Consider the following 72,089-nt stretch of genomic DNA (forward strand, 5'->3'; position numbering starts at 1 on the left):
TGCTGAAACAATTACCATATTCTCAGGAATATAATTACCTTTTAACGTTCCTTTGATCCTAACATGTATTTGGAGCCTCTTTAATCCTATTGTAATGATTATTGGGCACACTAATGCATCACTAAGTGGATTATACTAATGCCGGTTTTGTTGACCTCATTGCAACAGGGCTACCCATAATGCAATGTGCCAGCAACATTTTTTTATTTCACTTTGAACACAAATGAGTTTATTTACGAGGACACTTTTTATGATGGGAAGATATGTCTGTTATTCAATAGCTACGAATGGCTAACGATTCATATTCAAATTTAAAACTGTTCACCGGTAAACGTTTGTTACAATTTTATTATAATTATCAGACTCCATGGTGCAAGGTGCAACCTCCAAACCTTTCCACTCCATCTCTCAGCCCTCTCTATTTATGGCTACGAAGAAGGGCCTTTGCCCGAAACGTCGCCTCTTCTACATTTACTTACTAAGGCTGCAATGTGTTGTTGACAAATGCGTTGAGTTTTTTGTTGTTGTTGCATGAAATTCTCAGACATCTGGGAGGGGGTGGCAGAAAATGACCCAATTGTTTAATGACGCGGCTAGTGCTGCCCTTTTTAGGTCAAGGTCAATTGTGTTCAGGACGCGCAAAAACAGCGACAATAACGTAGGACTTTATTTCAAAAGCTTGACATTTCGCGTCCCCCCCCCCCTTCCCCACCGCCCTATCACCCCCCCCCCAACCCCCCCCCCCCCCCCCCCCCATGGGACGTTTCTGGGATCACATGATGGACTGTGACCTACTAAATGTCAATCGCCTGCGCGACTTTTATTAATTTGTCCACGTGTCTTGCCGAGCAATGTCTCGTGTGTCCTGCTTGGTCAGCCAGCTGGGTTCAAAGTCAGAGTTCGTTTTAGAGCTGGGCAGGTAATTGGTTACCTTACTGACAATAATCGTCATAATCGGTTCGATTACTCAACTGATGGGATAACACGGAACATGGCTGGACGGGAGGCGATGAGCGGATCTTGCTGGCATCATCGGCGTCACCAGCCGCGTCGCACGTGGGGGGGGGGGGGGGGGGGGCTTGTCGGCGGTTTCCCGCCTTCGGGAGGGATAGGGTGTCGGGAGTGACCGCCAATTTTTAAAGAATCGACCACAAGAGGTGGAATCGATCAATAATCTCAGCTCGAGTTAATTTATCTTGGAAATTCACAATAATTGGCGTAAGGCGTTGAGTTTTCATGTTAAGGCATATCCCGAAAATCTACGAGCGTTTATTATGCTTGTGGTAGGAAACCGGAACACCCTGAGAAAACCCACGCGTGCGAGGGGGCAACACTCAATCCCGAAACAGATGGCGTCAGTCCACTGGCTGTACCGCCTTCTACAGGCGAGCCAGAACCAGGGCACCTACTGTGAATATTCCGTCACAGTTCCTATGATCACTGTTTCATTGCTTTCATGGCTTTATTTTGGTGATTTCGAAAAGTGTATTGGTTTAGCCATGTTTGTTTGTTGTAGTGCAGAGTTAGACTGATGGCCTTAATCTAAGTTGTCTTGTGGTTGTTGTTGGTTGTTTGACTTGCATCCCACTGGGATTTTTGCACACAGCGTTGGTGTACAGTGAATTTTTTTTCTTCAATATTTTGCTGTCTTTTCTTGGATTTTCTGTTTGCACTTAGTCACATAGTCACTTTAAGATGTTTTTTTTCATGTTTTTTGTTTGTTGCGGTTGCACCCGATTCAAGAGCCGAATGGCTCACAGGGCTATACCTAATAAATGAACTTGAACCTACTCGACGCCCACGGCAAGTGAGTTTCATGTTCGTGGGATAATTATAATTTCCTGGATAAATTAAATGGTTACGATTGCTAGCAAACAACTGATCATTCCAAGCAAGACCTTCCTTCAAAATAACATTTTAAAAACTCAAAGGCTTAACGCGTTCGTTGAAGTAGGACCACTGTTGCAGTTCACGACACGTGGTGTGGTGACCTTCCCCCGCAACCTCCGATGAGCACGGCTGTCTACGTACGGTTGCGAAAGAAGTTCAACATGCACACGAACGTAGACATACAATATCGGTCAGCCCAGAGCGATGTTTTTTGTTGGAATCGCTCTGCCTCTCTGGCCTCTCGAGTACCGACCGATGTGCTGCTGAAGAAGGGCCATTGGCCCCCGGAACGTCGCCCACATTACGGATCGATTTTTTGCGTTTGTAAGTCCCGCGGTTCGTCGCCGTACCCAGGAGGCTCCGTCGTCCGCCGTCCCCTCGGTTCGGCGGGCGCCAAATTCAATCCGCGGCGCGGATCGCGCAATTGGGTTCGGGGGTCGGTGACATTTTTAAATATTTCAGGTGGCCCTCGGCGTGCTTGATATTTACTCATAAGCCTCATGAATATTTGTAATTACCCGGTGCACAATATGAGGATAGAAGAAGAGTTGGGGGGGGAGGCATGTGGGATGGGGGGGGTGACAGCCGTGCCATCGTCTCACCAGAGTCCGCATCTCAACCCCTGTGGGCAGGGATTCTTGTCTCACTGAATGTTCGCTGGTAAGCGTGCAACGGTGGTGATATGTTAACTACCTCGCCTGGTAAACAGGAGGTCCGATGACGTACTTGTGCATACTTGTACATCGCTAATTTTTCTTCCGATTCCGTCCCGATGACGTACAAGGCCATGTGGGAGGGTGTGTGGCACAGTTTGGCGCCAGCTATCATAGAGTGCAGTCGTGTCCCTACACTTCTCTGCGGTGAGTACAATGTCTTTAAAAACAACGGCGCTACGCCCCTCTAAATCAAATGAAACGCTGAACCGCGTGCGCGTTCTGAGATTCGACGGCGAACAGGACACCCACCCTGCAACTGGCAGTCGTCTCGGAACGGGAAAGGGTTAATTTCTGCCGCTCCACCACCGCCGAGCGATGTACGATGACGAACGCCTCTCTCGCCCCGCGTGCTGAGAGTCAGCGAAGTCAACAGAGCAATCTGCCCACCCCCCACGTGCCCCTCCCCGTCCTCCGATCCGATCACCCCCTCCTCCTACCCCCGCTCCTCCCCTCCCGCCGAGCCTGCCGGGCAGTGACATTCTGAGTGTGAGCAGAGATACTCGTTAATTACTACACTTAGGAGAAAGTTAGGGGGGAAAAACCCAACAAAATAAACAACCCGTATTCTCTAGATTACCTCCGTCCGTTCACCACCAACAACACCCAGAGTATGTAAAGTGATCGTTGGGGATAAGTCTTATAATCTGGTAGGCACATGATAGAGGTTTTCTTTTGGGCTAGATCGCGTATATATAAATGTGTCGTTAAACCGGCCACCACCCGACACAGCCAATTAGTAAGGTTTGTCACGTAAACAGAACGTGCCAATTCCTAGTGTGTTTTGTTTATGTGAAAAACTTAACCAATTGGCTGTGTCGGGTGGTGGCGGGTTTAAAGACGCATTCATATTTACGCGATCTAACCCAAAAGAAAACCTCTATTATGGATAAAACTGGTCGTGAAAGCCCTACTGCGTGTTAATCTGGTAGACGTGTAACCAAAACTACGATCACATTATTGACACCGGACACAAGATAATACGGCAACTGCACGGTTGTTAGATAGACAGATTTGATGAAACGGATACAGCTCGGTCGGAGGCAAAACCGCGAGCTGTCTGAGCTGTTGCCGTGATGAAAAATAAAAAGTCGGCTGGGCCCATTTTTTTTAGTCAAAAAAAAAGATAGCACCGTCGTATTAGCAGCGAACGTGTGTCGTGTCGATTAACACGAACAATTGAGAGCCGACCTTGTTTACACAGCGGCTGGCGATGGAATATATATCACACACACGCGTGTGTATATATAGAAAAAAGGGGAACGTTGCAGGCTCAAGTGCTTGCCTACGTGCTCAAACACAGGGGCCCATTCAGTGCCATTAAAACATCCACGCGAGCTGGGGGGGCGGGGGGCATTTGGTGACGGGGGGGTGGGGGGGGACCATCACCCCCCTCCCCTCCACCGCCGCCGGCCAAAAAAGACAAAACGCTGCGGTCCCAAATCCCCGTTCCGCAGAGCTGTGTCACGAACACAGCCGAAATGGTGCTCAGTTGAGGATGGACAAAAAAAATCGGAAACGCGACAAAAGCAACCGGAGGAAGAGGAGGGGGGAGGGAGTTGCGTACAAGTGTTCGGAAATTATTTTTTTAAATATATTTTTCAAACATTTACAATACATTAAAAAAAAACATAAAATGCCCTTGAACTCCTATTAATTACCGGAGACAAATTGTTCAACAAAAGTTACCCTGTTTGGTTTTGTTGAAGCCAAGGCTTAAAGGTGGGCCTTGAGGTACATAAATGTAATGAAGAATGGCAGGGTATACAACTAAATCAATAAGAATAACTAGAGATAGACAACTTGTAGATGTATTGGACACGTAAGGAGAAAACAAGGGAGTGAATACAAACTTGCTTTTGACTGGGAAAATCGTCGGCACAAGAAGCCGAGGAAAGGGGCAGATGAAGATGCACGATCAATTTAAAACAAGCGGATGCAACTGGGAGAATCTGATACCAACTTTCTCGAGTAAATAAAATGGGACAGAGCTCCATGGATTTAAGGCCATGACCGCTGACGTTATGAGAGAGTACGCGGCAGAGAGAGATAAATAATCGCTCTGTTAATAAGTATTAATGCGTTTAAGCCACATGCATCGTTAGTTACTAATTAAAAGAAAATAAGCAATAGGTAGTTGGTGGTGCAGTGGAGACGGAGCGATGTGTGCTCGAAAGCCGGTCAACTTGAGTTGACATCGGTTCTGAACCCTCAACCCTTGAACCCTCATTTCACAAATCCACATCAACCTGCCTGGTGAAGTATGGTTTAAAATAAAACCCAATGGTCAAGCAAACCCCCAATGACTGACACTGCATGGAGAAGCCACCTTCATTCAGCATTGGATTTACAAAGGCCTACACCTTATATTTAGTTTTAATTATCAAAGTAACGGACCGTTGTATCCCCAGTTTTCGTCCACTGGCCAAACTAAAAAGACTGATGAGTCAATGTTTGTAGAAATTGTAGCTGGGACGATGAGTAGACCAACACTATTAATTTATTTAAAACTGTAGTCCACTGCTTGTCAATTACTCGGATGCCTTGATAAATGTTCGCCGTCCCCACTCCTGGCCCTCAGAAGCTGAGAAACCCCCCTAACAAGCCACGTCCATCGTGACAAGGCTACTTGTGCTGATGCCATCACTCATGAAATAGGATCGCCACTTCAGCGGTACAAAAAAAACATGGAACTGACAACCACGACGATGACGATCCTGGGTCAACCTGGAGAGGTGGCAACCGTGACGTGGATAAAGCGTGGAGTGAAACATTTGATCGGGTGTTTTTGTGTTGTTCAACGAGTCGAGTAATCGAACCGATAACCGTTGTAGCAATCAATTCAAATAAAGAGCAATCAATGACTTTAACAGAGAAATAATGCGATAGAGCCCAGCTCTAGCTGACACGTTCAAAAGACTTTAGTTCAGTGTTCTTCACCGATTGTCAGAGGGGGGCGGGGGGGGGGGGCACTTTCACCGATAAGACATCATCAGTGTGAGCGGCCGCCACACATTTGACACCATTGGGGGTTTGACAGCAAAACCACGATGATGATGGGGGGTGTTTTCATCATTTGTGTATTGTCGGGGCCCGCACGTCAAAGGCCGCGCTAAAGGCCACCAGGGGCCGCCAGGGGCATGTGGGTGCCTCGCAATGAAGAACGCCGCTTTCAATCGAGTCGTCCTCAAGCCTACTGAGGTCGTCGTGAGGATTAGTCGGGGGTGGGGAGAAGGGTGGAGATGTATCGATTGCGAGGCACGTTAAACTTTTAACCGTTGGCCCATGCATTTTTCATGAGGGCCTTTAAAGCCAAGCGTGGTCCATGGCCACGCTTGGCTTTTATTTTTCCACGATTGCGTCACCGCTTGGAAAAAAGAGAAATTCTGCACGCTCCGTTGGGAGGTCGTGAGCAGTCAACCAGCGGATGTGCCGAAAGCGTGGCAGATTTTCGTCACTCCGCCTCGAGAACGTGGACAAGCGCGTGTCATACTCCCCCCCCCACCCCCGTTCCTCCAGGCAAGACATTTCCCAATAATTTTTTTTTAAGAGTTGTGTGCTCTGGATATTTTTTTTTCTTGAAGTTCACACTGCAGGCTAACCAAATGCGCTGACCTATACGTAAATGTAGAAATGCTTAGAGATGACGTGGCCTATTTGTGCGCAACAAAAGTGCTGGACAAAAAACAAATGGCAGAGCATGGCATTTATTTGAATTAAGTTATATTTTATTAAAATAAAAACCTATTCTAATGAAAAAAAACGCAAAATGTATATTTGTCAATAACATGTTTCCTACAATATAAACCCAATGACGCATTCTTCAAAAATGGATGGGATATCATTTTCATTTTTTTGTATGTGAGCATGCGTGCATAAACTCCCGCACATCATTATGAAACCTATTTCAAATGCCTTTTCCTGCGCCACAGCCCACAATCGAGTGTGCAGTCGACATCCGTCGACCGAACTGCCACAAGCATCTTTGATTACATCGCTCCCATCTCCTCTTCATTAGCACTGCTCTCTTCCGAGTGCTCCTTGCCCAGGATCTCACCGTGTCGGTTCGCTGTCCGTCTCGTATTCACACATCGTATGTTCAACTTATTTCGTACCGTACGCAGACAACAGCGCTAATCGAAGGTACGGAAGAGGAAAGACAACAAAAAACTAAACACAGAATGCAGCTCTAACGAGATGAGTTTTCAATCGAGATTTTAAAGTGCATAGTCCCGGTGGCTTCCTAATATCGAGAGGAGCGTTCCAGAACGTCCGCAGAAGCGCACCTGAAAGTGCGCCATGCGGTGACCGTCTTCGTTTACCGTGCAGTAAACGAACATCACAAACTCTGGAGTACGCGGCAGGGAATTCACCGCGTGAATGGTCGTAAGCGAAACAGTACTTGGGTCTCAATTGGACTTACTATACACGGTTCAGGCAGCAACATGGGTGTGAGGATTAAGGTTCGTGACGGAACTTTAATTTGCGTGTTTCCACTTCCCATTCATGGTGAAATAACACACCAAGCGTGCCCAGTTCTGTCGAATGCCGGCCGGAGCTTGCGTTCAGCTGGAGAAAACACAAAAAAACTACAGCGATTGCATCTTGTTGCAAAATATTTTAATTACACTTAATTACACACACATACACCGCCAATCACGCTTTCTGAAGCAGCGAAGCGTATTAAGATAGAGGGCCACGCGTCACCTTAGGAGAAAAACATTAAACCAGAGGCGGAAATCATTTAACCTGCCCACGTGGAGGAAAAAAAATACCAGCGCGCTCAAATGTGAAGTGAAAGACGTTTTTGTTCGTCTAAGATCTGAATCTTTTACGTTAACCTGGTTCAGATCTATGTCGAAACCACTCCAGTGACCGCTACATCAGACGTCGAATCACACACGCTCATCATCGCGAACCAAAGCGCGGTAAGTTCACGGAGTGCAAGTGTTTGACGTTATCCGATCTCCCCAGAAGATGTGGTCGTGAACCTACAATGCACTGACAGTCGTCACACCGACAGTAGCAGCTAGCGGCAACGCACCTACACACGTACATCAACCAAACTCACAAAGCCCTCCGTCCTAAGATTCCGCGTGTGCATTTATTGCACGGCAGTTGTGACATAAAAATGGCCCGTCCTTCAAAATACCTGCTTGCGTCCGGCGGAGTAAATTCATAATTCCCTCCTCCACCTCACATCTAAGCCACCCCCTCTCGCGGTGCACCTGTATACCGACCGAGACCGCTCACAAGAGCCGCGGGGAACCATTCGCCCATCCGTGCGGCGGGTTAATTCTACCGCACGCGATTATTTCACCCGGATTGACCCGTGCCGTTGTTCCGAAGCACGCGCTCACATGCGATTAAAGCCGATGGGATCAACGTTGCTAACGATGCTGGGGGGTGGCGGTTGGAGTGGAGTGGGGGGGGGCTATACAAAGCGTCTTCTTGTGTACGTGCACAAGTGCGTTAGTGTAGACGCTGCGCCTCCAATTCACCCGACGTGCGCGCGCGCGTGAGTCGAGCATGACGTCACGAGGGCCCGTTACATTATTTACACATCCTGCCACTCACGGCGCGCGCGGCTCACGTTCTCGAGACAAGGTCGGCCAGCCATCGTCCCCAGCGACGCCGTTCAGAATCAACGCAAGAGCTTCAAGGGTGGCTTTCAGTGCGGCAAACAACCATGCCCCCCCCCCTAGGCCCCCGTCTGGCCTTCCAACTTGCTTTTCAATTAACAGTGACAAACGTGTGGGTTTTCACAGTTAACCGATGTCATGAAAAATTACGCTACTTAACACGTTCGTCGATAACCACTGCCCGAAAGGTAACATTATACGAGAGGGGACACAGTGGCAAACGGTATTTCTGTAGAGCAGATGGAGAAAGATCATTGCCCAAAACGTCGCCGATTGTAGTTTTTTCCCGTTGAGAGCATTATTATTGATGATCGTGTTTTTGTTATTTCCACCTTTGCGCCACTACCAACTTAGTATCACGTCGTCTACCTAATACAGAAGTGAGAATACTCCTCGGCTTTGGGTGTTGGCCACGATTAAGTGACGTTCTTTGAGATCGTGGAGAAAACCTTAATGCCACGTGTTTTTATTAGTAGTATTATCTCCCACTGGATTACGTTCTCAACAGCACAAGTGACGGCCTCGCGGCTAAAATCAAAAGTCCAAATTGTCGCTTAAACATAGCCATTGCTTCACCATAAGCCAAATAGAAGCGCACTCCCATCGTTTTTCCCACCGATATGCCGACACTTAACGCCACAATGCGTTCCATCAGTCACCATCTCAGGCACTTGCACCACTTTTATGTAACGAGGTATTACGCGCGCTAGTTAATTGGTTGCGACCACCTTCTTTCGTATGAGGGGGGGGGGGGGGGGACGCTTATAATGGGACATCCAATTTAGCTATCCACTCCACAGTGGATAGCTAAATTGGCAACAGATCGTCGTGGGCAGGTTGACGAGATGATGGCTGTCTAACACGCGGTCGTTCTCCGAGAACCTGGCAGCTGATATCATCAAGGCCTCTCCGGTATGGAAAGCATGGTAACCCAAACATGCGACGATCACCTGCGTTTTGCTGATGAAGCCTAAAGCTGCCATCGCCGGCTCGAGTTTCTAAGCACACACAGCGCCGTAGATATAGCAAAAATAAAAGGAAAATCCTCGCATCTTTAAATAAAGTTTGGATCAAAACAGTAAATTTTTTTGGTTCTTTCGGTAAAGTCACGAAGAAGGGAAATAATAAAATAATAAAAATAAAACAATAAAATACAATTCTCACGACGTTTCGGCCACAACACAAGCAGCCGTCCTCAGGTGAAGAAACAGAGCTGTCGGAAAGACAGCGCTGCCGTGAGAATTTTATTTTACTGTTTTATTTTTATATTTTATTATTTCCCTTCTACGTGACTTTACCGAAAGAACCAAGAAGATGAATCTCTGCAGTCACGAAAGCTTTAAATCGAAACAAGTTTTTTTTTCCTTCCTCTCTTCAAAGCATTTTACATCGCACAGCAGTAAACTGACGGATGTATAACAGTGTTTGGTTTTGTTTAGATCAAGTGAAAGACACCATGGAAGGTTCAAGCATGGAAACACCAAGCATGGCAAATCGACGAAGGAATTTTCTTTCGTGAATGTTGCAGACAGCTTAAACAGATCATTAAAATGAGATAGAATGAGGCTATCAACGCTGCGCAAAGGATGACCAAAGAATGCTCTTTTATATCTTCATGATTCGGTAAATGATTCTCCAAGCATGAGGTGTGTAGTTTAAAAGGACAAATCTGGCCATGTAAAAGTCATTGTGGTCACCCTGGAAAATTAAGAATGCTATAAATTGTTTAATTTTTTTAAATAAAACTAAAATCAAACATACGACTCAAGTACAATTATCTACTGACAAATTGATAGTGGACATAGTTAAAATATTTCAAACGTTAACTTATTTGCTGGGTGCCAATAGAGCTGATAAAAATGCATTGTGCCCACGGCGCTAAACGATCAATTAAATTACTCAAAATTGATGCGTTTACAATGATGATCTTCCCACAATGCATCATTGCTTCGTGACACTCTCAGCCCATCATCTCAACAGGGTCCATAAAACTAGTACCACTGTGCGGTGGAAGTCAAAGGTGGTTGTCCTATAGGAGAGACTCGCTCACCCTCGCTGTAGGAACGTGGATTTTACACCACCGGCTCTGCAAGGTTGTAAACCAGGAGACATGCACACAATGCTGAAAGCCTCAATGCTGATAAAAGCAACGCTCAAAGCACTGTGCCTTTGTGATAGAAAATGTTTGGTAGATCTGATAAGCGTATATTCCACTTTGCGAGCAGTCTCAACTTCCTCGGTCGTACCGCTTCAACAACACCGCCACCACAACAGAAACCAAAGCGTGAGAAACCAGATGTCACGTCGCAAGTCACGTGTTGGCACCCACGACAATTTTGTAAAAATATTTCACACGAAGCACGTATAATTTTTTCATCAGGGTGGGGGGGGTTCAGAAATTGTAGTTGTTTGACATTTATTTTATGTCACAAAAATAAATGTCTGGTTTTTTGTTCCCCCATCAAGGGAGTCCTGCAATGAAACATTTCTCGCCAATCCCTTCTGTAGAGTGGATGTGCATGCGAGAGGAAACCAGAGTATCTCGGAGCAAACCCGCACGCAGGCAACAGAAATAGAACATCTTGTTGGTTCTTTCGGTAAAGTCACGTAGAAGAGAAGTAATAAAATAATAAAAATAATAAAATAATTCTCACGACGTTTCGGCCACAACGCAAGCAGCCGTCCTCAGGTGAAGAATGAGGACGGCTGCTTGCGTTGTGGCCAAAACGTCGTGAGAATAATTGTATTATGTTTTATTTTTATTATTTTATTACTTCCCTTCTACGTGACTTTACCGAAAGAACCAAGAAGATGAATCCCTGCAGTCACGAAAGCTTTAAATAGAGAAATAGAACACGCAAATGCCACAGATCGTGCAGGCACGCAACCGTCCGCGTGTACTACCGCCACCTACAGGCAACTTTCCAGCCTGCGCATTGCCACCGTGATCCACACGCACGTGGATAATTCGACCGCCGACTCTTTATTGGTCAAGGTGACTGTCCGAAGTGACACCACCCCTCCACTAAAGTGCATACACCACACAGCCATTTACGTTAGAGAAAAACAATGATACCTTTACATCTTCCAGGTGAGAACACGAAAATCCCAAGGCCTATCAAATAAAACAAATTTGAAACGCAACCCCGCACAGGCCTGCCGACGTCTGTGTCCAGTTCTTGGACAACATATTTACCGACGCTAAACTTGGACAGAAGTAACTCGTTATGCAAAACTATACATAGGTGTGTCGCCATGGAAAGTATGATTTAAAAAAAAGAGTTTGTCAAAGTCATGCCTTGTAATGCCTACATCGTTTATACCACAGCCTCTTGCGTAATTTACATGTAATTTGTAAGTAAATTTGCATTGTCACTGCAGTTAATTTACCATTATAATTTACAACCTGCAGAGGAGCAGGAACCAAGACACGCGTTAATGCAGGTAGTACTAGACAGTGCCTCGACTCGGTTTATTTATTCACGTATTTACCTCAGATATATTGTATACCTACATATTTATGTACACATAATAGACCCTGGTCTAATCGCAGTCATCCCCTCGGCACACATTCTTAAAGACAAACGGTAGCCTGAGAAACCAGCAGGAGGAGGGTGGGGGGCGGCGGTGGTGTGTGACGCGTGGGATGTCGCATTTCCCACCACTGCAAAACCCCGCAGTATTACACAGGGCCAAGTTAAAACTAAAACTAAACTATTAAACAACTTGTGTTATTCTACCAGGTAAGGCCCTCAGAGCGAAACGGCTCTTTTTTTCAGGAAGCGGCCCGGCCACAAATACGAGCAGTGGATTAACACGTAGGAAATCATAACAGCCAAATACCCTTTCAGTGAAACACCAGGAAAATAGCCCCCCCCCCTCCCCCAATGCCACGACCACACGGCGCCGCGTGCACCACCATGCTATGTAAACAACGGCAGCCGAGAGTTGCGAGCTGTCATGCCCCCCCCCCCCCTCCGTACAAAACGCTCGCCCCCCCTTCCCGCGTTACTCTCAAAGCTAGCGATAAGTCCTGGGCACCCCCCCCCCCCCCCTGAAATGGAGATCCAAGTGAGCATTTTGTTGAAGACGCACGTCATCCACGCGAGCCAACGTGGTAGGCGTGAAACTAGTTATCAGTACGTCGATTTGAAACGCTATTCTTATGCTCCCTCGCGACGAACCCATCGGATTCTGCGCCTTCGGAATTGATCGTTTAAAGCCGGTGCAAATGACGTGCTACTTTGTAAATTTTCGCGAGCAGAATGTGACCGAACGAATAAGAACAAGACGGGCCAATGACCAAATCACCCAGAACGCGCTCGATCTTGCCACAACTAAAAATGCTAAGCAGACTTGAGCCTGGATACCGCTTGTATGGGTGACCACCATGCGTGCTAGGTTAACGTAGGCAGCTCAAGGGCTATGCGATGGTGAGCAGAGGTCAGTGCAGCGACGTTCATTCTACTTCATAGCACTTCTACGCCCGCGTGTCTGCTCCCCTGCCTAAGGCCAAACTCGTACTGACTGGCACGGTGAAGTACGGTCAAGAAACCCACAACGAACCGTAGGGGCTGGTATATGTTACGTGTACAAAATGAGATCGTGCAAACTGTAATTCATCGAAATGCCGTGGTGGCGAGTCGGTACGTGGCTACCGTATTGGGGGGACCCAAATCATCGGGGCAGGTTTGCGAATCTGACGATTGCAAGCCACGAGTATCTAAAACAAGACTCGCCGCTTGGAAGCAACAGCGTGATGGCGTCGTGCCCTGCAGAGATGGCACCCCCACCCTGTTGAGCTCGGCACAGGTCGGCCGACCGTTAATCGCACCAAACTTTGTACCCCCGTTCCGTTTACTCCCTAATTTTTTTATTCCCAGTCTTTCACGGGGAGGGGGGGGGGGTTCAAATTGCACATTTTTACATACATATGTATAAAAAAACAAATCACGAGAAATAAGACAACAGTATCCCCCCCTACAGCATTGAGCGCAGCTCTTACACAGTTTGTGTCGACGAGGCAAAGTGCGCCCCCCCCACCAGGCGACGGCTTTCCTCAACGCCTTCGCAATTCACCTTCAGCCACAACAGGAGTCACAATCGTCGTCGAGTTGAAGTCTTCCTGCGGTCACCATTGTTCGCTCCGCGGCACCCCACTTCCGCGTCAGCCGTTGGGGATGGGGGGGGAGTTTTCGGTTGCCCGTTGCCGAGTTGTCGCCGATGGTTGAGCGGTCACGGTAACGGTGGATATTTTGGCAAAACGCCGGCTCCGCACGTGGTTGGGGTGGGAGGAGCAGGGTGGCGGGGGCAGGAGGCTGCGGTGGGGGACAGGAGCATTCTCCTCTTGGGGGAGGGGGAGGGGCGGTGGTAGATATCACCTCTTCTGCTCCCAGATCTCAGTCAGATTGAGGTCCAACTGCTCCAGGCCATTCAGCCCACGCAGATTCCCCACGTAGAACGCCAGGTCGGATGTCACCAGCCTGGCATGACGCACAACGCGTTATAGCTCGTACGCATCGTCGTCATCATCATCGTCGTCGTCGTCAGCTGTGATCTATCGCACCTCCGCTTAGCACGGTTGGCTTACGTACGGCACAAAAGAAATTCAACATTCGTATCCACTGCATGACGAAGGCCTCCCCCCACCCCGAACCGTCGGCGTCTCTCACGGTTCTGTGAAGTGACAATATCTGGTGCCCACTTTCATCGCTCAATCCCGACGGTGGTCTTACTCTGGGCCGCGTTTACCTCCTTTTTCTGCCACTCCATTGTTAGTCTCGGCCATCATCCCCCTCCAGCGACTCGTCCAGCCCCAAGCCCACTTACTTTTCTAAACAGTCAATGTCGTGTCTCGTACGTACGCATATCTCTACTCCAGGTGTTTATCTTTCTCTACTCTTGCTGTAATTCCATCGGAAAGAATGCTGTTCACACAGATCAATATCTAACTTTTAAACTTTAAATTTTACCGGGCAAGGCACACAGCCATATAGCTCTTGTTCAGAGGTGACCTGGCCACAAATGACAGCTCAACAAAGTGGCTTAACACGTGGACATTTATAGCAGCCAAATACTCTAAACGCGTGTGTCTAAATTTGGGAGGGACAAACTGGAGGACCAGGAGAAAAATCCACACGACCATGGTGAGAACACGCAAACTCCAAATATACAGCAGGCATCAGGGTCGGCATCGAACCGCACGACCTCCTGTATACCAGGCGAGGTAGTTTACACCTCACGACAAAGGCGAGATGTTAACCATCAAGTATGTTACCCTCTCATAACAAGACATTCTGAAATGCTACATATACCTGCACAGGCATCACAGGGTGGATTGAGCACAAGGGGAAACAGACCCGCTTAATACTTGGACTCTTCCCCATCCTACCCCTCCCCCTCGTGTCTCACTCAACCCTCTCCAACCACTCTCGGATTGAGCAATCAAGGCTTTCTGTCAGAGCCTCTATCCAGTCTTCCTTCGCTCAGTCGGTGGTCGCTCATTCTCCTCTGCTGTCCCCAAAGTCTGGAACTCACTTCCCCCGGCCATCCGTGCTGTCGACTCCCTAACCCTGTTCAAGTCCAAGGTCAAGACCTTCCTTTTTTTCCCTCTGCCCATGAATTCCTGCCTCTCTCTACAAAATAAACATGCCCATAACAGTGAGTGTTGAAGTGTTGCCAATGTTGACAAGAGCTCAATCGATGCCAGCATTCCTGAACGGAGGATTGAAGTCAAGCTGAGCAGCCAGTGTATGCCAATGTTTCTCAGCAGGGCACCCAATGTGATACTGACCAGCTACTCTCTGTACATTTATCAACAACAACGCCTTCAAAGGCAAAAATATGTGATCGGTGACGCGCAGGCAATGTCCCTTCTTCACAGCTAATTAGATTATCTAGCACACATGGTTATATAAGTGCTATTAAGATGGGGACATTGCCTGCAATGTTGCCTTTCCGTTTAAGGGCGGCGTTGTTGACGAGCGTTTGTCATTTGTGCTTTGTGCAGCGGCTGCCAACGGAGCTTCGCCATACAATCATGGACTCATCGACTGTCGTTTTCGATTCTGTCGTGGGGGGTGCGCACGCGCGGGAACCCACCCGTGCTGCGGTCCCCCGTCGTTCACGACGCCGAGACGAGACAGCTGCCCCTTGAGGTGCTGTTTGAAGCAGGCGTTGATCCGCAGGAAGAGCAACTTGGTTGCGGCCGGGAACAGGACAGGGGCCGAGAGAAAACAGGAGGGCCGTTCAAACTGTACGGGAGCCGGACAGCTATGCGTGCGATAAATAATCAGCTCAGAGACAATACACAACACGCGCGGTGCTGATGTTTCTAAATCGAGATTGGAAACTCATTTCTTTTGAGCTGCTTTTTGTGTTTAGTTTGTTGCCCTTACACCACACCTCATACGTACGGTGCAAAAGAGGTTCAATATACAAACAAATAAACTATGGGACCTTTCCTCCCAAATTATATTCAAATCGTGCCACCGGTGCCACGTCGAAGGATGCAAGGAAAGTTCCACCGGGAAAATCTTAACACGCACACCTGCGGACACTTTTTTGGCGACCCGCGCGGAGACACCGACAGCAACGGCGGTGCCGACGACTCACCTGCACCTGCTCGTTTGGCAGCAGCTCACACACGGCCTCGTGCATCTTGGCCATCTGCTTGCTCACGTTGCGGAAGCACGCCGACGGCACGGGCGCCTTTACCTCGTACTGCGCGCGCACGCAAGCACGCACGCAAGCACGCACGCACGCACGCACGCAAGCGGGGAAAAAAACGACGGGGCGCAATCGGCGACGGGTGAAGCGGCGTGCGATTCCCAAAGCTCGTCAAAAAAGCCACGCGGGCGCCGAGATAGCAAATAAATAATTCACTTATGCGGTACTCCTTCGCCAGGTGAATTATTGTGTTTTGAGCCGAGGGTGCTTAACGTTTAATCCGCTACTCTGGGCAGAGCGGAAACCGTTCATTGTACGAGCGCGAGTTGCGTGGCTAAACTGGTGGCTACGTCAGCACTCTGCAATGGATCCTGTCACATGTTTGGTCGAACAATAACAGTGCCCAGGTTCATCGTAAAGAAAAGAAAAACACATTTTTAAAAAGAGGAACGGCCAACAAACTGGAGAGACGATCATTAACTATTGAAAGGTCATTTTTAATAACATTGGAAAAGGTGGCTCAGCTGATTGAAGACTGTAAAATGTGGCAACACTGTCATTCGATGTACTCCGCAGCACGGGAAGGACTGAAGCTCATTCTGTAAAGGCAACCGAGTTGATAATATCTACTTGGACATGTATTTTCATTAAAAAAAAACGGACCACGCTGGAATTCAGCGCACTTTTATCTGCTGCTCAATAGAACCTGCAATGTATTGGCATCCACGTGGCGCTGTTAACATATTGGCTTATTCGAAGTGAAGTTGGAAAACGACTCTTTGGACAAAGAAGAAAAGGAAAATTGATTTACTGAGATCGACGGATGCGTGGCTGTGAATTAAAACAAAACTCACTCTGAATAGCAGCTTCTCACACATGCTGTCCATTATCGCGACCAACTTGGCGGAAATCTCCCCTATGTGGTCGCTGTAATCCTGTGGCAAAAACAATGGCACATGGGAATAAAGAGTGCGTAGTGAGTGGTGTGTGGCATTGTGCTTGCATCTAGCACACAAGTCGTCCGCAAGGACTGCAACAACCCAAATAACAAATAGGTAGTACCACCTTGTGTCTCCTGGGATGTTTCAACGAGAGTTTGAAGATGTGTAAATGAGACCAAAAAAAGTTCAAATTATAGAAAATGTAGGCATAGCTAAAGCACACAATGAGAGTTTTATCTGGGCAAGGAGGCAACGAAGTAGTATCATTCAGGTTCTAAAGAACAAAGTAACCCTATATGAAGCACCTCCCGATTGGCACGGTTGGTTACATACGGTGCGAAAGAAGTTCAACATACATCAACTGCCAAGTTGTCAAACGGTAATTTATGGACAGCGGACATCTCGCTGGACGTAGTGACGTCACGCGAAAGGCGACAATGCAATGACCGCAATGTTTGCGCGTGCTGTCAAATTTCCGGCGACGCACGCAACCTATTGACGGAAGATGTGCATATCGTGACTCAGGTCTCATTTCTCAAAACATCGCCCCCCACCGCCCCCCCTCCCTTACCTTGGTCATGTGGTCAAAGTGTCGCAGCATGTTGTACTGCTTGGGCTGGAGGCGGGCCTCGAAGTGTGCGCGGATGAGCGGGATGTACTGCAGGATGAGCTGCAGACAGCGCGATGCCAGCGCTGGGCACACGGCAAGAGAAGACGCAGCAGGCAGTGAGCAGCACAGCAGCTAGTGATGGGCGATCCCGAGAAGAATCGTACTTTTTAATTTTTTACTGCAACAAAACGCTCACGCGGCACAACGCGCCGGTGACCATGAGGAGGGGAGAACGGAAAATCCGCGAAAAATTTGAATCGGCACGACGGGGACCATAGGTGGGGGAGAGGGCACTGGGTCCACTGCATCAACCAAGTCGGGACCCCATGTAGAGGAGGGGGGGGTGGAAATCTATATGGGGGGGAAGAGGGGGAGGGAGAAATAACCAACATACCAAGGGAATGTTTAACACGTAGGCTTTCGCAAGCAAATGTTTTTGTGTTCTGGGCTTACTCTCCAACACACAAGTGGTGTGCTGAATCAGTGATGAATTGGCACGTTTTGTTTACGTGACAACCCTTACTAATTTGGCTGTCGGGTGGCGGGGGGTTTAACGACACATTCATATTACGTAGAAGGGAAACAATAAAATAATAAAATGATAAAACTATTATTTTATTGTTTCCCTTCTACGTGACTTTACCGAAAGAACCAAGAATCCCTGCAGTCACGAAAGCTTTAAATCAACATTTATATTTACGCGATATAACCCGAAAAACCTCAATTATCGATACTAAGGGAAGACCAAGGATAGGGGGGAGAGGGGAAGGAAGACAAGGGAGAAGAGGGGGGGGGATAGGAATCGTACTTGAACCTTCATCCATGGGCAATCTTACAGGAATCGCGATTATTACTGCCGTGCCCATGTTAACCTACATTTGCTCGAATGTGGTTCTAGCAGGGTTAGCCTGCCATCTAAGGGCCATCTTCGGAATCGCTGCTACATTCCCATTCATTTGCATTGTGGTCCAGAAAATACAATGGAAATGTGGGATTCTATGAAATCCTGGATCTCCGTTCAAATGAATGTCATTCCATTCACGACTCCATGGTCCGTGAACAGATGGCACACTTTAGCAGTCCCACAAACAATATTCTACAAAATTGCACAATAATAACTATCCAACAACCCTTTTACAAACATTAATCCATCCTGAGGATTTCATAGCAATTCCGGGATATGAATCACGGTAATCGTCCAGTATTACTTTCAGCATTTACTCACATTCAGTGCCGTACAGAGTACAACTCGGAGCCGCGAACTGGGAACTCTCACCGAGGTTTTTGGTGGTGATGGTCTTCAAGCCGACCACCTGCAAGGCCCCAGCGCCCAGCACGAGCTGACAGCTGCGAGAGTTGAAGTGCTTCATATGACAATGGGAATAAGCAAATAGATATTGGTCATCAGGGCTTTCAGAAACACACAGAGACGTCATCCTACACCACGATGTTTCTTTTAGAATTTTCTGTCCCGAGTTGCCCTAAGGCAGATCTCCCCTGACTCAAGCACCCTCCTCCATCCATTCCCACAGAATCCTTTTACATCTCACAACTCCCACTGCGTATCAGAGTACTTTAGGCCGTAACAAGGCGAGGATACCAGAGATGGCTTCCGGTTATCTTTTGCAACAGAGTTTATTTGACGACACCCATCAGGCGTTCTAGATTTGAAGCTTTCGTGACTGCAAGGATTCATACTCTTTGTTTTTTTTGGTAAAGTCACGTAGGTAAAACAATAAAATAACTGTGTTATTATAATAACACAGTTATTTTGCTGTGCCTTTTTACACCTGATGAGGGAGGCTTGTGTTGCCTCCGAAACGTCGCGATTTAATTTAGTTGTTTTCATTTAGTTTATTTTATTAATTGGTTTACCTACGTGACGTTACCGAAAAAAACAAACAATATGAACCCATCAGGAGTGTTTGCCAATGGCGATGATGATGATTATGGCTACAAACTAACGTCAAATATTAGATGAATTTGCATTGTCCTGGGCTCTCACACCCGATTTAATGAAATAAACGAGTGACTAAACTAATGCGATGAAATTTCCAGATGCTGCGCGGCAGCGGGTGACGAAAAAAAGAGCAAATATTACAACAGAGCATCGTCAACGGTGCCCGACGCGACTGCCTCACACACCTTCAGGAGGTCTGTGAGCCTGGGCAGCATGTCCGTGGTGACGGACGGGATATCCTCCACACACTGGCAGTACTCCAGCACCATGCGGATCAACAGCAGCACGGTGCTGCATCCACACAATCGCAACACACGCGCGATCGCGTTATGCGTGCATGCGCACACAAAGACAATATCCTGCGCAAACACCACAATCCAGGGGCATTGGGCCTTAGTGACGGATTGCATAAAGACTTATGGCGCAGTGACGTGGGCCAGCGTTAGAGCGTTCGCAGCTCGTTTGGAATGTTCGCAGTTTGAGTCCGGCAGGCGACCCTGGTTATTACTGGGGGTGCATTAACTGTGAAATATACGCAGTCTGTTTCGCATAGAACGTCAAAGATCTCCTGAATTCATCTGACATGAGCCGGCCTTTTATTGCTGGCATCAGGGTCCAAATGTTCCACATTTGAAAAATAACCTGCACAGTAGTCAATTGTGATTACACACAGCAGCATCACCCCCTACTGATAAACAACCGCAGACTACGTCTGTGCCAAACGTATTGCCTTAGTGATGGCCTTGCGCTATAAGAACGGCATGAATAGCAAATGTACAAAATAATTCGTTAATTATTAATACGATAGTGGTTACTGACGACATGGCAATAATAAAAACGCTCGATAGAATAACTCCCGCAGCAGCAGAAGGGCATGCAAGCGTCGAGAGTGGACTACAATTATTATTTGTTAAACTACAGAATCCAGCCACGCAGAACAGAGTGTGTGGGGAACTCTCACCTCACCACCGTGTACTTCTGCCCGTCCACGAAGAGGTAGTCAGCCAGCTTCTTGTTTTGTGATGCTGTCACGCGCGAAAAAAAATTGTTCCATATAAATTATACGCTGATGCTGCGTTGGCAGTGGTACACAAACACAACAACAACATCACCAGCCGTCAATAACACGTCTGCCTTAAAATGAATATGTATTTTCTTAGTCTGGAATACCCGGGTGGCCAGTGAAGGCCGTATAGGTTTTGGGTCTTGTCAAAGACCGGCCTTGGATACCTGCGGGCTTTCTCTCCGACAATGCGATCACTCCTCCGGCCATCGAGTCGACGAGCTGCTGAAACTCCGCGGGGACGTCCGCCTGTTTCCATCGCTCGTTATCGAGCAGCAAGCTGCTCCGCGCGACAATGGCAGGCGGATTAAAATCATTCACAGATGGACATCGACGCACCACCTAGAAATTTGTATTTTACAAACAAAACGTTTTTGTTGTTGTTGTTGATGGGCATGATAGTTCATGCCCGAGGTGTGGTTGGTGAGGCACCAAAAAAATTGTTTGGAAAGTAGATAGATGCTGTAGGATATGACGGTGCTGGTAGCGTGCGTGATGATCAAGGCGATGATGGTAATCTCGCTGGTACTCGAGTTGCTGGTACTGGTGATATTGTTCCTGGTGGCGCTGGTCAAGGCAATGGTCGTCGTCGTTGTGGTGGTGGTGGTGGTGGTGGCGACGGTGAACCAGCCACGCTCATGGTGTGCGCGCACCTCAATTTTGTTCTCCGCTCCTCGTGGAAGCGCTGCACGAAGCGGCTCGCCTGGCTTTGCAGCGCCCCCCGCAGTGAGGTGCTCTTGCGGCCCGAGATCTCCTCCGATACAGCCACGAACCCCTCCACGGCCTGCGAGAGGGCCACGAACTCCGCGGGGCTCAGCCTCTCGAGCGATCCGTCCTGCTGACAACCACCACAAACCACCGCATTAAAATTGAGGAAGAACAATGGAAGGGTAACGCGTGGATTTTCCAACGCGCTATTTGCCGTCAAAATTATTTGATTAGCGACAGTGCACTGTTTAAACTCTGGACAATAAAATGAAGTCGCGTGCAATGATGTCGTGGAGAGGTGAGGTGCACGCGATCTGCCGATTGACGAACCATGGTGTAGCCATCTCTACTGCTGGGCGGACGGGACGGGGGGGGGGTGGAATTTAACGAGACCCATTCCTTCAACCGCTGCTCCAGATTGAATTGAACCAGCGGCCCCTGATTCTGCAAGTCCGCTGTGCCAACCGTTACACTGCGGCAGCTCCCTTCGATGCCCGGTTCGTGCTGGATGCAGCAGTCGCGTTTTCAAATGTGATTTGTGACTTTGATCACTACCTGTGTATCGATAGTTCAATGTTAATGTGACATTTTATTGAGGGACTACTGCTGTGTGGTGTTATCATGGTGTGGTCTGTTCTGTTGTTTTTGCTTGCCTGGCCCAAGCTTGCTAATTCGGACTAAAATAAAACACGGATTTATTTTTTGTTACTTGCTTACCATTGTCTCTATTTTGAACTATCGTTTTTTTAAATTGTTTGTTGTAACTTGCCGACCCACCCATTCTGGACATCTGTAAAAAGAGCTTCATAGCTCATCGGATTCCTCCCTCCAGTCTAAATAAAGATTCTGAAAATCGTAAAATACATCATTGTTACGAGACGTTGCTATACGTGCAGGAAAAAAACCGGCTGAACGCGTTTTTTTCGCCATTTATTCTCGCAAAAATGAAGCTCCACTTACACGTGCCCTGGCCATGATGAACTTGACGCAGCGGTCGTGGCAGCAGTCCGAGGTGCTGTGCAGCAGCTCCTGGACGCTGCTGGACACTCGCTCCAACTCCAGCACGCTGAGTCGCAGCTCCTCCCCCAACCTGGGCGCAAATGCACGAGAGGCGAGCGCCACGCACGCACGCACGCACGCACACCGTAAAAACACATTGCCACGCGCGTCTTCAATCGACACGCCGTACAGCGCGTGTCAATACACTGCCAGTTGAGGACAACCCCAGGTCGTGCGGCACACGGGCAATGGTTGGTGAAGGAAAAGAGCGCAGACTTGGCAGTATAAAGGGACGCCAAGACCTCGCTTAAAGCGTGGTGTTCACACTGTAATGCGTGTATTCGCTATAACGCGGTTTTTCCACTCGGGAACACTTTTCGTACGAAGTGGAACGTGCACCGTGATAACGCGGAAAGCGTTCCTCTCTCTTTTTCTTGGTCTTCATATCCAAGCGCGTGTCTCTCCGTGATTGTCTGGACAATGTTTTAGCTTGAGTTGCGTTTTCTTTGTCAGTGTCCACTGTTTTCCGATTCATGCAATAGCCGGCAATATGCAGCGAAGGGAAACAGTGGTCGTATAATTTTTTTAACAGAGGCATTCGGACACAGACAGAGGGTAAAAGGAAATGGAGCTCCAAACTTTGGGGCAGCAGAGAATATTGAGTGAACACCCACACTGAGCTCTCATACTATTTAGATGCAGGCGTTAGGTGATGGGTTGAATAAAATGCACACGTTAAGTCTTTTAAAAAAAAACAAGCGTAAAACTCATACAGGAGGTAGAAAACATACGGCACGTAGCCAGAGACACTCGCAAGCAGAGAGCCGGACAATCACAACATTGGCACGAGCGCATTACGGGCGGTCGCGAAGCGTGCAGCTGCGTCCGAAACTCACAGCTGCAGCTGAAGGCCCTCGTGAGCCTTCGAGGAAGCCAAGGCCTTGTCACAGCTGGCCGAGGAGTCCGTCGTCTGCTCGGTGTCGGACGCAGAGCCACTCGACGGCGTGTCACCTCCGCCAGCAGCGTCCTGACGCACGACCCAGACAAAGTCACGATTGGCATTGAGAGCACTCGCTCTTATTATTATTGTGGTACTCCCTTGCATGCGAGAGGGGCAAGCAGTGAAGCTGGCAGCAGACCTCGCGGCCTTTACCACCCCCACTGCTGCAGATGACATGCAACGTTAGGCACTCATTTTAGGCCGAGCGGAGTCGGCAGTGGGGTGGGGGGGGGCAAGGCCAGGAGGGAGTAGGGAGACAAAATATTTAGGGATTTTTATTTTTATTTTAACGTGTCCGAACCTCCTGCTGGCCAACATTGGGGAGCTCGCCGCCCGGCCTGCATTCCAGCACGGGGAGGTCCGAGCGTTCGGCGGCGTTGTGGCTGCGCTGCGATGGGCCGCGGGGAGGAGGCCGCGTCCTCTCCTCCAGCTCGCGGGCCCTCTCGTAAGCGCGCTCCAGCGCCATGTGCACCACGTCCCGCATCACGCCCAGCGTGGCCTGTGGGCGCGACAACACGCGCCCCGCGCGCCAAAACGAACATTGCATTTCCATCGAGACGGCACCGTTCGCGTAATCAATCGGAATCGGAATGTTTATTTACTGGAGGTACCTGGATGAGCTATAAAGGCCTTTTTCGTAGATGTCCAGTACGTGTCGGGTCAAAACGTTACAACACACAATACCAAAACACGATAGGAGTACAAAGTATAGAAAAAAATACAAATAAAACTAAACAATTTTTATCTTACCAGGTAAAGCCCACTGAGCTAATAGCTTATTTTTGAGAAGCGACCTCACCACAAAGGATAGCTTAATAAAGTGGATGAACATGTGAAATTTCTAGTAGCAAAATAATCTAAATGCACGTTTCTAAATGTGGAAAAACCATGAAAAAATCCACATGACTACGGGAGAGAGGAACACGCAAAATACAAATATAAAGGCTTCAGGGTCAGGATAGAACCCCTGATCTCATGCATACCAGGCAAGGAAGATAACATCACACCACCATGGTTGCCTTGAAATAAAGAAATAATATTGGTTCTAATCGCTTGAGTACATTCTTCCAGTCAGTTCTCATATAAGTAACACATTCTTACATTACACCGATTGGGGGCGACACAGAGTAACTTCTGATACAATACAAACACACTTCTTACATAAGGACAGCTGGTCTTACTCCCAAGAGGTTGGGATTACATAAAGCGCCTAACACATTCCTTCGGAGGGAGCTGGTAAGAACGTTGGGTTGCTTGGTCAATGGCCAGGGTCAACGGCAGCGTGGTGTATTCCGCAAATATGCCCGACTGTGAGGGCGGGCACAAGCCGGCGTGAGTAGGTTAAACGTTGAGTTTTATAAGGGCACCACAGAGTGACCAGCCCCCCCCCACGCAGCCCCACCCCACCTAGCCCCACCCCTCCTACCCCCCCACGCAGCCCCACCCTATCCCACCAACCCTTCCCCACCCAGCCCCTCCCCACCCAGCCCCTCCCCACACTCCCCACCCAGCCCCACCCTCCCCACCCAACCCCACCCTCCCCTCCCCTCCCTCCCCATCCAACCCCTCCCTGCACGACAGACACAATAATCCCCTGTGGGCTGGTGTAACCAGGAGCTTCCTACCAGTATAATCATGTCGCAAGACATACCTTCACCCGACGTAGAAATACGAGAAGGTTCGAGAAGACCTTCTGGAGGAGTTCGAGCCAGAGAGGAAAGATCATCAACCGTATTTGATCTGCCAGTCTAAAGACAAACAACAATGGGATGCACAGGCGACAGGGTTAACATTAAAACATCAATTTGAAGCTTTCGTGACTGCAGGGATTCATATTCTTGGTTCTTTCGGTAAAGTTACGTAGAAGAGAAATAATAACATAATAAAATAAAACAATAAAATTCTCCCGTTTCGATTGCAGCACAAGAAATCATCATCAGGTGTGAAAACCACGGCAAGAAAATTTGAAAAAAGTGGCGTTTTTTTTTTCAAATGATATTGCTGTGGTTTTCACAACTGATGATGATTGCTTGTGTTGCAATCGAAACGTCGTGATAATTTTTTTTTTCATTATTTCCCTTCTACGTGACTTTACCGAAAGAACCAAGAATATTAAAACATCAATCACGACTGCGTTTAATAAATGCATTGAGTTCCGAATGTAAGTACCAAGAAGGCGCAGATGAAATGTCCTTACTTTGTCACGATTTCAGTGTCAATTTCATCAACTTGAGAAATTGCTTCCATCACAGTCTGTGCAGAACAAGAAAGATCGTTATTCTCAATTTGACCTTGTACATACCTTTTTTCTCAAACTAATCATGCCTTCACGCTGCTCATGTGACGCAGCTGTTTCGGCGGCCAGACAGAGAGCTGTCACCACCATGTGGAAAAGTAGTGGAATGTAACCGCATGTTCGAGCAAAATTAAGTTCCATATATCATTATTACAAGCGCTGCTTATTTCAACAAGATATTGCCTCTCCCTTGAAATGTAGACGACAACAATACTTATGTTACTCCACCTAATATGCGCATTAAATATATCCATTTTCCAAACTAAGCAGAGGCGTTTGGTAAATGTTATAAACACAGCGCCGATCAGGATGTAATACCGCATCGTTTCATTGACCAAAATGGCTTATGACGCTCACAATATACGCATCGAATGTTGTGCAAGAATCGATTATTTATAATTATGCCCACGATATTCAGTTGATTATCTGTTACGCGAGGTTACTGTAATGGACACAACTGCGAATATCCTCAACAAAAACACGCAAAAATGTTTTAAACAATTACTGTCAAAAACTAGACAAAATACAAGCACCACATGGATTTATAAACAGTAGGGAAGAATACACAAATCATATGAAAGCATTACCACACTGCTGACGTAGCCTCAACAATGCCTTGGGAAAGCCCCTGAATCGTGACAGTTCATTGAATAGCTGGGGTGCATCACAGTGTGCCGACGATAGCGTGACGCCACGCCACGTGGCAACGATAGCATGTGACGCCACGCCACGTGGCAACGATAGCTTGTGACGCCACGCCACGTGGCAACAATAGCATGTGACGCCACGCCACAAACCTGCTTGACGATGTTCCTCACGGCCATGACGATGCGGTCATTGTACATGTCCAGAAAGTCCAACCTCCGCTGGCGCAGCAACCCAAACACGAGGGACACCAGCCGCTCCTGTACACAAGACCACACGCCATGCATTTTGGGACACGCGCGAGAGAGAGAGAGCGAGCGAGCGCACGTGCCTCGAGCGGCAGCGCGTTCGCCGCTCGTGTCAGAGGTTGTGCGGTTAAGACCCGGGGCAGTCAGCCCTGGTTCAATACTGGAGGCATATTAAATCGCAAAATTGCGTGCCGACTACTTTTACGGTGGACTTCAAAGGTCCCGTGACGCGATTCGCAAAAGGGGTAGGCCGGTGTATCTGCTGGCGTTATGGTACAAAAGTTGCCAATTTGGAATAATTCTGTGCACATTTTATAGTTTTTTACCGTAATTGATTAAAATTTTTTTGCGTGTTTTTGTTTAGGATATTCACAGTTTTGTCCATTACAGTAACCTGTTAAAATAGCATTTCATGCAAGTGTAAACATAATTACAGTGTTTGTATACCAATGTTTTGTTTCTATATTCCAATTTAAAATATGAACTGCAATGACAGTGAACAAGCACAGAACTAAATATCCAATGTTCTCTGTCTCTCTGCTTTTAATGGCCACTGCCAAAAACTTGAGTTTTCCACTAGATTATGCATATTGCCTCTAAAAATCTAAAATGTATGTAAAATTGTCATGCAACGAATGCTCCTTGCAGGACATAGAACATGTCTTCGCACCTCCGATTAGCACGGTTGGCTACATACATGCAAAAGATGTTCAACATACATACATCATCATTATATTTCTCCATTCTGCTCACCACAATAAAATCATCGTCGTATTATCGTGCAATCATCATCGCCGTCGTCATTAATCCATGTATAATACTGCTAACATCATAAATGTAAATAATAAAATTCGACATCTATTCACCAGCCATCATCGTCATTTGCTGCACTGTTCACCACGGTATAAGTAACTAATATTTACTGCAATAATCAATCTAATCAATCATCATTTCCAAAAACATTGTCATGCCTTGGAACAGCTGGCAGTTTACTCCACAGAGGAACACACACATTTTACAATAATACTTCACACCATAATCCATCAAAATCAGCCAACGTTCAATTAGACACGCGTGCACTATAATTAATTTCATAACTGAAGTCGAGATAATTTCAATATAGAGTAATAATTTACAGCCCTCCACTGCTCAATCCCTACATCGTGTTAGTTGTGGACGTGTATTGACCATACTTCACCAAACTGGTCAGTGCGGGTTGTTGAAGTAGCTAGGACTATATCAGTAGCAAGGACCCTTGCCTACGTACGGTGCGAAAGAAGTTAAACACACACATACGTACATACGTCTGCTCTCTAGGATTTTCACCGACACACACGGCTGTGTACTAACAGCAGCAAGAGTTACAAAAGGTAAACTATCCGTGCGTCACGTCAAGATACATCCTCTCCTCCGCGCCACGCACACCCCCCCCCCCCCCCATGGGAATATTAAGAGATCCATACTCTTAGTTCTTTCGGTAAAGTCACGTAGGTAAAAAATGAAATTAAAATTTATAAAAATAAAACAGTAAAATCACGACGTTTCGTCATCAGCAAATCTGGCTGTGACGGTCCCACCTGATGACGGAGACTTGTGTTGCCTCCGAAACGTCGTGATTTTACTGTTTTATTTTTATAAATTTTAATTTCATTTTTTACCTACGTGACTTTACCGAAAGAACTAAGAGTATGAATCCTTGCAGTCACGGAAGCTTCAAATGTAGAAACATTAAGAGAGCGATGATCAATCACCGGGGCGAAAAGGGAAACCACACACACCTCCTCCAGCACGGCCTCCCCTTCCTGCAGGGTCCTGTTGAGGTCCACCTCGGCATACCTGCAGATCTCCTCCACCATCATCTTGTCGATGAGCTTTTCCAGCTCGCACAGCTGGGAGCCGAGGTGCCTGTGTACGCACGTCATTGGTCGCATTGGGCACTCGGGTCTGCATGGCCGATCGCGCGCAAAACATGTACACAGAGAGAGCGTAGCACACTGCAGAGAGAATAGCATTGGTGCAGGAAGGCCTTCATTCCGGAATGGCTCGGTGGTAGCTGTGCGTATGTGTGGACAATTCTTGAACAGAAAGGGTTGCAATGCTCACCTCTACTTGACACACTCATGACATGGCAAAATTGATTAAACAAATACTTACCCGACCGTTGATTCCCTTTGCAAAATTATGAACTTTCACAATATAGATTCATGAAAAATCTATATTTTAGCATCGCCGCAATGTGGTGCACGCAAAGTCCAAAGTGACAGGTCAAGGGGCACGGCGGTGGTGAAATGTTAACTCCCTCGCTGGGTATACAGGAGGTTGTGGGTTCAATCCTGACCCTGACACCTGCTGTATATTTAAAATTTGCATGTCTCTCTCTCTCCCCGTGGTCGTGTGGATTTTTCTCCTCCAATTTTTCCCTCCACATTTAAAAACATGCGTTTAAGAGTATATGGCTGCTATAACATTTGTGCATGATAAGCCACTGTATTGGGCTATCATTTGTGGCCTGGTCTCTTCTGGAAAAGAGCGATATAGCTCAGTGTGCCTTACCTGGTGAAATAATAAATAGTTCATAGTTGATAATATAAAGTAGTATTTACAGAAGTTGAGACGTTTTAAAAGTTTACCACTCGAGTAGATGCCCATTTCACCACAGGGACTCTTCTACTTACGAACATTCTACTTACGAACTTTCAGATATATGAGCAAACTTGTCCGTATGTCCAGTTGCCTGTTCAGACCAAGAGTCATAAGTTCAACCGCCACGCAATAAATGGCGGTAGTGGCATCTACACCTGCAGAACATGAAGAACCAGTGGCATCTACATCCATAGGAAATTACTGTATACAACCTTTAAAGCCATTCCCCGTGTTTAATGTACATGCCGTACAACATGTTCATTAGACTTACGAACAAAATGACTTAACGAACAGACCTCTGGGACCCAACTCGTCCGTAATGCAGCGTCCTCATACAGCAGTTACTGTATAAGGGCGCTGCCTGCGTGCGCACGCGCGGGTCCGTCTCACCGGAAGCTGTGCACCCCCTGCAGCTCCTGCTGCAGCACCTCCTGCGTGGTGGCGATGAGGTCGAGGGCGCCGCTGTACTCGGCCGTGGACAGCAGCAGCTGCACGGTGGGCTGCGTCTGCTGCACGGCCGCCATCAGCTTGAGCTTGCCGTGCAGCGACGCGGCGTTGCGTCGCGCCGTCGCGAGGCGCAGCACCCGCAGCGAGCCACTCGCCAGCACCGTGTCCACGCGCCCCACGAGGGAGCGCAGCGAGCGAACCGTGAGCGCCGCTCGCCGCAGGTGCTCCTGCACGTCGCGCTGGGACTCCATCGCCTGGAAGAAGGCATCGGAGCGAAGCGAGATCTGCCGCGCCAGGTTCACCTCCACCACGTCCAGGTAGTGGCTCAGCTACGTTGGGAGCGGGCGGGGGCGGGGGTGTGAGAGGAGAGCGGAAGTTACGGACACATTAATTTCACGTTTCACAATTGGGTTTCTTTTGGCGAGGCCATAACCTGCTGCCGGGTGAGGACCTCTCCATGCCGAGCGAGTCGTGTGAGTTATTATGCCGGACTTCACCATGCTGGTTAGTGCGGATTAGTGAAGGCAGAGAACACACACATTGCAGCAGAGTAAAATACAGTAGAACCCCTCTTAACGACAGTAAACTGGTTCCACGAAATCGGTCGCTAAATTATTTGGTCATTAAGAGAGTATATGAAATGCATGTTAAAGGCTTAATTTGTTCCGATAGCATCGAAAGTTACCCTTTTACACCCAAAAAACGTACTTTATAATATTTTAACAATTAACAATGGATATAAATACATTAAGTTACTAACAACATTATAAACACCTCGATTAGCATGGCTAATGAATGCCCCGCGGCCGCCTATAATGGCTTGTCTATCCACGGCGGCTATCCATCCAGACACTATCAAAGTTCAAACTTGCTTATCTTCTAAAGGTCTGACAAGACTGGGCAGATTCTGGGTGATTTGATCAAAGGCAAAAACTGTTTAAATTACAATCCTCAATGACGGACGATACTTTTCACAGACACCTCGCATACTGCGATCGACCCGCAACTCTCCGTTGTGGCGCGAGGGATTAATTCGTGGCGGCGCGCACCTTCTCCTGCAGGAGGCGCGAAGAGAATCCGTCGGGCGCCGCCGTGGCGTTCCTGGCGCCCACGCGCTTCTGCGCGCCGCCAAACTGTGACCAGGGCAGCACCGTGTTGAACGTGGCCGGATCCTCCAGGGCAAAGTCTGGCTTCAGAAACATCTGAAGGACGGGAACACCAACGTCCGCGTCGTACAAGGATGCACCTAAGAACGCTGACCCCATCCCCCCCCCATATAAAACCAGTACAAGTGTTGTGTGGTAAGAAGGACACTGAAGCCAGTCGTGTTGGGGCTGACGCCAAACTCGGGGGAAGGGGTTAACACAGAGTTATTAACTAATCTCCCCAGGGGAAGGGTACTGGGAGTTCCCTACACCCCACCAGGCTATCAGGCTCTTCCCACAGCACTGACCGAGGGTTCATCCAACTCGGCCAGCCGGGTAAAGCAGCCCCCTTAGCCTGGCTCTCAATCCCTCTATCCCGGAGCCCCCTACTCCCCCTAACACTCACTCTCCTGGCTCACCGCGAAGACCCCGTCTACGTCACGGGTCTCCCCTCAAATACCCCGGGTGGCATGACGTCACTTTTCCTTGACGGCATTCGTCCCCGAGGCGAGTGTGACTTGACGTCAGCACTCCACTCCTCAACGCAAGTATAAATTGCCTTGCATCGCGGACCCATGTCAAGATGCCCGAGTCGGCCGCGAGAGCCACTCATAGTCCGGTGGTGAGCTATGTGGTCTGCCTGCGATGTCCCGAACAGGACACAAATTCAAGATAAAGGGAGGAACTACCTGGCTTCTCTGTCTCGCAGGCACCTGGACCTCACATGACCGGGTTAGAACGACACATGGGTGGTACGACCGCCTCCTTCATAAGCGGAGAATTAAGGAGTCACATAAATGTGTCCGTGGTTAAGTGCAATCCATCACTCGCGTAACATTGTGTCGCGCAGCATGGCTATTTATGAGCATGTGGGTCTCTGTGCGAGTGAAGTGTAATCCATCACTGATAATTGCCCACCACACACTTTTGCAGAAGGTACCAATAAAATCTACCTGGCGACCCTAAATGCCATGGAATGGCTTTCCAAACTCAACAGTTAGTTATAAACTCAGTTCATTTATTTTCAAATGTCATAAGGTTTAAAGAATCATCTTGTATTGTGTGTTGTTGAGGTCTGTGTAACTTTAACAGACTCAAGGATAACAACTTGTATACGTGAAGCATGCATATGTTTCACGTGTGTGTGTGTTATCTTCTCAAGCATCTTGGGTCTATTCATGCACATGTACAGCCCTTTGTCAACTTCATGCTAGATGAGAGCTTTCTATAGGCCCCTTCGTCTCAACTGTTGTACTTATACTTGTGTGTTCTCGACCATTTCTGTCTACTCCTTTACATAATAATATACATGTAATTTAAGAATATAATCTAAACCATGAAATCTGATGGATGTTGTGGCGTTGCATGACCTATAATACCAGCGGTGGCCAACTGGCGTCTTCCGAGCCGCATGCGGCTCTTTAATACACCGCATGTGGCTCGATCGAAGGGGCGTAACGTCGAATGCACCATCTCAGTCGTAGCAAAGAATAAGGAATGTCTCCCGTGCCGTGCTGAAAACTGTCTACATATCTAGACACTTGGCTCTGTGCAGAACTCCTCGGTACGTTTTGCCTCTTGGTCTGTTTCAGGTTGGCCACCCTTGACCTATACTATCAATGTGTAATGCGCTGTTGAGTTTATGGCGATTATTGTTTAACTTACTTTAGGCACTTGTTCCAGATCACTTTGCTGTTTGCCTGTTGAAGATACAATAAGAAAGGCTTAATGATTCACTTGGGATTGTATGAAAAATTTCAACAACACTCGTTTCTATAAACTGTCAAGTTTACGTATGTAATTTTAAAAGCCAATACTGCCACAACCAAAGAAAATGTTCCGAAAAATCTTGTTTCAGTTTCAGCAATAAAGTGGGGGTTTCAAAACTTGAGTAAATTATCAACTCAAGACAATACAATACAAACTAGATGCGAGGGCTATTCTCCAACACAAAGGGTTGCACTGCACTGCTCGAAAACTCGAATGGAAGGACATTCAACCGAAAGCACGAAAGAAGTGTGTAATCGGCCTTCATGTGCCCACTCACCGTGCGTGCAACTGACAGCATCAAGGACCCGATCCACTTCGTCCTTCTGCGGACATGTAGCCTGGTACTTCTGGTGGACTGCGTAACACTGCGAGGGAACAGACACACGGTTAACCGCGCTGGCCCGTGAGATTCAGGGCACAAGAAGCCACTCGTTAAAAACAACTTCATTTAAACCGTTGTCATGCTGTGAATAGAAATAATACTTTTGGAGACAAAATGCCAGCATAGTAAAGGTTACATCCTGAATTCCTGCATATGTCAAACACTACCCAGGCTCCCTCCTGATTAAGATTCCGAGACATGATGAGATAGGGCGCATTTATGGTGGTTCGGTCATAGACAAGAATTCAGATTCTCGCTGTTGGGTCTTCCCTGTCAATGTTCACACTGTACAAGTTATCTCCTGCAAAACATCAGACAATGTTTCAACCCTTCCATCTCCATTACAATGTGCCATAAATTCAAGTCCCTTGTGGTTCTGTGCAGATGAACTAAAGAGGTTTGTTTGTTCGTATCCTTTACACAAGCGGGATATTAAAAATAAACCCACTGGAGACATGTGAGAAGGCAATGCCTCTTGATTATTAAAGACCTGGGTGACATCGAGAACAAATGAAGAACACAATATTAAAAAAAAACATTTAAATATTCACAAAGGCAGGGTATATTTTCCAATTATATAATGCATAAGTGGTGACCCATGGGCATCGCTTTGCCCACCTTGCTGGTGCTGCTCAGGTACTTCTCAAAGTCCTCGCGCGTCACCTCCGGCAGGTGGGGCGACGGCTGGACGGGCACCTCGGTGAACTCGAGGCCCCACGTCTTGGTGAAGAAGTCGGACTCGCGCTTGGCCCTCCGCGGGTCGTTGAGCGCCGCCGGTAGGTTCACCTTCGAGTGGTACACCGTCCACTTGTGCTGGTCCGTCACCACGCTCGGCCCGTTCCGGGCCTCCTGCAACCCATCTGGCGGAACGAATTAAGCAATGAGCGGTGGAGGGGGGGGAAGGAGGTGGTCGCCCCCGGTGGCTCAGAGGTCAAAGAGAGCAGAGTTGGCACCGCTAAGAATCTGCGTTCAAATCTAGGTTTCAGTCGCCATCAATTGAATGTAAAACAGCCGATTGTCTCGGCCTGATCACCGTCGATGACTGCACACAGAGAAACATCGGGTTGAATTTGGTTCTCCACTACATTTGGCTCTGTGATAACTGCGTGTGGACAATTCTCTAACAGGAAGGGTTGCGATGCTCACTCTACGTGACAGTCTCATGAGATGGTAATATTTGGATAAAATTATGGTGAACATAAATCAATGCTCAATCATATGCTTAACAGACTTCATAATTTTCGCTAAACTATAAAATGTCACAATTTAGGTTCACGATTGAGTTTGCAAATAAATATTTTAGTTTTCCAATGTCGTGAATGCAAAGTCCATAGTGACAGGTATAACATGAAGTGGCATGTACAGAAGGTCATAAGTTTTACAAGTTTATGACTCGAGCATAGCCCATTGATCTATAAAACCTCTTTTTTAAGGGCAACTCAGCCAGCAGACAGCAGCAGCAGAATAGACATATCAGGAACCAGTAGTGGGCTCCGCCAGCCTTCCCATAACTACAGCATCCTCAATTGCTTCAGCATTCACACGTGCACCTAATATCACAGAACCTAGCTACTCATGTGTTCACGCGATGGTGTTACTTGTGCTGCCTCTATTGCTGGCGTGGGGTTTACAAACGGATGGCTTCCGTGACGCGAGACACCGCCGTGAGCCACCTTGCACACGTGGCACCGAAGAGTCGTTGGGGCACACATCCGGAAGCGAGCGGCTCGGGTGGAGTGCCTTGGCACGGGCCGCCGCTGCTGCGGTGACGACGCCGCCCTTGCCAAGCTCCTCGGCGGCCCTGCCGCGCGCCAACGCCGCCGACGCCGGTGTAGCTGTCGACGGGGGGCCTTGCCTGCCGCTGGCCATGACTCGATCTCGCCCCCCGCCCGCCACCGCCGCTGCTCGGCCTGCGCCTGCAGAGCGGTTTGGAAACAAGAAACGAAACGTTGGCCGACATGGAAAGGCCGCGCGTGGAGTCGAATAGAATTCTGCCGCGTAGGTTATCGCGCGTTTGTGTTCTGTAGAGCTCTTCGACGCCGGTTTTCCTGAAGAAGCCTCCAGCCATGTGCAACGAAACGTCAGACATCACACCAAACAACACGAGGTGCAAACCCGAAAACATCGCAGAGCATGCCGGTCACGTGTTGCAATATTAACCAGTAGCAGCTGCTGCTGTGCTTTATTATTTAAACATGTACTGTGTATTGATATTGTAGAGTAATGTTTCAAGCCCTACACAAAAGCCAAATGTCAAAGTGCTGTCCCTGTTCAATGTGAGGGTGAAGCAGTATTAAATTCCTATTTACAACCCTCAGCCAGTGGTGGACGCTCTACATACAGTGGGTAGGTTTGATACGCTACGTCATGTATACCTCAAAAGTATTATTTTTTTTCTGTCTCATAAATATACTGAATACCCATGTCCATTGTATTGTAATAAATGAAAAAGTATATTCTGTAATGTATACATTGCAATAACGTACATTCATAGTGTTTATTAAATAATGATATAATATTAATGCACTCAGCATTTTTTTTCTTCCAAACATTGATAGTAATTGATTTGACATGCACCGGTATAATACGTTTTAATTATGCATGTCGGCATGCATAGAACACGCAGTTAACTTAACGACATTTAATCCCCCCCAATTTACCGCTAAAAGACAGCCTCCCCGTACCGTGCGGGCAATAGGGTTAATTTGACCATACTTCACCACACTGCGAGTTTGTGAAGGCGGGGAGCACGGACGTTGGAGCATAGTACCATACAATCAAGGTTTTTACCATTCTGTCCTCTGCTGACATCGTAGTCCCGCAGCTGGGGACAACATGCGTTTATATTTGCGGTGGTCGCCAACGGAATGTGGTCAAGAGGCGTTAAAAGAGTGCAACCCTTTAAATTTGTTGTGAAACAGAGGCCAAAATATCGTGGCAAGTACTCGTGCTTAACAAGTAGCATGGTATAAACTGCGCATCACAATTGGACTCGGCTTCTAACACATCTGCAAGGGTTAAAAATCAAAGTGCTATGCAAAAGTTCAGTGAGCAGCATTAGCAGCTATACAAACGTGCCGTTTATAATGTAACACACACACAGTTTCACAAGCCCCAATGCTCATGGTCCATGAAAGAGCTGACTGCACCAGTGGTGTTGTGCTGGAAAACAGGTTTCATTGTGGGAGTGTTCGTGACAAATACTGAAGTGTGCAACACTGCCATCAAATTCGCAGTGAAATTTGTACAACAGATTTGCACTGCATCAGCACTCATTATCGAAACATAACCAATCAAGGCAGATAGCAAATCATCTAAGTTAAAACAAACTAATTTAAAGTAAAGCATTTTTTTCCAATTCATTTCTACTGCACCAAAATATCTACCATGAGTGATGCGATCCAGTCTAACACATGACCATTAATTTTAAAAAATATATAGCCCTCCAATCAACTGTTGGACTATGGCCTGTCCATGCCTTTCAGTCACTTCCTTTGCACCATACATAGCCAACCACGCTAAACGGATGACAACTAAACACAAAAAGCATTTCTAAAGAAATGAGTTTTCAAACTAAATTGAAAAGTGCATAGCTCCAGTGGCTTCTTAATAGCGCGAGGAAGAGTGTTCCAGACAGCCGCAGAAGCGGCTCCAAAACCGTGAGACGCAGTGGCCGTCTTTATTCAATGACTAGCCCGTGACCATACTGGTCTGTGCGTGTTGGTGAAGGAGGCGGCAGGCCCAGGACCGTTTCATATAAAACCTACTAATGACATTAGCCGCGGCTGGCAACGAAACTCAGGTTGCCAAGTTCAAAGTGCAGTGTGCTATCCACCGCTCCACCACTCTACCCCACATCAAAATGAGGGCATCTAATTACGAAATGCATTCGTGCATGCAATTTACACATCATATCAATGTGAATTACACGTGCCATTTAAGGTTAATGTGCAATAATACTCATTGAAATGTTTGCGTGGCTTACGTCTGCATGAAAAAAAAACTGATGCAAGCGAGATGAAAGCGTAGTCATCAACGTGCTCTGTGGGTCCTACGATGGAGAGTTTTGTCATTTGTACCGAAAAACTACCAACATTTTGAAGTAGAACACTATTTTGAAGGAATAAAAGGTATTTGAAAGATTGTCATTGAGAGCGGGTTTTGACCATCAATTGTAAAAACTCGGTCGCACTTGCCAGATTATAAGATGCCCAACATTTGCTTTGACATACAGAAGTCTCAATGTGGAGAATACCTCTGTATGGGAATGAAGCAGAAGTTGCGATACTTATAAAAAAACACATTGAACTGGTGACCAATAGCGACCTTACGGAAAAGCCACGTGGAATCTGATTTGATGCAATGCCAGGCCACATCCCCTAAACTTGTACAGTGCCTTGAGATGATCAGATGACATTTAGACTCGATATGAATCCAAAGGCCATTATTATATTGATTAATCCAGTCACTTATAAACAAGCCAGGGGATATAGTAATAAGATGGACACTATAAAACACAAATGTCATTTAATAAGCACTATGCAATAGTTATGTAATACCATTGCTAGGCCAAGTCTTTATCTAATCGTAAAACTGAATATTATTGCCCAATCAAAATCAACGAATTTTGCCTCAACTGTTATGGTGAGCAGGGATCTCTGGGGGAACTTTAGGGGGGCTCATGCAGTTAGAAGTAGTCAAGTCAAGCAAGGGATGTTGCCACACTGCCATCTGCCACCCACCACGTAGCCCTGGTGTGGGGAGGCCCTTATCCAGCAGTAAATTTACAAAGGGCTATGCGTGAACACGTACAAAAAGAGGGTGTTCATATGGGTGGCCTCCTCTCCATACAAGGCAGATGCCCCGAGATGCCCCCACGTTTATTTTGTCCTCGCATCGCCACTTGTCGTGCAGGTTTCCTTGTACAGTCGAGTGACAACTGCACCGATTTGTTTTACAACACACGTTGCCACTCACAGAGTACCGCGGCAAATAATCCGCACAAAAATATTTAATTACTGAGATGCGCGTGCGATATACACACACACAAGGACGTGGCCCCTTGGATATCCAGCCAAAAACAAACACTAAAAGCGCTCAGGTTTTGTAAGCACGAATGCAGGCAACACTTCCTAGACTAGACTAACACACTCCACCCCCATCAGTGGCTCGGTTGAAGCCGTGTACAGTGCCAGTACTCGAGAGACACGGTGACTTACCCCGATTATTAGTTTCAAATGAGGAATTCGCCTGCAACTAGATCGTTTCCCTGCATTCAATCCGGCCTCATTAGGCAGTATAGCCCTTCAATTGAGAATAAACCAAGCGTAGTGTCTGAAAACGTCCCAATTGTTTCTGCTCCTTGTGCTCATTAAGGCGATATTCACATCCCCTTGTTTAAAGTCCCTGTGCCAGCGGTGAGAATTCCACCATCCTCTGCTGGGGAGAATCTATTCACAGGACAGCCACTGATGACTACCCCCACCCCCACACACACAAAGTGGGGCATAAACAATCGACCCCAACAAAATGATGGGCTGAATCAACCCCCAGCATGTAATTTAAATTGGAACAGTCCGATTACGGGCCGTTCGTTCCACCAATGAGCCATCTAATAAGAATAGAATCCGGATCTAGGCATGCACAGCCCTCTGTTAATTCACTGCTATGTATACATTGCTATTTATTTTTTATCACGGTTGAGAAGCACAGGCTCAAAATGCCAAGCGGTCACCAAAAGAGCAAAGCAACGAATACGTGTGTGTGCGTACGGAGATATGGAAAAGTGTGTATAAATACATGAGCATATGTGTGTATACAGTATAAGTGTGTGCTCGAGAGCATTGTATATAGAAAAGGGCAATAGACTGTGCATATCGCACGCGTATGTCAGAGTATCTGATAGTCATATCGACACTTCACGTGGTCTCCAAGCGCATCTAGCCTGGCACAGGTGCCGTGGGGACGTCACCGCCACTTTGTGGCGAACACAAGTTTTTGTTTGTTGAGCATCTGTTGAGCATTTCCCATTTTTGGTCAAAAGCGAATCGCTATGGATTGGTCCACTGAAGCTCTTAACACAACTGAACTAAACAGGCTCCATAAAAAAAATCTGAATTCAAGTAACGAGTGGCGATAACAGCTAAAAAGCTAACTGTCATTTTAAAGAGAACTTGGATTTAAACATTCAAATCGTATCACACCCAACTGGATTCACTTCTTAATTGAATTCAATGAGATGATCCAACGTGGGTTCTTGATCAAACGAGCGGAGAGCAGCACTCATTCTCCTGTTTCGTGGTGGCAATTCCATATCACGATGGCGGGGGACAGTACATCCAAACGAAACCTACAATATACAGAGGAAAGCTACAGTCCCAATAATCTTTAAAAAAAATGGTCCTGCTACACTGGAACGTGTGGCCAATTTTGTGAATGAGTTTGGCTTAGTGTGGGAGGAAAATCTGAAAACACAAAAGCTTGGGGGGGGAGGAGAGATAAAACTCAAAACTCCGCACAGATGGAATCAAACCATGGAACTCAATCCAAGTAAGAGGACCGTATGAACGCGCACTTATGCTGCCACCTGTTCCACAGCGACACAAAGCGAGCACGACACGAAACCCAATCAAAAACAGCAAAACAATTAGCAGTAATTAGCCATTAAAACAACTAGGCTCAATTAACACGGGCGGCCTGGGCCGGTCTCGCAGACACAACACACTCCCCGGACCTTCAGGTGCGTCCACCGCCTTCGCGACGACACCGGTGCGCTGCGTTTAGTCCCCGCCGTCACCGCCGTAGTTTGATTAAGCGGAACGCGCTTAATGAGCAGCTTAATTGGCTGCGTAATTGTCGCTCTTTACCTGGTTTCGCCGCTTCGCTCACAGCCGCAAGTCGGCGGCGGCCATGTTGGTGTTGACGGTTTCCTTCCCGGCGTCCCTAGCGCGAGCGCGTGACGTCTCCTGCCCCCTCCTCTCTCGCCTTCCACCTCCCCCCTCTATCCCCCCCCCCTCTATCGCCCCCTCTATCCCTCCCCCTCTATCCCCCCACCCCCTCTATCTCCCCCCCTCTATCCCCCCCTCTACCCCCCCCTCAATCCCCCCTCTACCCCCCCCTCAATCCCCCCTCAATCCCCCCCCTCTATCCCCCCCCTCTACCCCTCCCCCTCTATCCCCCCCTCTATCTCCCCCTCTATTCCCCCCCTCTATCCCCCCCCTTTATCCCCCCCCTCTACCCCTCCCCCTCTATCCCCCCCTCTATCTCCCCCTCTATCTCCCCCTCTATTCCCCCCCCTCTATCCCCCCCTCTATCCTCCCCTCTATCCCCCCCTCTACCCCCCCCCTCTACCCCTCCCCCTCTATCCCCCCCTCTATCCCCCCCTCTATCCTCCCCTCTATCCTCCCCTCTATCCCCCCCTCTATCCCCCCCCCTCTACCTCTCCCCCTCTATCCCCCCCTATATCTCCCCCTCTATCCCCCCCCCCTCTATCCCCCCCTCTTTCCCCCCCCCTCTATCTCCCCCCCCCCCCTCTATCCCCTCCCTCTATCCCCCCCTCTACCCCTCCTCTACCCCCCCTCTACCCCCCCTCTACCCCCCTCTATCCCCCCCCCCTCTCTATCCCCCCCTCTATCCCCCCCTCTATCCCCCCTCTATCCCCCCCCCTCTTCCCCCCCCCTCTTCCCCCCCCCTCTTTCCCCCACCCCCTCTTCCCCCCCCCCTCTTCCCCCCCCCCCTCTTCCCCCCCCCTCTATCCCTCCCCCTCTACCCCCCCCTCTATCCCCCCTTCCTCTCTTACCCCCCCTCTTCCCTCCCCCTCTCTCTCTCTCTGCCCCCTCCCTCTCTACCCTCCCACCCCTCCTCTCTCCTCCCCCCCTCTCTAGCCCCCTCAGCCCCACCCCTCCTCTCCCCCTCTCCCCCTCCCCTCTGTTCCACGTGGAGCTACAGACACGTGGAGTGGACTTGCATGGCCAACGCGCACCAACTACGCCAGTGGTTCTGAACCTTCACTGCAGCCTTGCACCACTTTGTTTCGCAATCGTTAAAATTGTTTCATGTTAATAAACGCATAGTTATAACTTACGTGCCTATGCTTAAGTCGGATTTTCGATGATTTACCTTCTAAAAAACATCTGGCCATGTCTCGCACCCCCAGAAAGGGCATCTTGCACCCCAAGTTAAGAAGAACCACTGAATTACAAAGTACAAAGTGCTGGTCGAGATGTCATGTGACCGCCACAATTAAATGACCCCCTGACATGTTTTAGTTGTTCTCTTTCCATATTCATTTATTTTTAAAATAAACATAACTTTTTTAAATAAACGTAACTTTTAGATACCTGGTCCACCCTGTACGCAAACCCACACCGTGTTCGCCAATACCTCTATGGCCTTACAAAGGGAAAAATATATAAAATAGACGAAGCGTCAGGCAATGGCCCCTTCATAGCACAATAATACAGTACTGTACAGTGCATACGGCTTCATGTTAGTCCACTGCTGGATTATCCCCACACACACACACCGGTGGATGTCGCGGAAGTTATTTCCAAATTCTAAAAACTTCGCTCAATTTAAGAAACGTATTAACTATTTTACTAATGTAATCGTGTTTGCTCTGTGTTTCTGCCCACGTTGTGTGTTTGGATCTATTCTCAGTAACCATGATAACAATATATATTTAACGTCGCTGGCCTGTGCGGATTGGTGGCGACAGGGAGTCAAAATCAGTAACGATAAATCATATACAGGAAGCATAGACGTGGGAGCTTTGAAGTGCAGTACAACAGCATGGTGCTGCCCACAATGTAACCACGGAGCAGACTACAGCACTTGGTCTGTGCACTGATGGAAAACCAATAAAGCAGCCTTCCAAGCTTAACCCTCCTTCTCTTCCGAGAACTAGCGAGCTCCACCGCGTTCCGGTGATTTTGTCTTGAGCGTGTGGAATAAGCATGGGAACACACACACACACAATACCCAAGGTGCAGAGCCTGGAATTGAACAGGGAGGGTATGGAGTCGACAGTACAGTGTCTGGGCGAAGGGAGATCCAGACAATGGGAAGGGGCGCTGGAAGGGCTGAGTCCACCCTGAAGGGGCATGGGACCAACAGAGGTGTGGTCGTTTGGAATGGGGCATTGAGACCCTGGGCACTATGGGCATGACCGCGTGTGTATGGGGGGCATGGTGTTACCAGGGCATTGTGACGTGGTCGGTCGGGCCTTAGGAGCAACAGGAACATGGCCACGAGGTGAGGAAAGTGCATTTGGGGTTCGGGAGAAAACGGCGTTCTGGACGGGGCATTGAAACACGACCCAGCGGAGAGGGCATGGCAGGCATAGTCACGCAGATGGGGGCAGCGATGAACCAAGGGCATGGATGGTCAACGAGGAAAAACGCCAAGGGTGCACGTGAGCACAGACTGACATTGATGACATTAAGGCTATAAAGCGGCGCTGTTGTAATAGCACGAGCCAGGGCGGTCGATGCCTATTAGCAGTAGTGTGTTTTATTTATCCGGTGTTGTGAGCGCGTATGGATTTACTGCGTCTGGAAATGGGTTCACGTCGTTCATCATCGGTCGGGCGAGCTATCAACATTGTCCTCCACGTCTGTGATCCGAAGCTTTGGAACGGAGGGTTGGTGGGTCACGCAGAGATTTGTGAAACTGCCAAACCCGCTGGCCTGTGAAGTGACCAGATGAGACGATAGCAAATGTGTTGAATCCTTCTGTACGCAGCTTTCAGTTGTATCCTTTCGAATGCATGGTGGGCTTTCTCCGGGTATACCCCAGTTTCCTTACACATGAAGCGAAAGATAATAATTTATTTTAAAACTATTTTTACTTTTACCAGTTAAGGTCCACTGAGCTTTACAGCTCTTTTTCAGAAGCAACATAGCCACAAATGATAGCGCAACGAAGTGGCTTATCACGTGGAAATTTGTAGCAGCAGCAGCCAAATACTCTAAACGCGTGTTTGTAAATGTGGAGGGAAAAAAACAGAGGCCACGGAGTAAAATTCCACACCTTCCAACAACTCACCTTTAAATGGCCTCGCCTTACAACACCTCACCTTTAAATGGCCTTACCTTCCAATACATTGCCTTTAAATGGTCTCACCTTCCAATACCTCACCTTTAAATGGCCTTGTCTTACAATTCCTCACCTTTAAATGACCTCACCTAACAATTCCTCACCTTTAAATGGCCTCACGATAAGTGTTCCCATTCGGGAGCACTTATCGCACAACACGGGACGCGTACCCCGTTATAACGCCGAACGCGCACCCCGCTATGACGTGGTGTCTGAGCGGTCGACGGCGAACTACTTTCTTGAGCTGCGCGGCGGCATACCCAGACTTATTTGTCCGGCCATCTGTGTAGTGGACATCGTATCTTGCTAAACGAGTTTTTCGCTTAACACGACACTTTTCAGGAACGCATCTACCGCATTAAGCGGGGAATTATTGTACTTGAGATGGCTTCTTTCAGGCAGCTGTAAGAGATGGATGGCAATGGCTTGAGTCCCTCATCCAGCAGTGGATTAGTACTGGCTGATTATTGATAAATGTGAATGTTTATTTAACACGTAGGCTTTTGCGACTAATAGCATCCTTAATAGACAAGATCAAAGGGCTCGCATAATGTTCATGCATAATGTGCGTTGGCTCATTATTCACCCCCCCCCCCCACACCACTTTGCGCAAGAGCGCAGAAGTGTGATCACCACATCTACGCCTCTATATAAGGAACGAAACAGGTGGACTTCTCCACAAATCTGGCTGTCGCCTGATGAAGCTAGTTGTAATTACTAGCGAAACGTCGTACTCAGATTGTAAATGTTGTGGCTTAGAATTGGTACGTTCAATTTACGTGACAACCCTTACTAGTTGGCTGTGTCGGGTGGTGGCGGGTTTTAACGACACATTTATATATTTACGCGATCTAACCAAAAAAAACCTCTAGAATGGGTAAATGTTTATATTTAAATGTCGCATGAGACTAAGCACCTTTCAACGTGGTTTTCTTTGCCCTTCTAGAAGATAAATATGCAGCTCTGAAATTGCTTGCTCACAATCACTGCTGGTAGAAGGGCCTCTGAAAGTGAGCTCGAGATGACGCTCCCTCGAGTGTGAGAGCTCCCTTAAGCATGAGAGCTTCCTCTAGCGTGAGAGCTCATTCTCGTGAGGGCTCCCTCTAGCGTGAGAGCTCCCTCTTGTTAGAGCTCCCACTCGTTAGAGAGCTCCTCCTAGAGCAACCCCTTAGAGAGCGCTCCCTCTCGAGTCTCGAGTCTTAGATGGTTCCCTCGACAGGGAGAGAGCTCCCTCTCTTCAGAGCAGGGGTAGGCAAACCTCTGGCTCCGGAGCCGCATGCGGCTCTTTGATGGACCTCTTCGTAACGTTAAAGACCACCGCGGTCTCGTATTAACAACGTGCATTGCGGCTCTTGATATATTGAGATTTTTTTTTTTACCAAATTCGAAAAAAAAATGTCTCGTTCTTTTGTTAACTAGATATTATGTGGCCGACTCTTCCGCATTGGCCAAACGTTTTTTTTGGGGGGGGGAAGCGGTGGGAATGCCTTCACTTTACCCCACCACGCGCATGACCTGCGTGTCTACTGTGCGGTTGTAACCCCATTTCAACTTTGTGGGTGTCGCTGTAAGATCCACGCTGTTGCTCTCAAATGCCACTGTGGGATGTAGAACCGGTGACCCGTGGGTTGCAAGCTCGGCGCTCTAACCATGCAGCCCTGAAAGAACACCAGTCGGCTTTGCATCAGTCCACTGACACTCGACTGTCCATAGTGCGGCAGGAATTGAGTCTCCGACACTTTTTTTGTGCAGTAGGGGGCGACGTTGCTACAACGCGGAATCGCAGTGGAGTTCCGCTCCGTAATTCGCAGGAAATTTTACAGCGTTGGGGACACGCGCACCGTGAACTTCTTTCCCACCGTACATAGCCAGCCGTGCTAACACCCGATTGTGATACTGCATTGGCAGTAGTGCAGTGGTCAATTTGTCCATAACATTTACCCTAACAGAGAAAACTAAATGTAATAGGCGACGTTTCGGGCAATAGCCCTTTTCCAACGCACACAGATCACCCAATGGTTGAACGCCACCGAGAAGAATGACAAATGTGCAATCATTTTGTTAGGAGTGGAAACATGTATTAGATTATTTATTATCAACTCTTAAGCTCACGATACGTGCATGGGGGTCGCGTGAGTAAATATCAATGTTTGTGTAATATGGCTCACGTTACCTGGTGGAGCTATCGCATGAGCTGCCGGTCCTTCGCTATGTTTAAATAATCCCATTGTTGAATCAAATCTCGACAATCCAATCGAATCGATCAACCTCGAACTAATCGCGAGCGCAGAAGACACGTTCCGTCCTGTTCTTCGGAACGCGTCAAAATTGCCACCGTGCCAATTCGGTGCTGGCATCGAAATACTTTTTTAGTTTCGTCATTAAATCCAGGTTCCAGTAAAACAAAACAAATAGAGACAAGCGTGGTGGATATATGTGTGCGTGCATTGTAGAGCGTTAGAGAACAAACCCCGGACTTTCTGGAAATGAACAAAACGACGACGTGAAATCAGACACAGGGGTAGGCAAGTGGACATCTTTCCGGGTGGAGGGCAACGTAACGACAATTCCGGAACCCAGCTCCGAACAGCCGTGCTGCCGCTGCTGCTGCTCCTTCACGCTTGCTTCCCTTTCGGCTTGTGGAAGAAACCCGCCACTTTCCCGAAGAATCCAGCCACTGCGTTTCTTCCTCCTCCTCCTCCTGCTGCTGCTGCTCCTCCTGCTCCGCCTCGTGCTGCGCCCGCAGCCTTCACCTCTTCTCGCGCGCACTTCCAGGAAGCGCCCAGCTTGCACTCTCGCATCGCCGCACAGTCGCCCTCGCCGTTGCTGCATTTGCACTCGTGGGCATTGCAGGGCACTCGCTGGTAGCCTGCCAGGCCCAGGACATCCTCCGAGGGCCTCTCGCTCCCCGGGGCCACGCTGATGAGCCGAGCTCGGCTCATGGACCCCGCGGCGCAGTTGCAGGCCCACGAGCCCCAGGGCCCCGACTTGAGGGAGCTGCTCTCGTCGTTGCTGGAGGCGATGGAGGTGCTATCGTTGGTGGTGGCGGCGGTGGTGATGGTTTTGGTGATCAGCAAAAGCAGTGGCAGCAGCGAGCAGCACCAGCGAAGCATGGCGCTGCTGGTGAGGGTCTTCTTCGTTCGGTGCATGGCTCCTTCGCCAACTTTGTCTTGAAAAGAAATCGAATTATCATCGTCAATTATCATCATCAATCAGCCATCGTCGCCCGCACCTCCGATTAGTACGGTTGGCTGCGTGCGGTGCGAAAGAAGTTCAACATACATACATAATCATCATACTTTTCTGTCCTGCTCACCATGATAGCATCATCGTCGTAATTATCGTTCAATCACCATCGCCGTCGTCATTCATCCGTGCACAATACTGCTAGCATCGTAATTGTAAATAATACAATTCGACATCTATTCACCAGCCATCATCATCATCGTCATTTGCTACGCTGCTCACGACGGTATAAGTAATTAATATTTACTGCAATAATCATCAATCTAATCAATCATCATTTCCAAAAAACATTGTAATGCCTTGGAACAGCTGGCAGTTTACTCCACAGAGGAACGCACCCATTTTACCATGATACTTCACACCATAATCCATCATAATCAGCCAACGTTTCATTAGGCACACGTACACTACAATTAACTAAATTACTGCAGCCGAGATCATTTAAATATACAACAATAATCTACAGCCCTTTGCCAATCCACTGATCAGAAGGCCTCCCTGCACCGTGTTGGTCAGGGATCGGTAACCAAAATAACAAGGAGAGACACTTTGTTTCGAGTTCTGCAACAACAACAAAAACTCTCAATATTTCAAGAGCCACAATGCATGTGAATAAGCGACGGCGCTTAAAGAACGGTCCACGAAGCGGTCCTTAAAAGCCGCAGGTGGCCAACCCCCTGGTGTTGGTCGTGGAGGTTGTTTGACCATACTTCACCGCGCCGGTCAGTGCGGGTCGTTGAAGGAGCTGGGACCGCATCAGATATTCAGATGTCACTCGCGTACTCGGATCGCTGGTTTCATGGCGCAAAAGCGCAACGGCTCCGCACGAATCGTACGACATTTAATATTGACCTCGATGGTCACAACTTCACAGTTCAAAATCAAACATCACCAATGTTCAACATCGCTAGTTCATCGACCTGAAAAGCGAAATTTTACATGGAAGTTAAACTCAATAATCTCAAAGTTGACATACCGGATTCAATAGCGACGTTCACGTTTCCGTCTGGTCCAGGGGGGCGAGTCCTCCCGTCTCCTAGCAACCGTTTCCCCTGGCGACCGTTGCCAAGGCGCGCGCTTCTGCCGGATGGACGGTGATAATTCATTCACATTGTGACTGCAAACCTTAATTATACATCACTGCGATCATCCCCATCGTAATTATCGTCGTCGTCGTCGTCAATAGCCCGTCGTCTTTAATTAGCATCGTCAATCGGAAATCGTCATCGTCAATGCCGTTATTTACCAATTATAATCCGTTGCACCGCTCGTAAGAACTTTTAATTCTATGTCTGTTTTTCCCATGAAGTAGGGTAATTGATCGAAACGTCTCCTATTATATATTTTCCCACGTAAGGCCGGTGATATTGAGGAATGTGAGTTTTTTTTTTGTTATCAGTGCTTGTACATCACTAAATATATATTTTTTTATAATTGAAGTCTTTCCTTGCGGCAGTTGACAGTTGCATCCATAGAGGACCGGGCAAGTCCTTCAACACTTCTAAGTATATATTTACTATACTCTTTAGTTTTTTTCGGTACAGTCACGTAGGTGAAAACAAAATAAAATACAGATAAAACAACTAAATTAAATTACTGTAGCGGCAATCACACGCTACAGTAATTTTGCTGGAGCGGTCACACCTGATGACGGATGTTTGTGTTGCTTCCGAAACGTCGTGATTTAATTTAGTTGTTTTATTTTATTTAGTTTTCACCTACGTGACTTTACCGAAAAAACCCAAAGAGTATGGATCCTTGCATTCACGAAAGCTTCAAATCTAGAACATAATTCAATTACATACTTTAGAGCCAAAATGTCAATCCACTGCTGATTGAAGGCATTCCCCCGCACCAATATGGGTGTTGTTTGACCATACTTCACCACGCTGGTCAATGCGGGTTGTTGATGGGGACATTGACATTAGCCATGGACAAGAAGCGAACTCAGACGACGGAGATTGTAGCGCAAGTGCAATGCCTCTAGCCCATGGATCGTACAATACTCAACATTTACTTTGGCCGTCACCACCTTCACGGCCCGATATAAACTATCGCCAATCTCAACATCACTTCTTTATCGACCTCCAAAGCGAAATTCAACGTTAAATTAAACAAAATAATCGTAAAGTTTACGTACGAGAGCCTGCAGCGACGTTGCAGTGTGCATCCATGCACCGAATGCGGCCGTTCAAGTCGTTAACTCGTTGAGGCGACCACGTGCGTCTCGTCCAATGGGAGCCAGTCCTCCCGTCTCCTAGCAACCGTCTCCCGTGGCGACCGTTGCCTCGGCACGCGCTTCCATCGTTGGGCGGTGCTCCCATTTGCAGTGACGTCATCGCGTTTAAACAGCACGAGGGAGGGCAGCAGTGACATCATCTTACCACGGACTCACCATATTGCGAGACGCAAAAAGCCACGTGGTTTGTATTTATAATAGTATCCACACAACGCAGGCACCGGTGGTGGTGGTGGCAGCCATGGGTGGAGAAAACCCGATTTTTCCAGTGGCAGGCATCGGGTTTTTTTTTTAACCAATTAAACCGGATTTCTCCCAATCTCAGATGATCGGGTTTAATATAAAAAGACAATTAAAACCCGATTGTAAAAAACCCGACTGTGCCACCCTTGGTGGCAGCTGATGATGGATGCGTGATGGTGGTGGTGACAGTGTCTCATCAGCAGTCAGCCTTACTTGAATCAATGCTGATGAACTGCCCATCGTACAGGCAAAGGCCCCCCTCTCTCTTCACGATACGAGTGGCGAGACACTAAATGTCGAGACGGGTCCAGAGCTTGTTGTTCGTGTTGAACCGATGCTGGTGAAATGTTGCACCCCCCCCACCCCCAGATTGCGGGTTTTGCAAATTTAACACGTAGACTTTCACGACCAATACCCACAGGTTTTTTTTTGGGTTAGATCGCGTAAATGTGTCGCTAAACCCACCACTAACCGACACAAGCAAACTAATAAGGGTTATTGCGATTGTTTCTTTTTGTTTGCATTTTGACTGCTTGTGTTGTGGATATTGCAAACATGCTGCCTTGTATAAAGGTGTCAGTTGTTGTACCAGTTGAAAGGGTAAAAACCTATCACTATGTTTTGCCACTGGTTAAGGAGGTCTCAGTCTAAAAGGGTTGTCGCATAAACAGAACGTGCCAATTCGTCACTAGTGCAGCACGCCAGTGTGTTGGAGAGCGCAAGATACCTTAATGTGTGGAGGTACAGATACAACAAGGGGACACTGGGCTGCTGATCGATGTCAGAATCTATAAGCAACGACGCTAGTGGTTTTATTGATACATCCCTTTGAGAGTCACTTTATTTTCGGATTAATATTCGCGTGCCTCGTTTCGTTTCTCAGATTTCTCCGCCTCGTGAATTGCATCGCAGTTATTATTTCATTGAAATTATTGGGGCCCAGGAATATATTGCCAAGTGCATTGTGCCTCGTCCTCAATGAAATGTGACAGCAACATTTAATCAAGTTACTTTTAATCTAGAGGAGTTTATATCGTAACACTTTTTTAAGGGTTTGTGCATTTTCTTGATTCTTTCGGTAAAGTCACGTAGAAGGGAAGTAATAAAATAATCAAAATAAAACATAATAAAATAATTCTCACGTTTCGGCCACAACGCAAGCAGCAGTCACCCAAGGACGGCTGCTTGCATTGTGGCCGAAACGTCGTGAGAATTATTTTATTATGTTTTATTTTTATTATTTTATTACTTCCCTTCTACGTGACTTTACCGAAAGAATCAAGATGAATCCCTGCAGTCACGAAAGCTTTAAATCGAGGTTTGTGCATTACTCAATCGTTAATATCGGGGTAAATAATCCTGCCGATTTTAAAACTGGTGTCATTAAAAATCTTATTGTCATCGGGTCCCACGGTGAAGCGTGCAGTCTCCGACCCATATCCACCTCATCTCCTAAGAATCGGATTAAGTGCTATTAAGGGCAATTTCCCAACACATCGCCTCTATCATTTTTCCTTTAAAGGCCTTAGTGTTTACGAATGTGTTGTCCTTTTGTTAATTGCTATTATATTTCGATTTAAAGCTTTCATGACTGCAGAGATTCATCTTCTTGGTTCTTTCGGTAAAGTCACGTAGAAGGGAAATAATAAAAATAACAATTCTCACGACGTTTCAGCCACAATGCAAGCAGCCGTCCTCAGGTGAGGAACAGGTCTGTCGGAAAGACAGCGTCTGAATCATTATTTTTTATTATGTTTTATTTTTATTATTTTATTATTTCCCTTCTACGTGACTTTACCGAAATAACCAAGACGATGCTATCATATTAGAAACACATCCAAGGGGACATCTACAAAATCACGTGGGGAGCTCTGCTCTTGGTTGCATTATTCCATTGCAGACCCATGAGCAATGCCTTGGGGAGGCCTTCAGTCAGCAGCGGATTGATCATGGCTGACGATTGTACAAGGCAAGGGACTGGAGATTAGGATTGAAATAAATAAATGTCCGTATTATTGGTCACGAAAAAGACCTTTGCTCGAAATGTCAGCCTACTCTACGCACGTTCCGTTATAAAGCCATTGTCGATGTGTGGGTTTTGTTATGCATGTTCCCGTACCACGTTTCATGCAGTCACTTTTAAACGAAGTACATTTTAAAAAATATCTTAAAATGGCCCTTGTTTCCGCATTGCGCAACATAGATGGAAACTGGTTCGGTCAGTACATTATTAGGTACAGTGTACCTGCAAGGCTATGGCGAGCCTCCTCTGTTGCCTCACAGCAGGCGTAAAACAAGAGTCGAAAATTCAAATAATCAGAATCTGACTTCATAATATTTAGAGCACCATACATCAAGGCACTTGAAACAGTTTCAAAATTCGGCAACACAATATTGACTTAGATGGCAGGGGCAGTGCAAGGGCCGAAGAATGAGTGACCGGAACAGAGGGCACGTGGAGGTCACAAAGGGCAGGGAAGGGAAGGGGGAAGGGTGAGGGGAGGGAAAAGAATGGACAATGGCGAAGAGGCGAGCCTTTAAGAGAGGCGCGAAAGGGGGTTGAGAGTCTGCTGAATGTGTAGGGGCGGTGCCGAGTCTACGGGGGGCGGTGCCGAGTCTACGGAGGCAGTGCCGAAGTCGAGCGTCACGTGGAGAACGATAGGTTCAGGAGGTTCTCGAATGCTCAAGCGTGGATGCAAAACTCCACTCTCGTTTTTTTGTGATAAATGTTGCCAATATTTCCCTTGGGCTAAACGCTCGAAGCAAACCGGGGGGAAAGGACGCGATGGCACGGACGAGACGAACAACACCGGACGCGACGGAGCAATCTCGGGCAGACGAAGCACCGGAGACTTGAAAATAAATCTCGCGCGTCACAATGACGACGCCGCACATTTGAAGCAGTTTGCGAATTTATTTTCCTTGCCAAGCAACGGCAACAAAAAAATGCATTCACTCGTCAGCGACAACAATCTCGAGCCGTTCAACCTACCTCCGCAATTATCAATGTGTCGGTACTGCAGTGTCACTAGCGGGGCGGAACATTCAGCCACTCGCGTTAAGCCAGAAGGGCATTGCGAACGACCCCACGGGCTCACCTCCTGAGATGCTGGCATTGCCAGCCGTGATCACGGGAAGGTGAAGCAAGCAGAGAGATTACATCACAAAATTTGCATTGTTTCGGCTCAAATAAGTTACCCGATACAAGCAGAAAGCAAAACAATCGGGTGCTGCTTCATATTGCAGTGGAAAATAATCCTGCCAAATTTTTTGGTGGAGATCACCAAATCAGGCTTTACAAAAAAAGCCCCCCCCCCCCCCAACTCAACCGCATTTCTACAAACCCACTAAGATTGGGCCCAAAAGTAGCAGAAAATGACAGCGACGAGTCCACCGCACCGCTCACGCGCTGACGCAGAGCGTCACGCGAGCGCTGCCGTCTCCCCACTGGGGTGCCCTAGGAAGTCTCGACGGCGGAGAGGGAGACGTCGCCGGAGATGTGGACGCCGGTGATGCTGGAGGCCTCGGCGCGGTGGTGGAAGTCGCACAGCGGGATCACGTCGTTCACCTCCACGCGCCACACGTCCTCACAGCACCGCAGCCTCACCTACGAAGACAGCGTTGTGGGCGAGTGTGCTGCCTTTAGCGAATAGTGGGCACCTACTAAAGTTGACGTGGCACACGAGGGGGTGAGTGGCCAGTTACCACGCCCAGCCCCCTTCGTCTCCAAGTGCGGATGTTTACACATTGCACCAGGTACTCATTTGAGGCCGAGTCGACCTAGGGGAGGTCCAGGATCGGTTCAGATAGTCACTTATGTTGGCCGTGAGTGGGAATCAAACTCGAGTCGCGCGGCGCACTCACCGCTACACCACCGCTCCCGTGGTTGATGAGACATACATGCCAACATGCGCACGCACACACACCTGAACCAACTTGTGAAAGCGTTACCGTTGAGCTCACCTCGAACGGCTCACCAGGAGAGAACGGGAACTCTCCAGGCCGCTCCTCGGAGCCCCAGCTATCGCCGAGCTGCGAGTTGAGGACAACGACGCGGCCAGCGTCATCGTCCTGGAAGCGCGGGTTCAAGTGCAGCGCGATATTCCCGTCGGCGGTGCGCAGGTTCAGCGTGAATCTGACGACATCGACAGACGGTCGTTGTCAACAATAAAAAAATTATACATTAAAAAGATAGTTGAAAAATTAGCCTGGGTCGTTTCAGCTGGATCCGTGACCTGGAAAATATTTTCGCATCCGGCACCCTGCATACACAAAGTAAACGTCCAATGTTTGGGCCTACGCTGGGATGTGGTTGGGAACCCTTAGCCCAACGTTCCACCTTTACTGGGCCTTTTGCTAATCATCTGCCAACTACTCGCTCCACTATCGGCGTTCCGGAATAGATCTGGTGAGAAATGAAGCCCCGGATTATGCAATCAAAACCGATTCCTTATTCCTGATTAAAATCCTGTTAAAATTGGTCGAATCGTGTGCATGAGAATTAGCTATTTTCAATGCAGGCGGATTTTTTTTTATTCTTTCGGATGACATTGGGGAGATTCTTTTCACACACCATAGATAATTTCCAATGGATATGTATCGAAATTTAAGGAGACCGAATCCCAACCGACTCCAAATCTTGTAGAATGCTCCGTGCCACCTTACGCTTGCAATAGCACCACAGTGCGCCACTGGATCTATGCACTTTTCAATCCAAATTGAAAACTCATTTCTGTAGAACCGCTTTGGGCTCGTGACCCTTACTCCGCACCTCCGATCAGCACGGTTGACTACGTACGGTACAAAAGAAGTTAATCATACATACAGGCATACGATGTGCGTTAAGTTGATCAGATGATCAGTTTAACACCTCGGCTTTCGCGACCAATATTATTCACAATAAAGCTTTTTGGGTTTCGATCGCTGTTGTGCAAATACGTTTGGAGAGTCTTTAATTTCCCGTGCGCCGATGCTCAATTAAAAAAAGCGGCGGTTCTCAATTCCGGCGGCGTTTCGGGACTCTGCTCCTTACACACGGCACAGTACACCTGCGTTACGCGGCAAACAACAAACTCTTAACGACGAGCGTAACGCCAGCTCCAGAATTGGTATCCATTACTTGAGCATCATGATGTCAGGCGTGGATCCAAAGGAGGGGGTGGGTGGGTGGTGGTGCCCCCCCCCATCCCTCCCACCCTAATCACCTCGGGACGTTGCAATTATGTCTGCGTCTGCGTTACGCCCCTTGCAATAGGACATTGTGTACGGTAAATACAGTGTGTGTGCATGCGTGTAGCGTAGTATAGGGCGTGGGGAGCGGTAGTGTAGCAGTTGGCACGCCGCGCTATGAACCAGAGTTCGATTCCCGCTCGCGGCCAACACCAGTGACGATTATCAGAAACGGTCCTGGGCCGCGCCTAGGTCGACTCGGCCTAAAATGAGCACCCGGTGCGGTGTGAACAAACACCAGCAATGGAGAGACAAAGGCGGCCGTGTGTGGTGCTGGCCAACCACCCATTTCGTGCGCCGTGTCGGCTTTCGTCAGGTGCTCGCCAACAGCACTTGCCCCAGCATTTACGTTGAGGCTACACGGGGGCACCTTTGTCTTTGTAGCGCAATACGATCTGTAACAAACTGTGCGATTGTGTTACGCAAGCTTGGGGGAAGGTGGGTGGGGGGGGGCAGGTCGTGGTACCCGGTTGGGTTGTCCAAGATGGCTCCGCGCACCGTCAGGCACCACCCGAAGTTCACGGCATCAGCCACCGGCAGCTCATAGGGCACCTCCTGCGAGAGAGGGGGGGGGGTGGACAAAGCAGCCACGGGGTGGGATTTCAGGAATCTCTGCTATCACCCCTCGGCCAGCCTGATCAGAAGCGTTTGGGAATTATGTCAACCAGCTGGGAATGGCGTTTCCATCATTCTCGTGGTGAGGGAACAAAAAAAATGGATAATAAAGTAGCAACTTAAAAAAACATGCGTTTGGCGATGATTTTGCGTAAATTGCGCACAAGCACAGTATAACGACAAACTCACATTCGTCAATAACAACCGTGTGTGGCCTTAATAGGTAATTTATAAACAGGCGACGTTTCGGGGAAATGGCCTTTCTTCATTGCACACGAAGGATTGTAAGGGGTCAGACTTGCTCAAACCGACTTTTTCCTCCCTGCTGGCATGGCGACAATCTCCTTGGTGGCCGTGTCGAGCCATTGACGTATTACATACAGCCATAGTGGTGGGGGTTTGTGTTACTATAAATAAAAGCAACTTGAAAATTACACCCGTATTTGAATTTCACGTTTTTCTGCCCAACTCCACATTTGTAAGTTTGGCCAGTGACCAACTTTAAAAAGGGCCCTTTAATTCCTGTCCCATTCAGCTTTGTTCAACATGAACAGGTAGCCGGTACAACAGCACTGTACGCGCAAGCTCCATGATCACGATAACGCGTTTATAGATTCTCCAGTGTCACGGCTCCGACCGCTCTTGGCCGGTAAAGGTAAAAGTGGAGCCTCAGCATCTTCCGCTCACGCTGCTGGCGGAAGGCTCGGGGAGCGCCCACACTTTACCCCACCACTCGCCATCGGTGATTATTGCCCGTGGTGTACCCATTTATTATACTGCGGGGTCGAGAAAGGGGGTGGGGGGGGGAAGAAATTCATGATTTTGCCCATTGCTTTCTATTATATTTCGGATATAGCATCATTTCCAGTGCGCTTTAAAATGCAAGCCGACGGCGGTCAGCGAGGGAGGTGACGGAATGGGGTGAGGGACGGGGCTGAGAATGGAGCCGATGTTGCTGGGGTAGGAAAGGTGGAATAAAGGTGGAATGTGATGGCGAGTGAGGGTTGTCCGATGGGTGCAACGTGGATGAGAGGCAGCGGGGTATGGGGCACATGCGTGAAGAGGCAAAATGGGCACGGAAGAGGGTGGGTGAAGGGTGGTTAGGAGGCATAGGTTTCGACGGTCGTAACCGTGAGATCGAACCGGCTGCATCTGGATTTAAAGTCGACTGTGCTAATCGTTACCGTGTAAGTATCCCCCGGGCTGGTCCTGCGACCGGATTAGAATGATCGAACAGAGATCGCACGACAGACAGCATGTCCGTCCAGCAGGAACTGCATCGCGTTCCGCGGCACCATCACGACAAATTTCTCAACGGTTGGCTGCACGTTTTGTGCCATTAATCCGCGGTGTTTCGATGACAAATTCCGCGACAAAAGTTGGAGCGCGAAGGGGATTTGCTGTTAACTTTTCATGCAAATGCGTTGCAGGCGATGGGCAGCGGTGTTGTGCAGCGGTGAGCGCGCTGTGCTGTGAACTCTGTAACCCGAGTTCGAATCCCGGCCACGGCTAATTGAGCAAAGGACAAAAAGTCAATCTTACAATAATTTACAAGTCCAGGCAACAAAATGCGTATTGATGGAAGGAGCGGTAGCGCAGTGGGTAACAACACTGCATAGTGAACCCGTGACAACCCAGACAGATTCCTAGCTCCGGCTAATATCAGTGGTGAATGCACAACTGAACCGGTCCTGAAACCCGCCCTTTACAAACCCGCACTGACGAGTGTGGTGAAATATGACAAAAAAGTAAAACAACCAAAAGGCTTTCAGAGGCCTTCGTCCAGCAGGGGATCGATAAATGACGTACATTCATTGTTTTACTATTCGTTGTTTTAATTATCAATCCATAGTATTGTCTCAATTTCAATCAACATTTCAAGTTTCTACCACATTGCGATCTTGGCCCATGATAATTCATGGGCGTTTGGATTCGCGTGAGAATTTCAGTACCCGGAGAAAACCCATCACGAGAGTGAGTGGAGAGTGGCTTTGCCCAAGAGCTCCTCTACGCACCGAATGATCATCTGTAGACGCATTGCTGGAATGGCCACCCCACAGCCCAAAGCTCACCACACCCTGCAGTTCACATTTCAGCATAGCGCTAACCAGGCTCGGCCTTTGCTTAGCTTTCGAGAATTGCACCCAAATGTTATTTTGAAACAACAGAAGGCCAACAACGCACACTACACTTATGACCCAGTAATGGCCATTAAAACCCACAGCCCCCCACCCAACCACACATTGCTACTCTCAGGCAGTTTAACCATTCAAAATATATATTGTACCCACCAGGATAAATTGCCGCTTAGCTTACGAGATCTGCACTCAATGTTAGAACCGTTCACAAGAGATGCTGAAACTTACCAATGATCCCATGATAATAATGGTGGTGGTGGTAGTAGTAGTAGATATTGATTATTCGGCGCTCGCTGCTGACAAATATTAGAAAGGTGGTGGTGGACCTGACGGTCGCTCTGCTTTTATACCGGTCCCCCCAAGTGGGCGTGTTAGGCCGGCGCACAGTGGGATTTTAAATGGGTGGCCGTGGGCGTGATGAGCGATAGGTAGATGCAGGGGCCGTACTTCGCGAACGCCCCGTTCCCATGTGGCTGGAGGCTTGAAATACTGGTCAGGGCAGCATTTCTTTTGTTGCTGTTAAAAATTCCAGGCATCTTTGACCCACCAAACGTGATGGGCATCGGCTTCAATGGTGCCCAACCTCCCCCGTTCACAAGCACACAAGTTAGGTCGTTTACACGCTGCATGCGCCTGATAGTTGGTAAACACGCTGCACGCGGTGGCGCGTAGAAGAGGAATGGTTAAAATTAAGTCACGAATTAAGTCATTAATACATGAATACGTATTTTTCGGTATATACTTATATTTTTTTGCAACGACGCTAGTGATTTATACAAGTTTATAATGTTAAGATACCGTATAAATGCAAGGTGCTTCAAAATATTTGCAGCACTTATATGGGATTATCGTTTTTAATGGAAAATAACGGATAATCCACTGTAAAATGATAACAAATGTAATGTTCATAGCTTCAAAAAGTCAAAGAGTCTCCACCTGCTCGCCATCATTGTCAACACGTGCCTGGAATCTTCTTCAGGTGGTCTCCAGAGCCCGGAGGCACATTTCTTGTGGTGTTGTTGCAAATTATCAGAAGTGTTAAAAACATTTTTGAATCACGCTGGATTGTGTGTGTGTAGTGGGGCGTGGTGCAGTGGTTAGCACATCGTGCTACTGAACCCGGCGATACCGAGTTCGATTCCACCTCACGGCCAATAACAATGGCGAATATCTGAACCGGTCCTGGGCCTCCCCCTCGGTCCACTCAGCCTGAAATGAGTAGCTGTGAAATGTGTGTAAACATCAGCGCTGGGGAGACAAAGGCGGTCGTGTGTGGTTGCTGGTCACCAACTCCCCTCGTATGCCGTGCTGACAGCACTTGCCCCAAGTCAGTTAAAGTGTATACCGGAGTTCCATACTCTTAGGTTTTTTCTGTAAAGTCACGTAGTTAAAAATAAAATAATAATAATAAATGAAAATAACTAAATGAAATCACGACGTTTCGGAAGCAACACAAGCCTCCGTCATCAGGTGTAACTTAATTTTTCGATTTAAAGCTTTCGTGACTGCAGGGATTCATCTTCTTGGTTCTTACCGTAAAGTCACGTAGAAGGGAAATAATAAAACATAAATTTTTTTTATTACTTCCCTTCTATTGTGTTTTTTTTATTTCCCTTCTACGTAACTTTACCGTAAGAACCCAGAAGACAGGTGTAACTGCTCCAGTAAAATTACTGTAGCGTGTGAAGCAATAATTTTAGTAGTATTTTCTTTGTAGTAATTTTAGCAGTAATTTTACTGGAGCAGTTACACCTGATGACGGAGGCTTGTGTTGCTTCCGAAACGTCGTGATTTAATGTAGTTATTTTCATTTACTATTATATTATTATTATTTTACCTACGTGACTTTACCGAAAAAACCTAAGAGTATGAATCCTTGCAGTCACGAAAGCTTCAAATCTAGAATGTATGCAGGATGATCTTTCTCGTTTTGCCATACGTGATTTGATAAACGTTGATTCAACTAAGACCGATATTGTGTGTGTGTGTAAATACAATCCCTCGTAATGCAGATCATGTTTAGCGCTCCCTCCGTCGGGTTCTGATGAGTGTAGCAAACATCATGCGAGTACATCGTATGCCCGACGCACTTTGTACTAAGACTTAGGCGACTGGTGAATATGAATGAGAGGCGATGCCGTGGATTGTGAGTACAGTGGTAGAGTTTGGGAACCCGTGGTTATGGGCAAGACGTAAATTAAATTCACAAGTGTCGTAATGTCATTCATGGTGATGCTGCTGCTGCTGCGTTGGCAGTGGTGCACAATGGCAATGAACGATAACAACAACAACACTCAACGCACTCGTCAATAACACTGTGGCCTTAAAATGAAGACAAAACACATAAAAGTCTAAGTTTTCGGCCGGTGGTAATCAGGTGGTGCTTGTGCGCTATCAAAATGGGCTGTTGTCCGAAACGTCACCTCGATATATCTATTGCCATTTTTTTTAAAGCGACGCTGCTGTTTGGCGAACGCCTTGAATATCCACTCTTTCTTCACACCTTCAGTGAAATAAACCCCATGTGGTCTTGTCTTGGGACATCCTCGCTCCGAGGGTCGGCCGGACCACGGGAAATCCTTCCCCACTGACTCCTGTCTTCTGCTATCTTCATTTGTCTGTTCCAGCGTGAGCCTCCTCCATGATTTCAATATCACCATTGGGTCTTCTTCGCGCACGCGAACAGCGCAATTGTGCCGTGCATAAACTGCTTTTCCAAAAAAGTAGACTAAGCGTTCTTCATTGCATCACCTCTTAACATTTTTCATTCAACACCAGCTTTCCCCAGAACCCATCCACGTGTTTTCTTTTCGGTCCACGCTACGTACGCAGTCATATCCATCCGCCCGAGTCTTTTCGTTAAAATCCCCAAAACTTTCTACGTGGAACGCAACTTTCGGTTCCAAGGCTGCACACGTGTTCCTGGGAAACGCCACGTGTGCGGTCTGCGTACCGTTCCATGACGCGTTGTGTATTTGAACCTGAACGCAGGCCATCTAGGGTCAGGAATATTTGTCATCTATTTTCATATACAGTATTAGACGAAAGGTAGATGCTAACGGGCAACGCAATTGACACATTGACGTCGAGGTTAAAGCACGCTTTCATTTGATATACAGGCAGACCTCGCTTAGCGGTCAAGATGCGTTCCTGGAGATGCGAGTGCCCATCGAATCAGCGCTCAATGGGACCATCACACCATTCTTACTCTTAGGTTTTTTTCGGTAAAGTCACGTAGGTAAAAATATAAATAAATAATAAAAATAATATTAAATAATTTAATAGAAATAAAATAATAAATCACGACGTTTCGGAGGCAACACAAGTCTCCGTCATCGGGTGGGACCGTCACAGCTAGATTTACTGTATCAATACAGTAAATTAACTGTATCAATCAATACAGTACATTTACTGTATCAATACAGTATCAATACAGTAAATTTAGCTGTGACGGTCCCACCTGATGATGGAGACTTGTGTTGCCTCCGAAACATCGTGATTTATTATTTTATTTCTATTATTTTTATTTATTTTTTACCTACGTGACTTTACCGAAAAAACCTAAGAGTTATGAATCCTTGCAGTCACGAAGGCTTCAAATCTAGAATCATCACACCATTGCTATCCTGTGATATTACAGCGTTACCGCCTTTGTCTCCCTCGCGGCGATGCTGACTTACACATCGCAACAGGTCACACGACTCATTTCGAGGCCGACTCGACGGAGAGAGAGGCGCAGGACGATGTTCAGATCACCGTCACTTGATGTTGGCCGCGAACGGGAGGAATCCAACTCGGGTCGCCAGCTTTTAGCGGCACTCAAAGTCGCACACGCCCGGCACCGCAGCCTCTGTTGACTCTTCGCCAGTTCCAAACCTGCTTAGCTTCCGAGATCCGGCGAGTTCGGCGGGCGACGTTGCAGATGATTTTGGTGATCGACGCAACCTCGGAAAGGAGATGGTCACAGGTTTTGCTTGGAGCCGAACGTTAACAGATGGCACGGCGGTGTTGATTTTAGATTCGAAGTTTTCGTGACTGCAAGGGTCCATTGATACAGTAATTTTGCTGTGACGGTGCCACCTGAAGACGGAAGCTTGTGTTGCCTCCGAAACGTCGTGGTTTGATACATTTTTATTTTACTTTTTTACCTACGTGACTTTACCGAAAAAAAAACAAAGAGTATGGTGTTTTTTCCTTCTTGGTTCTTTCGGTAAAGTCACGTAGAATGGAAATAATAAAATAATAAAAATAAAACATAATAACATGTTTTATTTTATAATAATAATAATAATAAAAGAAATCATTATTTAATTATTTCCATTCTACGTGACTTTACCGAAAGAACTAAGAAGATGAATCCCTGCAGTCACGAAAGCTTTAAATCGAAAAGTATGGTGTTTATTTTCTTGATGAAATTACAATTGAACGTTTCGGCATTAGGCGGAGTTTTGCTTCTATGTTGGGGGTTGGGCATGGGGGTTCACTTTGTCGCTCACGTAAGGGATGACGGATGCATATAATTAACGTGGTTTTTTTCATCTGAATTGCAAACTACTGAAAATAAATTAATACAGGTGTCCAGTTTAATTGTGTCGCAAGGCAACAACAATATGGGGAAGGGCACTCAGGGGGTGTCAATTCATCGACAAATTCTATCCCTGTCCATCAGAGGGCGACCTCCCCACGTGGTTCATTGTCTCGGATCAAGACGACCGCACTATATGCCTCTCATCATCCGCCCGCCCGAATAGTTTCAGAATCAGAACCTTGATTGGGACCGCAGGAGAAATCCGATGAGCTATGAAGCTCTTTGTCTTTTACAGATGTCCGGTTCCGGGGGGGTGCTGGGGGGCGAGTCAGAAAGTTGCAACCGCATGCGGTGCTACTGCATCGACAGCCGTGCAACATTTGGGTTGTAAGCAAGTCACGAAATATAAAGACATAAACACGACAGTATGCTAGTCAGGTTTCTCAACACTAAATGCAAGCTTGGCGACAATAAAATAAAAAAAACAGTCCCAGACCACACCAAGACCAGCACAGCAGAAGTCCCTCGATAAAGTGGCACTCTGAAGTCGGACTCTCGATAACACGGCTAACGATCAAAGTTGCAAATCACGTGTGCAAGTGTGGTTGTATCCAGCAATAAGCTCTCCTCCTACAAACAACCAGACTGATGGTGATGCTGCTGCTGCTGCGTTGGCAGCGGTTTACAAGCACAATAACAACAACAACAATCAACGTTTTTAAAGAACAAGTTTACGTGCAGGATATGCAGAATATATTTTAAACGAACATAAAATGTAATAGGAGACGTTTCGGGAAGGGGCCATTCTTCATATTACGGCACGTAAACATAAATATTGTATCTGCTACGAGGAAGGATCATTTCCCAAAACGACGCCGATTATAACGTCGTCGTCTCTGTGAAGACTCTGTTATTGACAAATGTCTGGAATCGAATAACTTTGGGAAGAGGCCAAACGGACCGGAGTTTCAGCTGTTTCACCGCTGTCAGCGCGAGGAGGGACAGCCTCTCCACAGCGATTACGCCAATTTAGTAAGGGGCCGTCCATAAATGACGTCACGCGATTTTGGACGATTTTTAACCCCCCCCCCCCCTCTCGTCACACGGCGTCACAAAAAGTCAGACCCCCTCCCCCTCAAATATGACATCACAAAGCTCTGTCCCCCCCTCCCCCAAAATATAAAACATGCTTCAAATCGCTTTAAACTATTGTCATTGTAGTGCGCATTTAATGTGGCGCTGCACTCTGATGTTGCAGGAGAAAACATTTATTAAAAAGTATATTTAATCAAGTAGAACGTGTTGTCTATATTTATTTAAAGTTGCGCATTTTGATGTGACGTCACATTTCTCACCCCCCCTCCCTCGTCACACATCGTCACAAATGTCTGACCGCCCCCCCCCCCTAGTTGCGTGACGTCATTTATGAACGGCCCCTAACTTTGATCCCTTATTTTCTATCCATCATCGGGTGGAGCAGTGACGCACACACGACTGGCACCACTGGTTAGACATGTGTGTTTATATTTGTGCATCCTCTATACTCGGAAACCACTGGAGCTACGTACTTTTAAATGTAGATTGAACACTCAATTCTTTAGAAACGTGTTTTTGTGTTTAGTCTGTTGTCCTACCGCCCGCACCTCTGACTAGCTAGGGTTGGCTACATACTATGTGAAAGACGTTCAACGTCCATACACACTGCTACTTCTTCTTAAACTGCTTGCCTGCGTGGAACAGTAGGCCAAATACAGTCTAGACTTTAGAGGAACTCTCTAGACCTCCCTTGATTGTAGGCCCTTCTGCCAGCAGCAGCACGAGCAGTTAATAGTGCAGCTGTACCTGTACCTTTATACATAATAATCTCAATACCAGCGTGGTGAAGTCTGGTTCAAACAACCCCATGCGTGGGGAGGCATTCATCCAGCGGTAGATTGACAATGGGGGGCTGTCAATTACAATTTAGGTCACGTGTCGGTTGTGTGAAAAAAATGACAATAAGTTTAGCATTATATTCTTGGTTCTTTCGGTAAAGTCACGTAAAAGGGAAACAATAAAATAAGAAAAATATAAAACAATAAAATGGAGTTCTGCCATTACTCGTACGGTACATTTCATTAAAGCGTGTTTTTAAAAAAGTATTTTTAAATTACTTATTTAGTTTCGAAGCCGCCCTACCCTCACTGATCCCATCTACACCCACTGCAGGGCCTACGGGCATTCCCCCGCCCCTACCACAACCCCCACCACTAACTCAAACCAGGCCTCAACTCCTTGCCGAGGGGGGGGGGTGTGTGAAGGGGGCGGCGCTTAAGAAGAAAGAGGCGGGGCCTAAACAGGAAAGGGGCGGATCCTGAAAAGGAAAGGCGCAGACACGAAAGGGGAGGGGCGGGGTATAAGTAGGAATGAGGAGGGGCTTAAATGGAAAGAGGCAGGCGATGAGAGGAGAGGTTGAACTTCCCTCGATCTGAGGTCACAGAAGCGTGGAATCAAACACGTGCAAGCGGGCAGCATAGCTTATTTAGTACCGCAGATGCGGCCACAGGCCAACTGTTGTTTATTGTGGAGGGTTGTGCGTTGTGTGGTGGGAAACCGGAGAACCCGGAGAAGGGCCATCGCCTTGACGAGGGGCTGTCGGCGTAACACTCACAGCAGATAACGCGGACTGAAGGTTCGTTTACGGTAAGTGTTGAGTTTAGTGTTCGTTTGTGATGTGTGCTTGTGCCCCGCTGCCAACGCAGTGTCACCGGTTTTTGTTGTTTTAGTGAATTTAAGCTTCGGCGTTCGCACAAAAATAAAATAAAGAAGTACGGAACCCATCCAGGAATTGCGCAGAGAGGCTACTGTCAGATTCGTAAAGTTGACTTGCTTAAATGTATTTATTTTACCATTGTAATTTTTTAAAGAATGGTTTAAAACAACATTTATTTTTCTGAAATATTCTTGAAAACAATGAAGGCCCCACTGAAGACCCACCCCAGACCGATCCGCTGGTACATTGGAGTATTAAAAAATATTACATTTGAGATTTAATATTTTTGTTCCACAGATAATAATCAAATAAATCTTGATTTAAAGCTTTTTTTTTCAAATTTTCTTTCTGTGGATTTCACACCTGATGATGATTGCTTGTGTTGCAGTCGAAACGTCGTGAGAATATTTTTATTGTTTTATATTAATATTATTTTATTATTTCCCTTCTACGTGACTTTACCGAAAGAACCAAGAATATAATAATCAAATAGGCAGAAAGTTGTTTCCCACCGACAGATTCACCGAGGTTCCATGACACAGGGCTGCAAAACCGCCACGCCAGTGGTCGCACGCACCTCCGATTAGCGCGGTTTGTTGGCTACGTACGGTGGGAAAAGAAGTTAAACATACAGGTACATACTTGCACGTGATGGGACCGTTTTGCCAGTATTAGAGTATGAAAAAATACAAGAGTAAGTTTTATCCTTTCTGGCAATAAAGCAGGTTAACGTTAAGATCTTCAAACACCAAATTGAGACCTTTTTTTGCAAGGAATCAAGTTCGCATTAACCGCACGTACTTGTGATAAACATGCAAACACACATGCTCTGGCAAAAATGTCCCATTTTATAGCTGCGCTGATCATGGCATTGTCCTTGTGCTGTTCGCCTTTTGGCGTTCTCTGGTCTGACACCGGTGAGACTAGGCCCTAAAGAAGACTGCCTCTGATCTAGCCCAAGGCCGTAGCCATGGAGTCAACATTGGGGGGGACCAAATCTTCCAGGGTGTCTGGGGGGCCCAACCCAGATAAAATATCTAAATTTGAAAACTAATTTGCTGCCATTTCCTGCCTAAAATATTTAAAAATTAACTAACACATGGGATGGGCTTTTTATTTTTGTATTTACAATAATGTCTAATAGTGTTATTGTATTACATTGCTCTGTTTTTACTTGTTTTACCATTTCTTGTTTCATTGTATGGAATGGCAGAGATTAGGGATTAATAAAGTACAACCATAACCACAATCATATAAACAGAAATCTATGCATTGATTTATATGAAGACAAGTCCAGATATTGTGGCCAATGTTTAGCAAATTGTTGTTTTTATTTACATAGCATAACATTTTCATAGCAATATATTGGGGGGGACATTTTGAGCATATTTGAATATTGGGGGGGGTGTGTGTCCTCCCCAATATATATTATAATTACCGCCTTGGTGTAGCCCAATCAGTTGCAAAGACAATGCATATATTATCATAACATGTCTTGTTTGCATGTTCACTACATGTACCGGTGGTTCATGCAGACTTGATGTCTTGCAAAAGGTTTCTATTTCGTGTTTGAACATCTAAACACCTCCTGTTTTATTGCCAGAAAGGGTAAAACATTCTTATATTTCGTAGTTTTATACTGGCAAAACAAAGTTCCCATGATACACAGATTTTGCGTAGGCAAGGACCCATCAGAGCATGTTTGTATGCGTGTTCACTACAAAGTACCCGTGCGTGGTTAACGCGAACTCGAGTCCTTGCAAACAGCTCTCTGTTTGGTGCTTGAACATCTTTACAGCTCCTGTTTTTATTGCCAGCAAAAGCCAAGCATATGCTCATATTTGTTTGTATAGGGGCCGTCCATAAATGACGTCACGCACCTCGGGAGGGAGGGGGGTCAAGACATTTGTGACGATGTGTGACGAGGGGGGGGGGGGAGAAATGTGACGTCACATAAATATAGAATTGTTATAACAACACTAATTGTTATAACAACACTCCTACAACATCAGAGTGCAAGCGCCACATTAAATACGCACTACAATGACAATAGTTTAAAGCGATTTGAAGCATGTTTTATTTTCAAAATGGAAACATGGTTTTGGGGGGAGGGCAGAGCTTTGTGACGTCATATTTGATAGGGGGAGGGGGGGTCTGACTTTTTGTGACGCCGTGTGACGAGGGGTGGGGGGGGTCAAATATCGTACAAAATCGCGTAACGTCATTTATGGACGGCCCCAAACTGCACGTCATCGTCGTCTCCACACCCGTGACGTGAAGCCTCTCCACTGCGTCAGAGCCCCGCTCGCTCCACCTGTGTCCAATCAGCGCTGCCCTCCCCCCACCACCCACCGTACCTGTGACGCCGCGTCCAAAGTAGGAGGAGGGATGTCGCCTATTCATTATTTATCCTACCGCCTACAGTAGGACGAAACGTACATGTCACTGCTCATTTCCCTGTTTCTGCGTGCGTGCGCGTGCGCGTTCTTTCGCTTTGACTCACGCACAGCACGGCCGTCAATTTACCCCCGACGTTGAGCGCTGGATGGTAATTGTTAGTCACGGCTTTTAAACCGGCAGCGGAGGCACCCTGTCGATGTTGAGGTTTGACGAGAGAGCGTGCCCTAGTGCGTGTGACAACCGTCTCTCTGCGTGCGCGCGTGTGTGTGACAGGCGAGGCAGGGCCACCAAGCCATCATCGCCGATGGTGACAACGCTCTCACGCTCGATGCAGGTGCGCTCGATCGTGCCCCTAGCACGCACAGCCACGCGGTGAGAGGGGACATCGAGGGGGGGGGGGGGGTGAACGAGGACGCGCACGCGTGCCCGAGTCGCCAAATGGAAAATCAACTCCACCGCAATAATCCCGCGCCGTCCGTGACCTCCTCCTCCTGCGACGATGCTGCCCGTTGCCATGGACGTTAATCGCGGCGGCCTCGGGAAGACACCGAGGAAGCAGGCGCAGAGGGAGAGTCCCACGTTGAGTCGAGAGATGGTGGCGCCTGCCTGCGTCTCTGAGGACCTGGGCGGTGCAGGCGAGGAGACGAGAGGCTCGACTCGGCGGCAGGAGGAGGGACGCGTGAACGGAGGCGTTCATCCAGAGGCGCGTGGGGACGCGGATGACACGGATGAGATCAATGGTGATCGTGGTGATGACGGTGGCACAGGGCACGGCGCAGATTCTGCATCGGAGGAGGTAACGTCGGCGAGTGGAGAAGTCGAATCGTCAGCGGTGTCGACTGGACCGCGGTTATCGTCAGCGGTAGTGGCATCAACAATACGTCTGCCACCAGTACAATCATCAGCAACGGCAGAATCAGCACCACGACCGTCGTCAGATATCGCAGCGCTCTTATCGACACCGACACCAGATTCAACATCATCAGCGTTGCCACCATCATCAACACCACGACGTCCATCATCTCCACCACCATCATCTTCCTTAACACTACCACCCTCGTCATCATCATCACCACCAACACCATCAACTTCACCGCTATCATCACCACCACCACGTACATCAACACCCCCAACCCCTTCATCATCATCACCACCACAGCCATCAACTCCACCGCTATCATCACCACCACCACGTTCATCAACACCCCCAATCCCTTCATCATCATCACCACCACAGCCATCAACTTCACCGCTATCATCTTCGCCACCACCACCACGTACATCAACACCCCCAATCCCTTCATCATTATCTTCATCATCATCACAACCACAGCCATCAAATCCACCGCTATCATCACCACCACCACCACGTTCATCAACACCCCCAATCCCTTCATCCTCATCATCACCACCACAGCCATCAACGTCACCGCTATCACCACCACCACCACGTACATCAACATCCACAACCCCTTCATCATCACCTTCACCATCACCTTCATCATCACCTTCATCATCACCTTCATCATCACCTTCATCACCATCAGCAGCAGCAGCAGATACACGGGGCCCGGTTTCCACCGCCGCTGTCTCCGCGTTCAGCGACGACAGCGACGACGATGACTTCGGCGAGTTCGAGGCAGCGCCGTCCCACACAGCAGCTCTGGGTTGGCCTGAGGCCCTGGGACTCCTTCCCGGCGAGGCCCGGGGGGGGTCCCCGCACTCTCGCGGCGTCGCGGAGTGGCCCCCCGGGACCGTTGGAGGCCCGGCGCGCGAGTTGGCGCTGAGCCGTGGAAGCGACGCCGCATCGCGCGGAGCTGTCAAGGTGTTCGTCGTAAGTATGGGTTGGCAGTGACCGCTCTTCATCGACAATCGGAAATTTCGATGGGCAACGAAAGGTCGTTTGTCGCAGATGTTCCGGTAGGGGCACGGGATCAGAACGTTACAACAACAACAAGCGCGATAGGAGTGCAAGGTATGGGAAAGGCAAGCAAGTCACTTTACAAATAAATACAAATGAAACGAAACTGTACATATTCTTGGCTCTTTCGGTAAAGTCACGTAGAAGGGAAATAATAAAATAATACAAATTTAACAATAAAATTCTCACGACGTTTCGATTGCAACATTCAAGAATATGAATTTCTGCAGTCACGAAATAAACTGTATATGTTTTGTTATGTTACCGCAAGTAAGGCTCACTGAGCTATTACCATCTTATTCAGATGCGACCTGGCCACAAATGATAGCTCAAAGAAAGTGGCGAATCGAGTTCGATTCTCGCTCACGGAACGCGCGCTCCGTTATAACGCTGAACGCGCTCTGTTATAACGCTGAACGCGCTCCGTTATAACGCGGAATGCGCTCCGTTATAACGCAGAACGCGCTCCGTTATAACGCTGAACGCGCTCCGTTATAACGCGGAATGCGCTCCGTTATAACGCAGAACGCGCTCTGTTATAACGCAGAACGCGCTCTGTTATAACGCAGAACGCGCTCTGTTATAACGCAGAACGCGCTCCGTTATAACGCGGAACGCGCTCTGTTATAACGCGGAACGCGCTCCGTTATAACGCGGAACGCGCTCTGTTATAACGCAGAACGCGCTCCGTTATAACGCGGAACGCGCTCTGTTATAACGCAGAACGCGCTCCGTTATAACGCTGAACGCGCTCCGTTATAACGCTGAACGCGCTCCGTTATAACGCGGAACGCGCTCCGTTATAACGCAGAACGCGCTCTGTTATAACGCAGAACGCGCTCCGTTATAACGCGGAACGCGCTCCGTTATAACGCGGAACGCGCTGTTATAACGCAGAACGCGCTCTGTTATAACACAGAACGCGCTCCGTTATAACGCGGAACGCGCTCCGTTATAACGCAGAACGCGCTCCGTTATAACGCTGAACGCGCTCCGTTGTAACGCTGAACGTGCTCCGTTATAACGCGGAACGCGCTCCGTTACAACGCGGAACTCGCTCTGTTATAACGCTAAACGCGCTCCGTTATAACGCGGAACGCGCTCCGTTATAACGCGGAACGCGCTCTGTTATAACGCGGAACGCGCTCCGTTATAACGCTGAACGCGCTCCGTTATAACGCGGAACGCGCTCCGTTATAATGCAGAACGCGCTCCGTTATAACGCAGAACGCGCTCTGTTATAACGCAGAACGCGCTCTGTTATAACGCAGAACGCGCTCCGTTATAACGCGGAACGCGCTCTGTTATAACGCGGAACGCGCTCCGTTATAACGCGGAACGCGCTCTGTTATAACGCGGAACGCGCTCCGTTATAACGCGGAACGCGCTCTGTTATAACGCAGAACGCGCTCCGTTATAACGCTGAACGCGCTCTGTTATAACGCAGAATGCGCTCTGTTATAACGCAGAACGCGCTCTGTTATAACGCAGAACGCGCTCCGTTATAACGCTGAACGCGCTCCGTTATAACGCTGAACGTGCTCCGTTATAACGCGGAACGCGCTCCGTTACAACGCGGAACTCGCTCTGTTATAACGCTGAACGCGCTCCGCTATAACGCGGTTTCTGAGCGGTCGACGGCGAACTACTTTCTTGAGCTGCATGGCTGGTGCGCAGTACGCAGAACGGTGCCGCAATTTGTGCCGCCACCCCGCCGTGGACGCGCAGTGCCGCGTCGTCGTCTCGCCAAACGTCACCGCCACGCTACTTGTGGGGGTCACCGCGGGGACAATCGTCAGGAACGCATCGTCGGCCGCCCGCGTGCGAACGAGGACTTGACGCTGTCAAGCACTTCCATGTGTCCATCCACTGTTGGACGAGGGCCACCCTCCTCGCACCGTGCGCGTCGTCGCGGTGTGTGTGTGGTGGGGCTACGGAGGGTTTGTTTGACCATATTTCACCACGTTGTTTCATGGGGGGGGCGGGAGTGGTAGCACAGGGAGTTGGTTGAAGGGACAGGACAGCAACGGATTTTTCAGCAAGACCGGAAGCAACAGGAGAGCTTCACCATTCTTGCCCGATGAAGCTGATTGTAATTATCAGCGAAACGTCGGACTAGTCACATTATAAAATGCTGTTGATTCTCTCTTCAACACACCGGTGGGCTAAAGAAGTGAATTATTTTGTCCTTTGAAAAACGTGACACTTTTTTACTGTTTGGCCGTGTCGGGTGGTGGAGGGTTACGACACATTTATAAATAACACGATCTGACCCAAAAACCTATATTATGAATAATATTGGTCGCAAAAGCCTACGTGTTAAATTTCGATTTAAAGCTTTCGTGACTGCAGGGATTCATCTTCTTGGTTTTTTCGGTAAAGTCACGTAGAAGGGAAGTAATAAAATGATAAAAATAAAACATAATAAAATAATTCTCACGACGTTTCGGCTACAACGCAAGCAGCCGTCTCTATGTAAGTCTTCACCTGAAGACGGCTGCTTGCGTTGTAGCCGAAACGTCGTGAGAATTATTTTATTATGTTTTATTTTTATTATTTTATTACTTCCCTTCTACGTGACTTTACCTACGTGTTAAATTAAGCACCATCCTCGTGGCGAAATGCAAGTGATCATCTTGACCCCAGCGACAAAGCAAAAGGAGCATAGCCCCGCGATGAAGGTTATTAGGTCACAGCTCGTAAACAGCCCTGAATGGTGACACAATCGCCTCCTCGCACGCACAGCGAGCGAGCGCTGTGAGAAACCGCAAGAAATATTACAAATCACACAACTTCCTGCCGACGCCTTTGAGGAAATAACGTCCGGTGTGATGGTGATGGTGGTTGGTGTTGATGGTGGTGGCGCTAGCGGTGAACGCTACGCTACGCTGCGAAACCGGCGACCCGGGTTCGATTCCCGCTCACGGCCAACACCCGGTGACGATTATTTGAACCGGTCATGGGCCTCCCATAGGTCGACTCAGCTTCAAATGAGTACCCGGTGCGGTGTGTAAACATCGCCACTGGGGAGACAAAGGCGGTCGGGCGTGGTGCTAGCCATCCACCCCTTTCTGTACCGTTCCGGCCTTCATAGGTGCTCGCTAACAGCACTTGCCCCTACAATTCGGTTAAGGCTATACGGGGGATCTTTGTCTTTGTTAATAGTTGGCACAGTGTGGCGCACAGTTGGTGCATCTGCCAGTCATTCAACCCATGGCACCTGCTTGGTCTGTCCCGTGACCTCTATGTAAGTCTGTAGGTCTATATGTAAGTATGTTGGGTCTCTATGCAAGTCTATGAGTCTCTATGTAAGTCTGTGGATCTGTATGTAAGTCTGTGGGTCTTTAAGTCTTTGGGTGTCTATGTAAGTCTGTGGTTCTCTGGGTAAGTCTGTGGGTCTCGATGTAAGTCTGTGGGTCTCTATATAAGTCTTGGATCTGTATGTAAGTCTGTGGTTCTCTGGGTAAGTTTATGGGTCTCTATATAAGTCTGTGGTTTTCTGGGTAAGTCTGTGGGTCTCTATGTAAGTCTGTGGGTCTCTATGTAAGTCTGTGGATCTGCATGTACTTCTGTGGGTCTTTAAGTCTTTGGGTCTCTATATAAGTCTGTGGGTCTCGATGTAAGTCTGTGGGTCTCTATGTAAGTCTGTGGATCTGTATGTAAGTCTGTGGGTCTTTAAGTCTTTGGGTGTCTATGTAAGTCTGTGGTTCTCTATATAAGTCTGTGGGTCTCTATGTAAGTGTGGATCTGCATGTAATTCTGTGCACGTTTCTCTGCGGCGCGGTCTTGCGTTGAACCCGCAGTCGGGCTCCCGCGACGACGACGACGCCGCCGCCGTCGCGCTGCGTCGAGCCCTCGAGGAGTGCTTCTCGCCGGAGCCGCCGGCGGTGACGACGACGGGGAGATGCGCGGA

The 72,089-nt window shown here is 47.8% G+C and overlaps 3 protein-coding genes across 5 annotated transcripts in view; 1 reads left to right on the forward strand and 2 right to left on the reverse strand.

Moving 5' to 3' along the window:
- Window positions 1-12,588: 12,588 nt before the first annotated feature.
- On the reverse strand, window positions 12,589-39,724 carry VPS54 (VPS54 subunit of GARP complex). 3 transcript variants are annotated; one of them, XM_078608488.1, is made up of 24 exons: window positions 39,637-39,724; window positions 34,444-34,686; window positions 33,389-33,630; window positions 32,666-32,753; window positions 32,284-32,318; window positions 30,523-30,675; window positions 29,417-29,802; window positions 28,162-28,288; window positions 26,288-26,395; window positions 25,392-25,447; window positions 24,846-24,942; window positions 23,496-23,693; window positions 23,091-23,221; window positions 22,156-22,285; window positions 21,141-21,322; window positions 20,655-20,767; window positions 20,386-20,449; window positions 19,610-19,715; window positions 18,741-18,828; window positions 17,426-17,547; window positions 16,768-16,848; window positions 15,860-15,967; window positions 15,347-15,441; window positions 12,589-13,728 (listed from the first exon to the last, which is right to left on the reverse strand). In XM_078608488.1, exons 2-24 carry the CDS (start codon window positions 34,637-34,639, stop codon window positions 13,623-13,625), a joined length of 3,012 nt encoding a protein of 1,003 aa, XP_078464614.1. In that variant the 5' UTR covers window positions 34,640-34,686; window positions 39,637-39,724; the 3' UTR covers window positions 12,589-13,622. The 3 variants fall into 3 exon arrangements, with proteins under 3 accessions (XP_078464614.1, XP_078464612.1, XP_078464613.1); XM_078608486.1 differs by having other exon boundaries at window positions 21,141-21,325; XM_078608487.1 differs by having other exon boundaries at window positions 21,141-21,325; window positions 39,504-39,702.
- An 11,769-nt stretch (window positions 39,725-51,493) lies between these two features.
- Window positions 51,494-56,944, reverse strand: LOC144728815 (galectin-3-like). The gene is made up of 4 exons (XM_078608489.1): window positions 56,804-56,944; window positions 54,289-54,377; window positions 52,557-52,728; window positions 51,494-52,200 (listed from the first exon to the last, which is right to left on the reverse strand). The coding sequence occupies exons 1-4, from the start codon at window positions 56,813-56,815 to the stop codon at window positions 52,051-52,053; spliced, it is 423 nt and encodes a 140-aa protein (XP_078464615.1). The 5' UTR covers window positions 56,816-56,944; the 3' UTR covers window positions 51,494-52,050.
- A 9,810-nt stretch (window positions 56,945-66,754) lies between these two features.
- Window positions 66,755-72,089, forward strand: part of LOC144728738 (uncharacterized) — a 12,415-nt gene continuing 7,080 nt past the window's right edge. Inside the window, exons 1-3 of the mRNA XM_078608345.1 lie at window positions 66,755-67,080; window positions 67,858-68,093; window positions 71,897-72,089. The exon at window positions 71,897-72,089 is cut by the window's right edge and continues 105 nt beyond it. Coding sequence (XP_078464471.1) covers window positions 66,755-67,080; window positions 67,858-68,093; window positions 71,897-72,089 — 755 coding nt within the window. The remainder of the gene's footprint in view (window positions 67,081-67,857; window positions 68,094-71,896) is intronic.

This window comes from Lampetra planeri, chromosome 30, assembly GCF_965212315.1.
Source record: "Lampetra planeri chromosome 30, kcLamPlan1.2.h2, whole genome shotgun sequence".
Classification (NCBI taxonomy): Eukaryota; Metazoa; Chordata; class Hyperoartia; order Petromyzontiformes; family Petromyzontidae; genus Lampetra; species Lampetra planeri.

What these genes read in the sequence shown, in the direction of transcription:
- VPS54 (XM_078608486.1), bottom strand. Translation starts at nt 34,639, where the DNA reads ATGGCCAGCGGCAGGCAAGGCCCCCCGTCGACAGCTACACCGGCGTCG. An exon ending in TTCGGTGCCACGTGTGCAAG is followed by an intron (nt 33,631 to 34,443) that starts GTGGCTCACGGC and finishes TCGTTCCGCCAG; the next exon opens with ATGGGTTGCAGGAGGCCCGG. An exon ending in TGCTGTCAGTTGCACGCACG is followed by an intron (nt 32,319 to 32,665) that starts GTGAGTGGGCAC and finishes TATCTTCAACAG; the next exon opens with GCAAACAGCAAAGTGATCTG.
- LOC144728815 (XM_078608489.1), bottom strand. An exon ending in ATCTTGGACAACCCAACCGG is followed by an intron (nt 52,729 to 54,288) that starts GTACCACGACCT and finishes CGATGTCGTCAG; the next exon opens with ATTCACGCTGAACCTGCGCA. An exon ending in CTCCTGGTGAGCCGTTCGAG is followed by an intron (nt 52,201 to 52,556) that starts GTGAGCTCAACG and finishes CTGTCTTCGTAG; the next exon opens with GTGAGGCTGCGGTGCTGTGA.